This window comes from Camelina sativa, chromosome 18, assembly GCF_030686135.1.
Source record: "Camelina sativa cultivar CO46 ecotype springtype chromosome 18, ASM3068613v1".
Classification (NCBI taxonomy): Eukaryota; Viridiplantae; Streptophyta; class Magnoliopsida; order Brassicales; family Brassicaceae; genus Camelina; species Camelina sativa.
Window position 1 is genome coordinate 6883307 of NC_141897.1, and position 72089 is coordinate 6955395.

Sequence of the window (72089 nt, forward strand, 5' to 3'; positions counted from 1 at the left end):
TCTTATAATTAATCAAATGCATTTTATTGTTGCATAATTTGACCCTAGAAAGAGTAATATAGCTGTTTACTGCTTCGAATCAATGTTTTCTCTCGGTTTTAGCCTGTTTTCTCTGTTTTAGCCAATTTCAAGACAAAATGGGTAAAAGTGGTGTCTAAACACTCCAATTTTAACCCGAACTCTTGTAATGAGTCAAATGCATTGGATTATTACATATTTTGATCCTAGAAAGGGTATCATAGCTGTTTACTGCTTTGAATCAATGTTTTCTCTCGGTTTTAGCCTGTTTTCTCCATTTAAGTCTGTTTTGGGATAAAGAGGTTTAATTGTTGTCTAAACACTCCAAATTCATCCTGAATTCTTACAGTTAGTCAAATGCATTGGATTGTCACACATTCTGATCCTGGAAACAGTAACGATGCTGTTTACTGTTTCGAATCAATGTTTTCTTGGTTTTAGCCTGTTTCGGGACAAAATAGTTAAAAGTGGTGTTGAAACACTCCAAATTCAACCCGAACTCTTATAATTAGTCAAATGCATTGGATTGTTACATATTTTGATCCTAGAAAGAGTAATTATCAGTTTACAGCTTCGAATCAATGTTTTCTCTAGGTTTTAGCCAGTTTTCTCTGTTTTAGCCTATTTTGGGACAAAATGGGTAAAAGTGGTGTCTAAACACTCCAAATTCAACCCGAACTCTTATAATTTGTCAAATGCATTGGATTGTTACATATTTTGATCCTAGAAAGAGTAAATAGCAGTTTAAAGCTTCGAATCAATGTTTTCTCTCGCTTTTAGCCTGTTTTAGCTTATTTTGGGACAAAATGGGTAAAAGTGGTGTCTAAACACTCCAAATTCAACCCGAACTCTTATAATTAGTCAAATGCATTGGATTATTACATATTTTGACCCTAGAAATAGTAACATAGCTATTTTCTGCTTTGAATCAATGTTATCTCTCGGTTTTAGCATGTTTTCTCTGCTTAAGCCAGTTTTGGGATAAAACGGGTTTAAGTGTTGTCTAAACACTCCAAATTCATCCCGAACTCTTACAATTAGTCAAATGCATTTGTACTCTCACCCATTATGACCCTAGAAACAGTAATAAAGCTGTTTTTGCTTCGAATCAATGTTTTCTCGGTTTTAGCCTGTTTCAAGACAAAATGGATAAAAGTGGTGTCTAAACACTCTAAATTCAACCCAAACTCTTATAATTAGTCAAATGCATTGAATTGTTACCTATTTTAACCCTAGAATGAGTAATAGCTTTTTACTGCTTCGAATCAATGTTTTCTCTCGGTTTAGTCTGCTTTCTCTGTTTTAGCCTATTTCAAGACAAAATGGGTAAAAGTAGTGTCTAAACACTCCAAATTCAACTCGAACTCATATTATTAGTCAAATGCATTGGATTGTTACATAATTCGACCCTAGAAAGAGTAACATAGCTGTTTACTGCTTCGAATCAATGTTTTCTCTCAGTTTTAGCCTGTTTTCTCTGTTTAAGCCTGTTTTGGGATAAAACGGGTTTAAGTGTTGTCTAAACACTCCAAAATCATCCCGAACTCTTACAATTAGTCAAATGCATTTGTACTCTCACACATTCTGACCCTAGAAACAATAATAAAGCTGTTTCTGCCTCGAATCAATGTTTTCTCAGTTTTAGCCTATTTCAAGACAAAATGGGTAAAAGTGGTGTCTAAACACTCCAAATTCAACCCGAACTCTTATAATTAATCAAATGCATTATATTGTTACATAATTTGACCCTAGAAAGAGTAATATAGCTGTTTACTGCTTTGAATCAATGTTTTCTCTCGGTTTTAGCCTGTTTTCTCTGTTTTAGCCAATTTCAAGACAAAATGGGTAAAAGTGGTGTCTAAACACTCCAATTTTAACCTGAACTCTTGTAATTAGTCAAATGCATTGGATTATTACATATTTTGATCCTAGAAAGAGTATCCTAGCTGTTTACTGCTTTGAATCAATGTTTTCTCTCGGTTTTAGCCTGTTTTCTCCATTTAAGTCTGTTTTGGGATAAAGAGGTTTAATTGTTGTCTAAACACTCCAAATTCATCCCTAACTCTTACAGTCAGTCAAATGCATTAGATTGTCACGCATTCTGATCCTGGAAACAGTAACGATGTTGTTTACTGTTTCGAATCAATGTTTTCTCGGTTTTACCCTGTTTCGGGACAAAATAGTTAAAAGTGGTGTTGAAACACTCCAAATTCAACCCGAACTCTTATAATTAGTCAAATGCATTGGATTGTTACATATTTTGATCCTAGAAAGAGTAAATATCAGTTTACAGCTTCGAATCAATGTTTTCTCTAGGTTTTAGCCAGTTTTCTCTGTTTTAGCCTATTTTGGGACAAAATGGGTAAAAGTGGTGTCTAAACACTCCAAATTCAACCCGAACTCTTATAATTTGTCAAATGCATTGGTTTGTTACATATTTTGATCCTAGAAAGAGTAAATAGCAGTTTAAAGCTTCGAATCAATGTTTTCTCTCGGTTTTAGCCTGTTTTAGCTTATTTTGGGACAAAATGGGTAAAAGTGGTGTCTAAACACTCCAAATTCAACCCGGACTCTTATAATTAGTCAAATGCATTGGATTATTACATATTTTGACCCTAGAAATAGTAACATAGCTATTTTCTATGAAATGGCACACCACCGTCCGTACAGCCATCCGTACAACCAACCTAGTGGGCCGTCCGTACGGCCGTCCGTACGACCAACCAGCCTAGTGGGCCGTCCGTACGATTGTGAGGCCACCAAGCTCAGCCCATCAACCAATTCCTCCAACGGCTAACTAAGCCTCTAAAACAGCCACACACCTTCGAGAACCTTCCCCTTTAGCCGTTAGGGGTGTAGCGCAAGTGGGCATTCAAATGAAGAGGTCACATGTGTGTTTAATGAGATGTCACTATCTCTATGTGTATTTGTGCATAGTATCTTAGGGAGAATATCCCCTTTGTATCTCTCTATAAATGTATTGTAAGTATGATCTAAATAAAGTAAGAAAAGATTTTATCTCTCTTTCTCCAACCTACTCTTTCCCAATCGCTCACTCTCTTCACTCTCTTCCTACTCTAACCGATCCTAAAACTCTAAGTAGCACTCAAATCTTCTTTTGTTAATTCTTACATGGTAGCAGAGCAGGTTGTGCCTGGTTCTTGACTCCATCTCCATCACAATCTTCCGCATCATCTCTCTTTGTTCTCTAATCTTTGTTCTTAAAAACTCTTTCTCTGATTTTAACCGTTGGACAAACACTTAAACCAACGAGTTTACCATGGAAACCACCAAAACTATGATTGTTCCAGTTACTCTCAAGGGAGAGAACTACTTACTGTGGGCTAGAACCACGAAGACAGCCCTATGTGGCCGAGGACTTTGGTCCCATGTTGAAGCAAGCGAAGCTACAAGTGGCGAGACCACCAAAGAAGGCAAGGATCTTGCCGGAGATGAAAGGAACAAATGGTTTCAAGAAGACCAAGGAGTCCTAGCTATCATTCAAAACTCACTTGATGCCCCTATCCTTGAAGCTTACTCCTATTGCGAAACCGCAAAGGACTTATGGGACACTCTCAAGAACGTGTTTGGAAATATTACTAATGTCAATCGTATCTTTGAGATTAAGAGGGCCATTAACAATCTCAACCAAGAAGATATGGAGTTCACCAAACATTTTGGGAAGTTTAGGTCCTTGTGGGCTGAACTAGAGATGCTTAGGCCGGCGACAATAGATCCAGCCATACTGAACGAGAGGCGTGAACAGGACAAGGTGTTTGGTCTACTCTTGACCCTAAACCCCTCCTACAACGACCTCATCAAGCACATCTTGCGGTCAGACAAGCTTCCAAGCCTTGACGACGTTTGCAACCAAATTCAAAAGGAGCATGGCTCCATGGGTTTATTTGGCATCAAAGGAGAGCTAGTGACCGCCAACAAAGTCGAGATGGCATCAGCAAACCGAGGCTACTACAAACCGGATGACAAGAACCCACCGGTATGTGAGCACTGCAAGAAGGTTGGCCACTTTAAGAGCCGCTGCTGGATTCTTCATCCACACCTTCGCATTAACCGTGGAGGACCAAGCCGCGGAGGACCACCGAGAGCCCACCAAGCAGCTGTAGTGGGGGAAACACCAACTTCAGCACTACACCAACAAGCTGTCGGAGGAAATGGAACTGCACTCGCTGCCTCCTCCGAGCTGGTAAGGCGGTCCGACCTTGATGCGCTCATCAAAGCCCTCAAGGAGGCCTCCGGTAAAACCTTTCTTGCTTTGAACAAAAATAAGCCTCTTATTGTTGATTCTGGTGCATCACATCACATGATTAGTGATTCTAGGTTGATTAGTGACATTAAACCGGCCAATGGTAATGTTGTGATAGCTAATGGTGAGAAGGTACCAGTTAAAGGCATAGGGACTTTGAAACTATTTGATAAGGAAACTAAAGCTTTTTATATGCCAACTTTCACATCTAACTTGCTATCAGTTAAGAGAGCCACCACTGATTTAAATTGTTATGCAATATTTGGTCCTAACAAGGTTTATTTTCAGGATATTGAGACAAGTAAAGTTCTTGGCCAAGGAGGGTCCAAGGAGGATCTCTATTTGCTTGAAGACTTGAATCTATCTTCTTCTTCTGCATCTTGTTTTAATTCGGCTATTAAACCTAGTGATCCTATTTTACATGCTAGGCTAGGACATCCTCACACTAGAGCTTTAAATTTGATATTTCCTAATATTTCTTTTAAAAATGATGAGTGTGAAGCTTGTATTCTTGGTAAACATTGCAAGGCTGTCTTCCCTAAATCTATTACTATTTATGAAAGATGTTTTGATTTAATTCATTCTGATGTTTGGACATCCCCTTGCCTATCTAGAGAAAATCAAAAATATTTTGTGACTTTTATTGATGAAAAATCAAAATATACTTGGTTAACTTTGCTTCCCTCTAAGGATAGAGTTCTTGAAGCCTTCACTAATTTTCAAAAATATGTGACTAACCATTATAATGCAAAGATTAAAATTTTGAGATCAGATAATGGTGGGGAGTACACAAGCCATGCCTTCAAACAATATCTAGCTAACCATGGGATCATTCACCAAACAAGCTGCCCATACACACCACAACAAAATGGAGTGGCTGAAAGGAAGAACAGACATCTCATGGAGGTAGCAAGGTCTATGATGTTTCACACAAGGGTTCCAAAACGTTTTTGGGGAGATGCGGTACTTGCAGCCTGTTATCTCATCAACTGCACACCGACAAAGATCCTTAACGACATATCCCCATTTGAGGTATTAAACAAGGCAAAACCTACATTTGATCACTTAAGAGTGTTTGGGTGTGTTTGTTATGTGTTGCGACCAGGTGAACAACGCGACAAGCTCGATGCAAAAAGTGTTAAAGGCATGTTTATTGGATACTCCACTACACAAAAAGGGTATAAGTGTTATGAGCCGGACATGAAGAGAGTTCTTGTGTCTCGTGATGTCAAATTTGTCGAGTCCCAAGGGTTCTATGATGCGAAAAACTGGGACGAGCTTAGCAATTTATCGACCTCATCATCTGACCGGACACGAAACCTACGCATTATCCTTGAACGGCTAGGCATCAAAAATGATCGGGTCACCAATGAGTCAGCCGGGTCAACATCACCAGAACACCGTGAGCCATCTACTGAGCCTGACCTTGATGCACCAGACGCACCAACAGATGCATCTCCAACCGAGGAACCACCTACGGACGATAATGCCGAGACGCCTCCTGTGGAAGAGGTCCAAACAGGGGAACCGGGCACACAAGGAAGTGCTGACTCTGATACTGACACTATAGTTCCCCTTAGACGAAGCCAACGCATCAAGTTTCATCCTAACAATTGGAAGCACACTCGCGTTTACTACAACAACATAGCCGTCGCACACCCTATTCAAGCCGTATGTTCCCTTGCACATTTCCCTAAGGATCATCAAGTCTTCCTTGGCCATATTGACAAGAACTGGATCCCACAGACCTATGATGAGGCTAAGGACCACAAGGTATGGCGAGAAGCGATCGAAGACGAGAACACGGCCATGGTTCAAAACCACACATGGGATGAAGCTGATTTACCCAAGGGCAAGAAGGCTGTAACGTCGCGCTATATCTTCACTATCAAGTATAAGAGTGATGGAGAGATCGAACGCTATAAGGCGCGTCTTGTTGCACGAGGATTCACGCAAACGTATGGGGAGGACTATCTCGATACGTTTGCCCCGGTGGCTAAGCTTCATACTGTTCAAGTGGTTCTCTCTCTCGCCACCAACCTTGATTGGGAACTGTGGCAAATGGATGTTAAGAATGCATTCTTGCAAGGAGAGCTTGAGGACGATGTATATATGCGGCCACCACCGGGCCTAGAAGACACCATTGGTCCGGGAAAGGTGTTAAAACTCAACAAAGCAATCTACGGTTTAAAACAGTCCCCAAGGTCATGGTACCATAAGCTGAGCACCACACTTCTTGGCAAAGGATTTCGCAAATCTGAGGCTGATCACACCCTCTTCACATTACCAAGCACCAAAGGTATAGTTGTCATTCTAGTGTATGTGGATGATATCATCATCACTGGAAGTGACACGGTAGGTATTCAAGATACTAAAACCTTCTTGAAATCGGTTTTTGACATTAAAGATCTTGGAGAATTGAAATATTTTCTTGGGATAGAAGTATATAGATCGGATGAAGGATTATTTTTGTCACAAAGGAAATATGCTCTTGATCTGTTGAGTGAGACAGGGAAATTAGGATCAAAAGCAGTGGCAACACCTCTTGAAGAGAACTACAAGGCTGGAGGACAGGGGGAGCTCAATACAGCTCCATTCAAGGACGTTAGCCTATATCGACGCCTAGTAGGTAAACTTATCTACTTAACCATCACACGGCCTGACATTTGTTTTGCTGTGAACCAGGCGAGCCAACACATGAAGGATCCAACTGTCCATCACTGGAACATGGTGACCCGAATCCTCAAGTATATCAAAGGCTCGCCGGGACAAGGAATCTGGATGGGGCGCAACAATAACACCGAACTAGTGGGTTATTGTGACGCTGACTATGCCGGAGATCGTGAAGACCGCCGTTCTACAACTGGCTACTGCACGTTTCTTGGTGGTAACTTGGTCACTTGGAAGAGCAAGAAACAAAAGGTCGTATCACTTTCAAGTGCCGAATCCGAATATAGAGCCATGAGGAAACTTACAACGGAACTAATGTGGCTCAAGGCACTCCTCAAGGACCTTGGAATTGAATCAACAAATCCGATCACAATGCATTGTGATAACGAAGCCGCCATTCATTTAGCAACCAATTCGGTGTTTCATGAGAGAACCAAACATATTGAAGTAGATTGTCATAAAGTCCGAGAGCAGATCAAGCTTGGAGTCGTCCTACCGTGCCATACTGAAAGCAAGGAACAGCTAGCTGACATACTCACCAAAGCAGCAAGCCCACAAGTGTGTGAGTACATTCACTCAAAACTTGGTCTTATGGACCTCACTCAGCCATGAGCTCCTAGCTCGGCACCTACACTCTTTTTCCCTTAAGTATAGTTTTTCCCAAGTGGTTTTCTATACTAAGGTTTTTAATGAGGTGGGTGCCCATGGTGTCAAGCTTGATTTTTGTCCTAAGTCAAGCTTGAGGGGGAGTATGAAATGGCACACCACCGTCCGTACAGCCATCCGTACAACCAACCTAGTGGGCCGTCCGTACGGCCGTCCGTACGACCAACCAGCCTAGTGGGCCGTCCGTACGATTGTGAGGCCACCAAGCTCAGCCCATCAACCAATTCCTCCAACGGCTAACTAAGCCTCTAAAACAGCCACACACCTTCGAGAACCTTCCCCTTTAGCCGTTAGGGGTGTAGCGCAAGTGGGCATTCAAATGAAGAGGTCACATGTGTGTTTAATGAGATGTCACTATCTCTTTGTGTATTTGTGCATAGTATCTTAGGGAGAATATCCCCTTTGTATCTCTCTATAAATGTATTGTAAGTATGATCTAAATAAAGTAAGAAAAGAGTTTATCTCTCTTTCTCCAACCTACTCTCTCCCAATCGCTCACTCTCTTCACTCTCTTCCTACTCTAACCGATCCTAAAACTCTAAGTAGCACTCAAATCTTCTTTTGTTAATTCTTACATTTTCTGCTTTGAATAAATGTTTTCTCTCGGTTTTAGCATGTTTTCTCTGCTTAAGCCAGTTTTGGGATAAAACGGGTTTAAGTGCTGTCTAAACACTCCAAATTCATCCCGAACTCTTACAATTAGTCAAATTCATTTGTACTCTCACACATTATGACCCTAGAAACAATAATAAAGCTGTTTCTGCTTCGAATCAATGTTTTCTCGGTTTTAGCCTGTTTCAAGACAAAATGGATAAAAGTGGTGTCTAAACACTCTAAATTCAACCCAAACTCTTATAATTAGTCAAATGCATTGAATTGTTACATATTTTAACCCTAGAATGAGTAATATAGCTTTTTACTGCTTCGAATCAATATTTTCTCTCGGTTTTAGTCTGTTTTCTCTGTTTTAGCCTATTTCAAGACAAAATGGGTAAAAGTGGTGTCTAAACACTCCAAATTCAACTCGAACTCATATTATTAGTCAAATGCATTGGATTGTTACATATTTCAACCCTAGAAAGAGTAACATAGCTGTTTACTTCTTCGAATCAATGTTTTCTCTCAGTTTTAGCCTGTTTTCTCTGTTTAAGCCTGTTTTGGGATAAAACGGGTTTAAGTGTTGTCTAAACACTCCAAAATCATCCCGAACTCTTACAATTAGTCAAATGCATTTGTACTCTCACACATTCTGACCCTAGAAACAATAATAAAGTTGTTTCTGCTTCGAATCAATGTTTTCTCAGTTTTAGCCTATTTCAAGACAAAATGGGTAAAAGTGGTGTCTAAACACTCCAAATTCAACCCGAACTCTTATAATTAATCAAATGCATTTTATTGTTGCATAATTTGACCCTAGAAAGAGTAATATAGCTATTTACTGCTTCGAATCAATGTTTTCTCTCGGTTTTAGCCTGTTTTCTCTGTTTTAGCCTATTTCAAGACAAAATGGGTAAAAGTGGTGTCTAAATACTCCAATTTTAACCCGAACTCTTGTAATTAGTCAAATGCATTGGATTATTACATATTTTGATCCTAGAAAGAGTATCATAGCTGTTTACTGCTTTGAAACAATGTTTTCTCTCGGTTTTAGCCTGTTTTCTCCATTTAAGTCTGTTTTGGGATAAACAGGTTTAATTGTTGTCTAAACACTCCAAATTCATCACGAACTCTTACAGTTAGTAAAATGCATTGGATTGTCACACATTCTGATCCTGGAAACAGTAACGATGCTGTTTACTGTTTCGAATCAATGTTTTCTCGGTTTTAGCCTGTTTCGGGACAAAATAGTTAAAAGTGGTGTTGAAACACTCCAAATTCAACCCGAACTCTTATAATTAGTCAAATGCATTGGATTGTTACATATTTTGATCCTAGAAAGAGTAATTATTAGTTTACAGCTTCGAATCAATGTTTTCTCTAGGTTTTAGCCAGTTTTCTCTGTTTTAGCCTATTTTGGGACAAAATGGGTAAAAGTGGTGTCTAAACAATCCAAATTCAACCCGAACTCTTATAATTTGTCAAATGCATTGGATTGTTACATATTTTGATCCTAGAAAGAGTAAATAGCAGTTTAAAGCTTCGAATCAATGTTTTCACTCGGTTTTAGCCTGTTTTAGCTTATTTTGGGACAAAATGGGTAAAAGTGGTGTCTTAACACTCCAAATTCAACCCGGACTCTTATAATTAGTCAAATGCATTGGATTATTACATATTTTGACCCTAGAAATAGTAAAATAGCTATTTTCTGCTTTGAATCAATGTTTTCTCTCGGTTTTAGCATGTTTTCTCTGCTTAAGCCAGTTTTGGGATAAAACGGGTTTAAGTGTTGTCTAAACACTCCAAATTCATCCCGAACTCTTACAATTAGTCAAATGCATTTTTACTCTCACACATTATGACCCTAGAAACAGTAATAAAGCTGTTTCTGCTTCGAATCAATGTTTTCTCGGTTTTAGCCTGTTTCAAGACAAAATGGATAAAAGTGGTTTCTAAACACTCTAAATTCAACCCAAACTCTTATAATTAGTCAAATGCATTGAATTGTTACCTATTTTAACCCTAGAATGAGTAATATAGCTTTTTACTGCTTCGAATCAATGTTTTCTCTCGGTTTTAGTCTGTTTTCTCTGTTTTAGCCTATTTCAAGACAAAATGGGTAAAAGTGGTGTCTAAACACTTCAAATTCAACTCGAACTCATATTATTAGTCAAATGCATTGGATTGTTACATAATTCGACCCTAGAAAGAGTAACATAGCTGTTTACTGCTTCGAATCAATGTTTTCTCTCAATTTTAGCCTGTTTTCTCTGTTTAAGCCTGTTTTGGGATAAAACGGGTTTAAGTGTTGTCTAAACACTCCAAAATCATCCCGAACTCTTACAATTAGTCAAATGCATTTGTACTCTCACACATTCTGACCCTAGAAACAATAATAATGATGTTTCTGCTTCGAATCAATGTTTTCTCAGTTTTAGCCTATTTAAAGACAAAATGGGTAAAAGTGGTGTCTAAACAATCCAAATTCAACCCGAACTCTTACAATTAATCAAATTCATTTTATTGTTACATAATTTGACCCTAGAAAGAGTAATATAGCTGTTTACTGCTTCGAATCAATGTTTTCTCTCGGTTTTAGCCTGTTTTCTCTGTTTTAGCCTATTTCAAGACAAAATGGGTAAAAGTGGTGTCTAAACACTCCAATTTTAACCCGAACTTTTATAATTAGTCAAATGCATTGGATTATTACATATTTTGACCCTAGAAAGAGTAATATAGCTTTTCACTGGTTTGAATCAATGTTTTCTCTCGGTTTTAGCCTGTTTTCTCTATTTAAGTCTGTTTTGGGATAAACAGGTTTAATTGTTGTCTAAACACTCCAAATTCAACCCGAACTCTTACAGTTAGTCAAATGCATTGGATAGTCACACATTCTGATCCTAGAAACAGTAACGATGCTTTTTACTTTTGCGAATCAATGTTTTCTCGGTTTTAGCCTGTTTCGGGACAAAATAGTTAAAAGTGGTGTCTAAACACTCCAAATTCAACCCGAACTCTTATAATTAGTCAAATGCATTGGATTGTTACATATTTTGATCCTAGAAAGAGTAAATAGCAGTTTACAGCTTCGAATCAATGTTTTCTCTAGGTTTTAGCCAGTTTTCTTTGTTTTAGCCTATTTTGGGACAAAATGGGTAAAAGTGGTGTCTAAACACTCCAAATTCAACCCGAACTCTTATAATTAGTCAAATGCATTGGATTGTTATATATTTTGATCTTAGAAAGAGTAAATAGAAGTTTAAAGCTTCGAATCAATGTTTTTTCTCGGTTTTAGCCTGTTTTCTCTGTTTTAGCTTATTTTGGGACAAAATGGGTAAAAGTGGTGCCTAAACATTCCAAATTCAACCCAAACTCTTATAATTAGTCAAATGCATTGGATTGTTGCATATTTTGACCCTAGAAATAGTAACATAGCTGTTTTCTGCTTTGAATCAATGATTTTCTCTTGGTTTAGCATGTTTTCTCTGTTTAAGCCAGTTTTGGGATAAAACGGGTTTAAGTGCTGTCTAAACACTCCAAATTCATCCCGAACTCTTACAATTAGTCAAATTCATTTGTACTCTCACACATTATGACCCTAGAAACAATAATAAAGCTGTTTCTGCTTCGAATCAATGTTTTCTCGGTTTTAGCCTGTTTCAAGACAAAATGGATAAAAGTGGTGTCTAAACACTCTAAATTCAACCCAAACTCTTATAATTAGTCAAATGCATTGAATTGTTACATATTTTAACCCTAGAATGAGTAATATAGCTTTTTACTGCTTCGAATCAATGTTTTCTCTCGGTTTTAGTCTGTTTTCTCTGTTTTAGCCTATTTCAAGACAAAATGGGTAAAAGTGGTGTCTAAACACTCCAAATTCAACTCGAACTCATATTATTAGTCAAATGCATTGGATTGTTACATATTTCGACCCTAGAAAGAGTAACATAGCTGTTTACTTCTTCGAATCAATGTTTTCTCTCAGTTTTAGCCTGTTTTCTCTGTTTAAGCCTGTTTTGGGATAAAACGGGTTTAAGTGTTGTCTAAACACTCCAAAATCATCCCGAACTCTTACAATTAGTCAAATGCATTTGTACTCTCACACATTCTGACCCTAGAAACAATAATAAAGCTGTTTCTGCTTCGAATAAATGTTTTCTCAGTTTTAGCCTCTTTAAAGACAAAATGGGTAAAAGTGGTGTCTAAACACTCCAAATTCAACCCGAGCTCCTATAATTAATCAAATGCATTTTATTGTTGCATAATTTGACCCTAGAAAGAGTAATATAGCTGTTTACTTCTTCGAATCAATGTTTTCTCTCGGTTTTAGCCTGTTTTCTCTGTTTTAGCCTATTTCAAGACAAAATGGGTAAAAGTGGTGTCTAAACACTCCAAATTCAACCCGAACTCTTATAATTAGTCAAATGCATTGGATTATTACATATTTTGATCCTAGAAAGATTAATATAGCTTTTCACTGGTTTGAATCAATGTTTTCTCTCGGTTTTAGCCTCTTTTCTCTATTTTAGTCTGTTTTGGGATAAACAGGTTTAATTGTTGTCTAAACACTCCAAATTCTGACCCTAGAAACAATAATAATGATTTTTCTGCTTCGAATCAATGTTTTCTCAGTTTTAGCCTATTTCAAGACAAAATGGGTAAAAGTGGTGTCTAAACAATCCAAATTCAACCCGAACTCTTACAATTAATCAAATTCATTTTATTGTTACATAATTTGACCCTAGAAAGAGTAATATAGCTGTTTACTGCTTCGAATCAATGTTTTCTCTCGGTTTTAGCTTGTTTTCTCTGTTTTAGCCTATTTCAAGACAAAATGGGTAAAAGTGGTGTCTAAACACTCCAATTTTAACCCGAACTTTTATAATTAGTCAAATGCATTGGATTATTACATATTTTGACCCTAGAAAGAGTAATATAGCTTTTCACTGGTTTGAATCAATGTTTTCTCTCGGTTTTAGCCTGTTTTCTCTATTTAAGTCTGTTTTGGGATAAACAGGTTTAATTGTTGTCTAAACACTCCAAATTCAACCCGAACTCTTACAGTTAGTCAAATGCATTGGATAGTCACACATTCTGATCCTAGAAACAGTAACGATGCTTTTTACTTTTGCGAATCAATGTTTTCTCGGTTTTAGCCTGTTTCGGGACAAAATAGTTAAAAGTGGTGTCTAAACACTCCAAATTCAACCCGAACTCTTATAATTAGTCAAATGCATTGGATTGTTACATATTTTGAACCTAGAAAGAGTAAATAGCAGTTTACAGCTTCGAATCAATGTTTTCTCTAGGTTTTAGCGAGTTTTCTCTGTTTTAGCCTATTTTGGGACAAAATGGGTAAAAGTGGTGTCTAAACACTCCAAATTCAACCCGAACTCTTATAATTTGTCAAATGCATTGGATTGTTACATATTTTGATCCTAGAAAGAGTAACATAGCTGTTTACTTCTTCGAATCAATGTTTTCTCTCAGTTTTAGCCTGTTTTCTCTGTTTAAGCCTGTTTTGGGATAAAACGGGTTTAAGTGCTGTCTAAACACTCCAAATTCATCCCGAACTCTTACAATTAGTCAAATTCATTTGTACTCTCACACATTATGACCCTAGAAACAATAATAAAGCTGTTTCTGCTTCGAATCAATGTTTTCTCGGTTTTAGCCTGTTTCAAGACAAAATGGATAAAAGTTGTGTCTAAACACTCTAAATTCAACCCAAACTCTTATAATTAGTCAAATGCATTGAATTGTTACATATTTTAACCCTAGAATGAGTAATATAGCTTTTTACTGCTTCGAATCAATGTTTTCTCTCGGTTTTAGTCTGTTTTCTCTGTTTTAGCCTATTTCAAGACAAAATGGGTAAAAGTGGTGTCTAAACACTCCAAATTCAACTCGAACTCATATTATTAGTCAAATGCATTGGATTGTTACATATTTCGACCCTAGAAAGAGTAACATAGCTGTTTACTTCTTCGAATCAATGTTTTCTCTCAGTTTTAGCCTGTTTTCTCTGTTTAAGCCTGTTTTGGGATAAAACGGGTTTAAGTGTTGTCTAAACACTCCAAAATCATCCCGAACTCTTACAATTAGTCAAATGCATTTGTACTCTCACACATTCTGACCCTAGAAACAATAATAAAGCTGTTTCTGCTTCGAATCAATGTTTTCTCAGTTTTAGCCTCTTTAAAGACAAAATGGGTAAAAGTGGTGTCTAAACACTCCAAATTAAACCCGAGCTCTTATAATTAATCAAATGCATTTTATTGTTGCAAAATTTGACCCTAGAAAGAGTAATATAGCTGTTTACTGCTTCGAATCAATGTTTTCTCTCGGTTTTAGCCTGTTTTCTCTGTTTTAGCCTATTTCAAGACAAAATGGGTAAAAGTGGTGTCTAAACACTCCAATTTTAACCCGAACTTTTATAATTAGTCAAATGCATTGGATTATTACATATTTTGACCCTAGAAAGAGTAATATAGCTTTTCACTGGTTTGAATCAATGTTTTCTCTCGGTTTTAGCCTGTTTTCTCTATTTTAGTCTGTTTTGGGATAAACAGGTTTAATTGTTGTCTAAACACTCCAAATTCATCCCGAACTCTTACAGTTAGTCAAATGCATTGGATAGTCACACATTCTGATCCTAGAAACAGTAACGATGCTTTTTACTTTTGCGAATCAATGTTTTCTCGGTTTTAGCCTGTTTCGGGACAAAATAGTTAAAAGTGGTGTCTAAACACTCCAAATTCAACCCGAACTCTTATAATTAGTCAAATGCATTGGATTGTTACATATTTTGATCCTAGAAAGAGTAAATAGCAGTTTACAGCTTCGGATCAATGTTTTCTCTAGGTTTTAGCGAGTTTTCTCTGTTTTAGCCTATTTTGGGACAAAATGGGTAAAAGTGGTGTCTAAACACTCCAAATTCAACCCGAACTCTTATAATTAGTCAAATGCATTGGATTGTTATATATTTTGATCCTAGAAAGAGTAAATAGAAGTTTAAAGCTTCGAATCAATGTTTTTTCTCGGTTTTAGCCTGTTTTCTCTGTTTTAGCTTATTTTGGGACAAAATGGGTAAAAGTGGTGCCTAAACATTCCAAATTCAACCCAAACTCTTATAATTAGTCAAATGCATTGGATTGTTGCATATTTTGACCCTAGAAATAGTAACATAGCTGTTTTCTTCTTTGAATCAATGATTTTCTCTCGGTTTAGCATGTTTTCTCTGTTTAAGCCAGTTTTGGGATAAAACGGGTTTAAGTGCTGTCTAAACACTCCAAATTCATCCCGAACTCTTACAATTAGTCAAATTCATTTGTACTCTCACACATTATGACCCTAGAAACAATAATAAAGCTGTTTCTGCTTCGAATCAATGTTTTCTCGGTTTTAGCCTGTTTCAAGACAAAATGGATAAAAGTGGTGTCTAAACACTCTAAATTCAACCCAAACTCTTATAATTAGTCAAATGCATTGAATTGCTACATATTTTAACCCTAGAATGAGTAATATAGCTTTTTACTGCTTCGAATCAATGTTTTCTCTCGGTTTTAGTCTGTTTTCTCTGTTTTAGCCTATTTCAAGACAAAATGGGTAAAAGTGGTGTCTAAACACTCCAAATTCAACTCGAACTCATATTATTAGTCAAATGCATTGGATTGTTACATATTTCGACCCTAGAAAGAGTAACATAGCTGTTTACTTCTTCGAATCAATGTTTTCTCTCAGTTTTAGCCTGTTTTCTCTGTTTAGGCCTGTTTTGGGATAAAACGGGTTTAAGTGTTGTCTAAACACTCCAAAATCATCCCGAACTCTTACTATTAGTCAAATGCATTTGTACTCTCACACATTCTGACCCTAGAAACAATAATAAAGCTGTTTCTGCTTCGAATCAATGTTTTCTCAGTTTTAGCCTATTTCAAGACAAAATGGGTAAAAGTGGTGTCTAAACACTCCGAATTCAACCCGAACTCTTATAATTAATCAAATGCATTTTATTGTTGCATAATTTGACCCTAGAAAGAGTAATATAGCTGTTTACTGCTTCGAATCAATGTTTTCTCTCGGTTTTAGCCTGTTTTCTCTGTTTTAGCCTATTTCAAGACAAAATGGGTAAAAGTGGTGTCTAAACACTCCAAATTCAACCCGAACTCTTATAATTAGTCAAATGCATTGGATTATTACATATTTTGATCCTAGAAAGATTAATATAGCTTTTCACTGGTTTGAATCAATGTTTTCTCTCGGTTTTAGCCTGTTTTCTCTATTTTAGTCTGTTTTGGGATAAACAGGTTTAATTGTTGTCTAAACACTCCAAATTCATCCCGAACTCTTACAGTTAGTCAAATGCATTGGATAGTCACACATTCTGATCCTAGAAACAGTAACGATGCTTTTTACTTTTGCGAATCAATGTTTTCTCGGTTTTAGCCTGTTTCGGGACAAAATAGTTAAAAGTGGTGTCTAAACACTCCAAATTCAACCCGAACTCTTATAATTAGTCAAATGCATTGGATTGTTACATATTTTGAACCTAGAAAGAGTAAATAGCAGTTTACAGCTTCGAATCAATGTTTTCTCTAGGTTTTAGCGAGTTTTCTCTGTTTTAGCCTATTTTGGGACAAAATGGGTAAAAGTGGTGTCTAAACACTCCAAATTCAACCCGAACTCTTATAATTTGTCAAATGCATTGGATTGTTACATATTTTGATCCTAGAAAGAGTAAATAGCAGTTTAAAGCTTCGAATCAATGTTTTCTCTCGGTTTTAGCCTGTTTTCTCTGTTTTAGCTTATTTTGGGACAAAATGGGTAAAAGTGGTGTCTAAACATTCCAAATTCAACCCAAACTCTTATAATTAGTCAAATGCATTGGATTATTACATATTTTGACCCTAGAAATAGTAACATAGCTATTTTCTGCTTTGAATCAATGTTTTCTCTCTGTTTTAGCATGTTTTCTCTGCTTAAGCCAGTTTTGGGATAAAACGGGTTTAAGTGTTGTCTAAACACTCCAAATTCATCCCGAACTCTTACAATTAGTCAAATGCACTTGTACTCTCACACATTATGACCCTAGAAACAGTAATAAAGCTGTTTCTGCTTCGAATCAATGTTTTCTCGGTTTTAGCATGTTTCAAGACAAAATGGATAAAAGTGGTGTCTAAACACTCTAAATTCAACCCAAACTCTTATAATTAGTCAAATGCATTATATTGTTACATAATTTGACCCTAAAAAGAGTAATATAGCTGTTTACTGCTTTGAATCAATGTTTTCTCTCGGTTTTAGCCTGTTTTCTCTGTTTTAGCCAATGTCAAGACAAAATGGGTAAAAGTGGTGTCTAAACACTCCAATTTTAACCCGAACTCTTGTAATTAGTCAAATGCATTGGATTATTACATATTTTGATCCTAGAAAGAGTATCATAGCTGTTTACTGCTTTGAATCAATGTTTTCTCTCGGTTTTAGCCTGTTTTCTCCATTTAAGTCTGTTTTGGGATAAAGAGGTTTAATTGTTGTCTAAACACTCCAAATTCATCCCGAACTCTTACAGTTAGTCAAATGCATTGGATTGTCACACATTCTGATCCTGGAAACAGTAACGATGCTGTTTACTGTTTCGAATCAATGTTTTCTCGGTTTTAGCCTGTTTCGGGACAAAATAGTTAAAAGTGGTGTCGAAACACTCCAAATTCAACCCGAACTCTTATAATTAGTCAAATGCATTGGATTATTACATATTTTGATCCTATAAAGAGTATCATAGCTGTTTACTGCTTTGAATCAATGTTTTCTCTCGGTTTTAGCATGTTTTCTCTGTTTAAGCCAGTTTTGGGATAAAACGGGTTTAAGTGTTGTCTAAACACTCCAAATTCATCCTGAACTCTTACAATTAGTCAAATGCATTTGTACTCTCACACATTATGACCCTAGAAACAGTAATAAAGCTGTTTCTGCTTCGAATCAATGTTTTCTCGGTTTTAGCTTGTTTCAAGACAAAATGGATAAAAGTGGTGTCTAAACACTCTAAATTTAACCCGAACTCTTATAAATAATCAAATGCATTGAATTGTTAATTATTTTGACCCTAGAAAGAGTAATATAGCTGTTTACTGCTTCGAATCAATGTTTTCTCTCGGTTTTAGTCTTTTTTCTCTGTTTTAGCCTATTTCAAGACAAAATGGGTAAAACTGGTGTCTAAACACTCGAAATTTAACCCGAACTCTTATTATTAGTCAAATGCATTGGATTATTACATATTTTGACCCTATAAAGAGTAATATAGCTTTTGACTGGTTTGAATCAATGTTTTCTCTCGGTTTCGCCTGTTTTCTCTGTTTAAGCATGTTTTGGGATAAAACGGGTTTAAGTGTTGTCTAAACACTCCAAATTCATCCCGAACTCTTACAGTTAGTAAAATGCATTGGATTGTCACACATTCTGACCTAGAAACAGTAACAAAGCTGTTAACTGCTTCAAATCAATGTTTTCTCGGTTTTAGCATGTTTTCTCTGTTTTAGCCTATTTTGGGACAAAATGAGTAAAAGTGGTGTCTAGACATTCCAAATTCAACCCGAACTCTTATAATTAGTTAAATGCATTGGATTGTTACATATTTTGACCCTAGAAATAGTAATATAGCTGTTTTCTGCTTTGAATCAATGATTTTCTCTCGGTTTTAGCATGTTTTCTCTGTTTAAGCCAGTTTTGGGATAAAACGGGTTTAAGTGTTGTCTAAACACTCCAAATTCATCCCGAACTCTTACAATTAGTCAAATGCATTTGTACTCTCGCACATTATGACCCTAGAAACAGTAATAAAGCTGTTTCTGCTTCGAATAATGTTTTCTCGGTTTTAGCCTGTTTCAAGACAAAATGGATAAAAGTGGTGTCTAAACACTCTAAATTCACCCGAACTCTTATAATTAGTCAAATGCATTGAATTGTTACATATTTTAACCCTAGAATGAGTAATATAGATTTTTACTGCTTCAAATCAATGTTTTCTCTCGGTATTAGTCTGTTTTCTCTGTTTTAGCCTATTTCAAGACAAAATGGGTAAAAGTGGTGTCTAAACACTCCAAATTCAACTCGAACTCTTATTATTAGTCAAATGCATTAGATTGTTACGTATTTCGACCCTAGAAAGAGTAACATAGCTGTTTAATGCTTCGAATCAATGTTTTCTCTCAGTTTTAGCCTGTTTTCTCTGTTTAAGCCTGTTTTGGGATAAAACGGGTTTAAGTGTTGTCTAAACACTCCAAATTCATCCGAACTCTTACAGTTAGTCAAATGCATTTGTACCCTCACACATTCTGACCCTAGAAACAATAATAAAGCTGTTTCTGCTTCGAATCAATGTGTCCTCAGTTTTAGCCTATTAAACCCGAACTCTTATAATTAATCAAATGCATTGGATTGTTACATAATTTGACCCTAGCAAGAGTAATATAGCTGTTTACTGCTTTAAATCAATTTTTCTCTCGGTTTTAGCCTGTTTTCTCTGTTTCATCCTATTTCAAGGCAAAATGGGTAAAAGTTATGAGAACTCACACACACACACCATTCGTACCACACCGTCCTACAAGCACTGTCCGTACAACCAATGCGAGATGGGCTGTCCGTACAACCAATGCAAGATGGGCCGTCCGTACACGTTAGAGGATTAGCGAGTCCAGTCCACAAGTTGAAGTCTCCAACGGTCACAAAGCCTCTAGAACCTTCCTCCATTTAGCCATTGTCGAGATTACACAAGTGGGAAGCAAAGAGAAGTCAAATAAGAGTCACATGTGTGTTTAAGGAGACATGTCATTTTCAGTCATGTAACTTGTGCATAGAATCTGTAGAGAATATTCTACTTGTATAGCCTATAATTAGTTTGTATCTAGGATCCATATCAAGTAAGAAGTTACTTTCTTCTTCTACACTTCTCTCTCTATTCGATTTACACTCTCTTACTCTCCTACTCTCTCACTAAACCCAAAACCGCAAACCCTCTTATACTTCTTCTTCTTTGAATCTAAAACTTACAAAAGTAGTGTCTAAACACTCCAATTTCAACCCGAACTATTATAATTAGTCAAATGCATTGGATTATTACATATTTTGATCCTAGAAAGAGTAACATATCTGTTTACTGCTTTGAATCAATGTTTTCTCTCGGTTTTAACCTGTTTTCTCGATTTAAGTCTAATTTGGGATAAACAGGTTTAATTGTTGGCTAAACACTCCAAATTCATACCGAACTCTTACAGTTAGTCAAATGCATTGGATTGTCACACATTCTGATCCTAGAAACAGTAACAATGCTGTTTACTGTTTCGAATCAATGTTCTCTCGGTTTTAGCCTGTTTCGGGACAAAATGTGTAAAAGTGATGTCTAAACACTCCAAATTCAACCCGAACTCTTTTAATTAGTCAAATGCATTGGATTGTTACATACTTTGACCCTGGAAAGAGTAAATAGTTGTTTACAGCTTCGAATCAATGTTTTCTCGGTTTTAGCATGTTTTCTCTGTTTTAGCCTATTTTGGGACAAAATGGGTAAAAGCGGTGTCTAAACACTCCAAATTCAACCCGAACTCTTATAATTAGTCAAATGCATTGGATTGTTACATATTTTGACCCTAAAAATAGTAACATAGCTGTTTAGTGCTTTGAATCAATGTTTTCTCTCGGTTTTAGCATGTTTTCTCTCTTTAAGCATGTTTTGGGATAAACAGGTTTAAGTATTGTCTAAACACTCCAAATTCATCCTGAACTCTTACGGTTAGTCAAATGCATTGAATTGTCACACATTCTGATCCTAGAAACAGTAACGAAGCTGTTTACTGCTTCGAATCAATGTTTTCTGGGTTTTAGCCTGATTCAAGACAAAATGGTTAAAAGTGGTGTCTAAACACTCCAAATTCAACCCGAACTCTTATAATTAGTCTAATGCATTGGATTTTTACATATTTTGACCCTAGAAAGAGTAACATAGCTGTTTACTGCTTTGAATCAATGTTTTCTCTCGGTTTTAGCTTGTTTTCTCTATTTAAGCATGTTTTGGGATAAAACGGGTTTAAGTGTTGTCTAAACACTCCAAATTCATCCGAACTCTTACAGTTAGTAAAATGCATTGGATTGTCACACATTCTGACCTAAAAACAGTAACAAAGCTGTTTACTGCTTCGAATCAATGTTTTCTCGGTTTTAGCATGTTTTCTCTGTTTTAGCCTATTTTGGGACAAAATGGGTAAAAGTGGTGTCTAAACATTCCAAATTCAACCCGAACTCTTATAATTAGTCAAATGCCTTGGATTGTTACATATTTTGACCCTCGAAATAGTAACATAGCTGTTTACTGCTTTGAATCAATGTTTTCTCTTGGTTTTAGCATGTTTTCTCTGTTTAAGCTTGTTTTGGCATAAAACAGGTTTAAGTGTTGTCTAAATACTCCAAATTCATCCCGAACTCTTACAATTAGTCAAATGCATTTGTACTCTCACACATTCTGACCCAAGAAACAATAATAAAGCTGTTTCTACTTCGAATCAATGTTTTCTCAGTTTTAGCCTATTTCAAGACAAAATGGGTAAAAGTGGTGTCTAAACACTCCAAATTCAACCCGAACTCTTTTAATTAATCAAATGAATTGGATTGTTACATAATTTGACCCTAGAAAGAGTAATATAGCTGTTTACTGCTTCGAATCAATGTTTTCTCTCGGTTTTAGCCTGTTTTCTCTGTTTTAGCCTATTTGAAGACAAAATGGATAAAAGTAGTGTCTACACACTCCAATTTCAACCCGAACTCTTATAATTAGTCAAATGCATTGGATTGTTACATATTTTGACCCTAGAAATAGTAGCATAGCTGTTTACTGCTTTGAATCAATGTTTTCTCTCGATTTTAGCATGTTTTCTCTGTTTAAGCATGTTGTGGGATAAAACGGGTTTAAGTGTTGTCTAAACACTCCACATTTATCCCGAACTCGTACAATTAGTCAAATGCATTTGTAATCTCACACATTCTGACCCTAGAAACAGTAATAAAGTTGTTTCTGCTTCGAATCAATGTTTTCTCAGTTTTAGCTTATTTCAAGACAAAATGGATAAAAGTGGTATCTAAACACTCTAAATTCAACCCGAACTCTTATAATTAATCAATTGCATTGGATTATTACATATTTTGGCCTTATAAAGAGTATTATAGCTGTTTACTGCTTCGAATCAAAGTTTTCTCTCGGTTATAGTCTGTTTCCTCTGTTTTAGCCTATTTCAAGACAAAATGGGTAAAAGTGGTGTCTTAACACTCCAAATTTAACCCGAACTCTTATTATTAGTCAAATGCATTGGATTATTACATATTTTGACCCTAGAAAGAGTAACATAGCTGTTTACTGCTTTGAATCAATTTTTTTTCTCGGTTTTAGCCTGGTTTCTCTATTTAAGCTTGTTTTGGGATAAACAGGTTTAAGTGTTGTCTAAACACTCCAAATTCATCCCGAACTCTTACGGTTAGTCAAATGCATTGAATTGTCACACATTCTGATCCTAGAAACAGTAACGAAGCTGTTTACTGCTTCGAAACAATGTTTTCTGGGTTTTAGCCTGATTCAAGACAAAATGGTTAAAAGTGGTGTCTAAACACTCCAAATTCAACCCGAACTCTTATAATTAGTCTAATGCATTGGATTTTTACATATTTTGACCCTAGAAAGAGTAACATAGCTGTTTACTGCTTTGAATCAATGTTTTCTCTCGGTTTTAGCTTGTTTTCTCTGTTTAAGCATGTTTTGAATTAAAACGGGTTTAAGTGTTGTCTAAACACTCCAAATTCATCCGAACTCTTACAGTTATTCAAATACATTGGATTGTCACACATTCTGACCTAAAAACAGTAACAAATCTGTTTACGGCTTCGAATCAATGTTTTCTCGGTTTTAGCATGTTTTCTCTGTTTTAGCCTATTTTGGGACAAAATGGGTAAAAGTGGTGTCTAAACATTCCAAATTCAACCCGAACTCTTATAATTAGTCAAATGCATTGGATTGTTACATATTTTGACCCTAGAAATAGTAACATAGCTGTTGACTGCTTTAAATCAATGTTTTCTCTCGGGTTTAGAATGTTTTCTCTGTTTAAGCCTGTTTTGGGATAAAACGGGTTTAAGTGTTGTCTAAACACTCCAAATTCATCCCGAACTCTTACAGTTAGTCAAATGCATTTGTACTCTCACAAATTCTGACCCTAGAAACAGTAAAAAAGCTATTTCTACTTCGAATCAATGTTTTCTCGGTTTTAGCCTGTTTCAAGACAAAATGGATAAAAGTGGTGTCTAAACACTTTAAATTCAACCCGAACTCTTATAATTAATCAAATGCATTAGATTGTTACATATTTTGACCCTAGAAAGAGTAATATAGCTGTTTACTGCTTCGAGTCAATGTTTTCTCTCGGTTTGAGTCTGTTTTCTCATTTTTAGCCTATTTAAAGACAAAATGGGTAAAAGTGGTGTCTAAACACTCGAAATTCAACCCGAACTCTTATTATTAGTAAAATGCATTAGATTATTACATATTTTGACCCTAAAAAGAGTAATATAGCTGTTTACTGGTTTAATCAATGTTTTCTCTCGGTTTGGCCTGTTTTCTCTGTTTAAGCATGTTTTGGGATAAAACGGGTTTAAGTGTTGTCTAAACACTCCACATTCATCCCGAACTCGTACAATTAGTCAAATGCATTTGTAATCTCACACATTCTGACCCTAGAAACAGTAATAAAGTTGTTTCTGCTTCGAATCAATGTTTTCTCAGTTTTAGCTTATTTCAAGACAAAATGGATAAAAGTGGTATCTAAACACTCTAAATTCAACCCGAACTCTTATAATTAATCAAATGCATTGGATTATTACATATTTTGTCCTTATAAAGAGTATTATAGCTGTTTACTGCTTCGAATCAAAGTTTTCTCTCGTTTTTAGTCTGTTTCCTCTGTTTTAGCCTATTTCAAGACAAAATGGGTAAAAGTGGTGTCTAAACACTCCAAATTTAACCCGAACTCTTATTATTAGTCAAATGCATTGGATTATTACATATTTTGACCCTAGAAAGAGTAACATAGCTGTTTACTGCTTTGAATCAAATTTTTTTCTCGGTTTTAGCCTGGTTTCTCTATTTAAGCTTGTTTTGGGATAAACAGGTTTAAGTGTTGTCTAAACACTCCAAATTCATCCCGAACTCTTACGGTTAGTCAAATGCATTGAATTTTCACACATTCTGATCCTAGAAACAGTAACGAAGCTGTTTACTGCTTCGAATCAATGTTTTCTGGGTTTTAGCCTGATTCAAGACAAAATGGTTAAAAGTGGTGTCTAAACACTCCAAATTCAACCCGAACTCTTATAATTAGTCTAATGCATTGGATTTTTACATATTTTGACCCTAGAAAGAGTAACATAGCTGTTACCTGCTTTGAATCAATGTTTTCTCTCGGTTTTAGCTTGTTTTCTCTGTTTAAGCATGTTTTGAATTAAAACGGGTTTAAGTGTTGTCTAAACACTCCAAATTCATCCGAACTCTTACAGTTATTCAAATGCATTGGATTGTCACACATTCTGACCTAAAAACAGTAACAAATCTGTTTACTGCTTCGAATCAATGTTTTCTCGGTTTTAGCATGTTTTCTCTGTTTTAGCCTATTTTAGGACAAAATGGGTAAAAGTGGTGTTTAAACATTCCAAATTCAACCCGAACTCTTATAATTAGTCAAATGCATTGGATTGTTAGATATTTTGACCCTAGAAATAGTAACGTAGCTGTTTACTGCTTTGAATCAATGTTTTCTCTCGGTTTTAGAATGTTTTCTCTGTTTAAGCCTGTTTCGGGATAAAACGGGTTTAAGTGTTGTCTAAACACTCCAAATTCATCCCGAACTCTTACAGTTAGTCAAATGCATTTGTACTCTCACAAATTCTGATCCTAGAAACAGTAATAAAGCTATTTCTGCTTCGAATCAATGTTTTCTCGGTTTTAGCCTGTTTCAAGACAAAATGGATAAAAGTGGTGTCTAAACACTTTAAATTCAACCCAAACTCTTATAATTAATCAAATGCATTAGATTGTTACATATTTTGACCCTAGAAAGAGTAATATAGCTGTTTACTGCTTCGAGTCAATGTTTTCTCTCGGTTTGAGTCTGTTTTCTCTGTTTTAGCCTATTTAAAGACAAAATGGGTAAAAGTGGTGTCTAAACACTCGAAATTCAACCCGAACTCTTATTATTAGTAAAATGCATTAGATTATTACATATTTTGACCCTAGAAAGAGTAATATAGCTGTTTACTGGTTTAATCAATGTTTTCTCTCGGTTTAGCCTGTTTTCTCTGTTTAAGCATGTTTTGGGATAAAACGGGTTTAAGTGTTGTCTAAACACTCCAAATTCATCCCGAACTCTTATAGTTAGTAAAATGCATTAGATTGTCACACATTCTGACACTAGAAACAGTAACAAAGCTGTTTACTGCTTCGAATCAATGTTTTCTCAGTTTTAGCCTGTTTTCTCTGTTTTAGCCTATTTTGGGACAAAATGGGTAAAAGTGGTGTCTAAACAGTCAAAATTCAACCCGAACTCTTATAATTAGTCAAATGCATTGGATTTTTACATATTTTGACCCTAGAAATAGTAACATAGCTGTTTACTGCTTTGAATCAACGTTTTCTCTCGGTTTTAGAATGTTTTCTTTGTTTAAGCCTGTTTTGGGATAAAACGGGTTTAAGTGTTGTCTAAACACTCCAAATTCATCCCGAACTCTTACAATTAGTCAAATGCATTTGTACTCTCACACATTCTGACCTTAGAAATAGTAATAAAGCTGTTTCTGCTTCGAATAATTGTTTTCTCAGTTTTAGCCTATTTCAAGACAAAATGGGTAAAAGTTGTGTCTAAACACTCCAAATTTAACCCGAACTCTTATAATTAATCAAATGCATTGGATTGTGACATAATTTGACCCTAGAAAGATTAATATAGCTGTTTACTGCTTCAAATCAATGTTTTCTCTCGGTTTTAGCCTGTTTTCTCTGTTTTAGCCTATTTCAAGACAAAATGGGTAAAAGTGGTGTCTAAACACTCCAAATTCAACCTGAACTCTTATTATTAGTCAAATTCATTGGATTATTACATATTTTGACCCTAGAAAGAGTAACATAGCTGTTTACTGCTTTGAATCAAAAAAATTTCTCGGTTTTAGAATGTTTTCTCTGTTTAAGCCTGTTTTGGGATAAAACGGGTTTAAGTGTTGTCTAAACACTCCAAATTCATCCCGAACTCTTACAGTTAGTCAAATGCATTGGATTGTCACACATTATGACCCTAGAAGCAGTAATAAAGCTGTTTCTCCTTTGAATCAATGTTTTATCTCGGTTTTAGCCTGTTTTCTCTGTTTTAGCCTATTTTGGGACAAAATGGGTAAAAGTGGAGTCTAAACACTCAAAATTCAACACGAACTCTTATAATTAGTCAAATGCATTGGATTGTTACATATTTTGACCTTAGAAATAGTAACATAGCTGTTTACTGCTTTGAATCCATGTTTTCTCTCGGTTTTAGAATGTTTTTTCTGTTTAAGCTTGTTTTGGGATAAAACGGGTTTAAGTGTCGTCTAAACACTCCAAATTCATCCCGAACTCTTACAAATAGTCAAATGCATTGGTTTGTCACACATTATGATCCTAGAAACAGTAATGAAGCTGTTTACTGCTTCGAATCAATGTTTTCTCGGTTTTAGCCTGTTTCAAGAGAAAATGGTTAAAAGTAGTGTCTAAACACTCCAAATTCAACTCGAACTCTTATAATTAGTCTAATGCATTGGATTTTTACATATTTTGACCCTAGAAAGAGTAATATAGCTGTTTACTGCTTCGAGTCAATGTTTTCTCTCGGTTTTAGTCTGTTTTCTCTGTTTTAGCCTATTTAAAGACAAAATGAGTAAAAGTGGTGTCTAAACACTCGAAATTCAACCCGAACTCTTATTATTAGTCAAACGCATTGGATTATTACATATTTTGACCCTAGAAAGAGTAATATAGCTGTTTACTGGTTTAATCAATGTTTTCTCTCTGTTTAGCATGTTTTCTCTATTTAAGCATGTTTTGGGATAAAACGGGTTTAAGTGTTGTCTAAACACTCCAAATTCATCCAGAAGTCTTACAGTTTGTAAAATGCATTGGATTGTCACACATTCTGACCCTAGAAACAGTAATAAAGCTGTTTCTGCTTCGAATCAATGTTTTCTCTCGGTTTTAGCCTGTTTTCTCTGTTTTAGCCTATTTTGGGACAAAATGGGTAAAAGTGGAGTCTAAACACTCAAAATTCAACCCGAACTCTTATAATTAGTCAAATGCATTGGATTGTTACATATTTTGACCCTAGAAATAGTAACATAGCTGTTTACTGCTTTGAATCAATGTTTTCTCTCGGTTTTAGAATGTTTTCTCTGTTTAAGCCTGTTTTGGGATAAAACAGGTTTAAGTGTTGTCTAAAAACTCCAAATTCATCCCGAACTCTTATAAATAGTCAAATGCATTTGTACTCTCACAAATTCTGACCCTAGAAACAGTAATAAAGCTATTTCTGCTTCGAATCAATGTTTTCTCGGTTTTAGCCTGTTTCAAGACAAAATGGATAAAAGTGGTGTCTAAACACTTTAAATTCAAACCGAACTCTTATAATTAATCAAATGCATTAGATTGTTACATATTTTGACCCTAGAAAGAGTAATATAGCTGTTTACTGCTTCGAGTCAATGTTTTCTCTCGGTTTTAGTCTGTTTTCTCTGTTTTAGCCTATTTAAAGACAAAATGGGTAAAAGTGGTGTCTAAACACTCGAAATTCAACCCGAACTCTTGTTATTAGTCAAATGCATTGGATTATTACATATTTTGACCCTAGAAAGAGTAATATATCTGTTTACTGCTTCGAGTCAATGTTTTCTCTCGGTTTTAGTCTGTTTTCTCTGTTTAAGTCTATTTTGGGATAAACAGGTTTAAGTGTTGTCTAAACACTCCAAATTCATCCCGAACTCTTACAGTTAGTCAAATGCATTGGATTGTCACACATTCAGATCCTAGAAACAGTAACGATGCTGTTTACTGTTTCGAGTCAATGTTCTCTATGTTTTAGCCTGTTTTGGGACAAAATGGGTAAAAGTGGTGTCTAAACACTCCAAATTCAACCCGGACTCTTATAATTAGTCAACCCGAACTCTTATTATTATATCAAATGCATTGGATTGTGACATAATTTGACCCTAGAAAGATTAATATAGCTGTTTACTGCTTCGAATCAATGTTTTCTCTCGGTTTTAGTCTGTTTTCTCTGTTTTAGCCTATTTAAAGACAAAATGGGTAAAAGTGGTGTCTAAACACTCGAAATTCAACCCAAACTCTTATTATTAGTCAAATGAATTGGATTATTACAAATTTTGACCCTAGAAAGAGTAATATAGCTGTTTACTGGTTTAATCAATGTTTTCTCTCTGTTTAGCCTGTTTTCTCTGTTTAAGCATGTTTTGGGATAAAACGGGTTTAAGTGTTGTCTAAACACTCCAAATTCATCTCGAAGTCTTACAGTTAGTAAAATGCATTGGATTGTCACACATTCTGACCCTTGAAACAGTAATAAAGTTGTTTCTGCTTCGAATCAATGTTTTCTCTCGGTTTTAGCCTGTTTTCTCTGTTTTAGCCTATTTTGGGACAAAATGGGTAAAAGTGGAGTCTAAACACTCAAAATTCAAACCGAACTCTTATAATTAGTCAAATACATTGGATTGTTACATATTTTGACCCTAGAAATAGTAATATAGCTGTTTACTGCATTGAATCAGCGTTTTCTCTCGGTTTTAGAATGTTTTCTCTGTTTAAGCCTGTTTTGGGATAAAACGGGTTTAAGTGTTGTCTAACCACTCCAAATTCATCCCGAACTCTTACAATTAGTCAATCGCATTTGTACTCTCACACATTCTGACCTTAGAAATAGTAATAAAGCTGTTTCTGCTTCGAATCAATGTTTTCTCAGTTTTAGCCTATTTCAAGACAAAATGGGTAAAAGTGGTGTCTAAACACTCCAAATTCAACCCGAACTCTTATAATTAATCAAATACATTGGATTGTGACATAATTTGACCTTAGAAAGAGTAATATAGCTGTTTACTGCTTCGAATCAATGTTTTCTCTCGGTTTTAGCCTGTTTTCTCTGTTTTAGCCTATTTCAAGACAAAATGGGTAAAAGTGGTGTCTAAACACTCGAAATTCAACCCGAACTCTTATTATTAGTCAAATGCATTGGATTATTACATATTTTGACCCTAGAAAGAGTAATATATCTGTTTACTGCTTCGAGTCAATGTTTTCTCTCGGTTTTAGTCTGTTTTCTCTGTTTAAGTCTGTTTTGGGATAAACAGGTTTAATTGTTGTCTAAACACTCCAAATTCATCCCGAACTCTTACAGTTAGTCAAATGCATTGGTTTATCACACATTATGATCCTAGAAACAGTAATGAAGCTGTTTACTGCTTCGAATCAATGTTTTCTCGGTTTTAGCCTGTTTCAAGAGAAAATGGTTAAAAGTGGTGTCTAAACACTCCAAATTCAACCCGAACTCTTATAATTAGTATAATGCATTGGATTTTTACATATTTTGACCCTAGAAAGAGTAATATAGCTGTTTACTGCTTCGAGTCAATGTTTTCTCTCGGTTTTAGTCTGTTTTCTCTGTTTTAGCCTATTTAAAGACAAAATGGGTAAAAGTGGTGTCTAAACACTCGAAATTCAACCCAAACTCTTATTATTAGTCAAATGAATTGGATTATTACATATTTTGACCCTAGAAAGAGTAATATAGCTGTTTACTGGTTTAATCAATGTTTTCTCTCTGTTTAGCCTGTTTTCTCTGTTTAAGCATGTTTTGGGATAAAACGGGTTTAATTGTTGTCTAAACACTCCAAATTCATCTCGAAGTCTTACAGTTAGTAAAATGCATTGGATTGTCACACATTCTGACCCTTGAAACAGTAATAAAGTTGTTTCTGCTTCGAATCAATGTTTTCTCTCGGTTTTAGCCTGTTTTCTCTGTTTTAGCCTATTTTGGGACAAAATGGGTAAAAGTGGAGTCTAAACACTCAAAATTCAAACCGAACTCTTATAATTAGTCAAATACATTGGATTGTTACATATTTTGACCCTAGAAATAGTAATATAGCTGTTTACTGCTTTGAATCAGCGTTTTCTCTCGGTTTTAGAATGTTTTCTCTGTTTAAGCCTGTTTTGGGATAAAACGGGTTTAAGTGTTGTCTAACCACTCCAAATTCATCCCGAACTCTTACAATTAGTCAATCGCATTTGTACTCTCACACATTCTGACCTTAGAAATAGTAATAAAGCTGTTTCTGCTTCGAATCAATGTTTTCTCAGTTTTAGCCTATTTCAAGACAAAATGGGTAAAAGTGGTGTCTAAACACTCCAAATTCAACCCGAACTCTTATAATTAATCAAATGCATTGGATTGTGACATAATTTGACCCTAGAAAGAGTAATATAGCTGTTTACTGCTTCGAATCAATGTTTTCCCTCGGTTTTAGCCTGTTTTCTCTGTTTTAGCCTATTTCAAGACAAAATGGGTAAAAGTGGTGTCTAAACACTCGAAATTCAACCCGAACTCTTATTATTAGTCAAATGCATTGGATTATTACATATTCTGACCCTAGAAAGAGTAATATATCTGTTTACTGCTTCGAGTCAATGTTTTCTCTCGGTTTTAGTCTGTTTTCTCTGTTTTGGGATAAACAGGTTTAAGTGTTGTCTAAACACTCCAAATTCATCCCGAACTCTTACAGTTAGTCAAATGCATTGGTTTATCACACATTATGATCCTAGAAACAGTAATGAAGCTGTTTACTGCTTCGAATTAATGTTTTCTCGGTTTTAGCCTGTTTCAAGAGAAAATGGTTAAAAGTGGTGTCTAAACACTCCAAATTCAACCCGAACTCTTATAATTAGTCTAATGCATTGGATTTTTACATATTTTGACCCTAGAAAGAGTAATATAGCTGTTTACTGCTTCGAGTCAATGTTTTCTCTCGGTTGTAGTCTGTTTTCTCTGTTTTAGCCTATTTAAAGACAAAATGGGTAAAAGTGGTGTCTAAACACTCGAAATTCAACCCAAACTCTTATTATTAGTCAAATGAATTGGATTATTACATATTTTGACCCTAGAAAGAGTAATATAGCTGTTTACTGGTTTAATCAATGTTTTCTCTCTGTTTAGCCTGTTTTCTCTGTTTAAGCATGTTTTGGGATAAAACGGGTTTAAGTGTTGTCTAAACACTCCAAATTCATCTCGAAGTCTTACAGTTAGTAAAATGCATTGGATTGTCACACATTCTGACCCTAGAAACAGTAATAAAGTTGTTTCTGCTTCGAATCAATGTTTTCTCTCGGTTTTAGCCTGTTTTCTCTGTTTTAGCCTATTTTGGGACAAAATGGGTAAAAGTGGAGTCTAAACACTCAAAATTCAAACCGAACTCTTATAATTAGTCAAATACATTGGATTGTTACATATTTTGACCCTAGAAATAGTAACATAGCTGTTTACTGCTTTGAATCAATGTTTTCTCTCGGTTTTAGAATGTTTTCTCTGTTTAAGCATGTTTTGGGATAAAACGGGTTTAAGTGTTGTCTAAACACTCCAAATTCATCCCGAACTCTTACAGTTAGTCAAATGCATTGGATTGTCACACATTCAGATCCTAGAAACAGTAACGATGCTGTTTACTGTTTCGAGTCAATGTTCTCTATGTTTTAGCCTGTTTTGGGACAAAATGGGTAAAAGTGGTGTCTAAACACTCCAAATTCAACCCGAACTCTTATTATTAATCAAATGCATTGGATTGTGACATAATTTGACCCTAGAAAGATTAATATAGCTGTTTACTGCTTCAAATCAATGTTTTCTCTCGGTTTTAGCCTGTTTTCTCTGTTTTAGCCTATTTCAAGACAAAATGGGTAAAAGTGGTGTCTAAACACTCGAAATTCAACCCGAACTCTTATTATTAGTCAAATGCATTGGATTATTACATATTTTGACCCTAGAAAGAGTAATATATCTGTTTACTGCTTCGAGTCAATGTTTTCTCTCGGTTTTAGTCTGTTTTCTCTGTTTAAGTCTGTTTTGGGATAAACAGGTTTAATTGTTGTCTAAACACTCCAAATTCATCCCGAACTCTTACAGTTAGTCAAATGCATTGGTTTATCACACATTATGATCCTAGAAACAGTAATGAAGCTGTTTACTGCTTCGAATCAATGTTTTCTCGGTTTTAGCCTGTTTCAAGAGAAAATGGTTAAAAGTGGTGTCTAAACACTCCAAATTCAACCCGAACTCTTATAATTAGTCTAATGCATTGGATTTTTACATATTTTGACCCTAGAAAGAGTAATATAGCTGTTTATTGCTTCGAGTCAATGTTTTCTCTCGGTTTTAGTCTGTTTTCTCTGTTTTAGCCTATTTAAAGACAAAATGGGTAAAAGTGGTGTCTAAACACTCGAAATTCAACCCAAACTCTTATTATTAGTCAAATGAATTGGATTATTACATATTTTGACCCTAGAAAGAGTAATATAGCTGTTTACTGGTTTAATCAATGTTTTCTCTCTGTTTAGCCTGTTTTCTCTGTTTAAGCATGTTTTGGGATAAAACGGGTTTAAGTGTTGTCTAAACACTCCAAATTCATCTCGAAGTCTTACAGTTAGTAAAATGCATTGGATTGTCACACATTCTGACCCTAGAAACAGTAATAAAGTTGTTTCTGCTTCGAATCAATGTTTTCTCTCGGTTTTAGCCTGTTTTCTCTGTTTTAGCCTATTTTGGGACAAAATGGGTAAAAGTGGAGTCTAAACACTCAAAATTCAAACCGAACTCTTATAATTAGTCAAATACATTGGATTGTTACATATTTTGACCCTAGAAATAGTAATATAGCTGTTTACTGCTTTGAATCAGCGTTTTCTCTCGGTTTTAGAATGTTTTCTCTGTTTAAGCCTGTTTTGGGATAAAACGGGTTTAAGTGTTGTCTAACCACTCCAAATTCATCCCGAACTCTTACAATTAGTCAAATGCATTTGTACTCTCACACATTCTGACCTTAGAAATAGTAATAAAGCTGTTTCTGCTTCGAATCAATGTTTTCTCAGTTTTAGCCTATTTCAAGACAAAATGGGTAAAAGTGGTGTCTAAACACTCCAAATTCAACCCGAACTCTTATAATTAATCAAATGCATTGGATTGTGACATAATTTGACCCTAGAAAGAGTAATATAGCTGTTTACTGCTTCGAATCAATGTTTTCCCTCGGTTTTAGCCTGTTTTCTCTGTTTTAGCCTATTTTAAGACAAAATGGGTAAAAGTGGTGTCTAAACACTCGAAATTCAACCCGAACTCTTATTATTAGTCAAATGCATTGGATTATTACATATTCTGACCCTAGAAAGAGTAATATATCTGTTTACTGCTTCGAGTCAATGTTTTCTCTCGGTTTTAGTCTGTTTTCTCTGTTTAAGTCTGTTTTGGGATAAACAGGTTTAAGTGTTGTCTAAACACTCCAAATTCATCCCGAACTCTTACAGTTAGTCAAATGCATTGGTTTATCACACATTATGATCCTAGAAACAGTAATGAAGCTGTTTACTGCTTCGAATTAATGTTTTCTCGGTTTTAGCCTGTTTCAAGAGAAAATGGTTAAAAGTGGTGTCTAAACACTCCAAATTCAACCCGAACTCTTATAATTAGTCTAATGCATTGGATTTTTACATATTTTGACCCTAGAAAGAGTAATATAGCTGTTTACTGCTTCGAGTCAATGTTTTCTCTCGGTTGTAGTCTGTTTTCTCTGTTTTAGCCTATTTAAAGACAAAATGGGTAAAAGTGGTGTCTAAACACTCGAAATTCAACCCAAACTCTTATTATTAGTCAAATGAATTGGATTATTACATATTTTGACCCTAGAAAGAGTAATATAGCTGTTTACTGGTTTAATCAGTTTTCTCTCTGTTTAGCCTGTTTTCTCTGTTTAAGCATGTTTTGGGATAAAACGGGTTTAAGTGTTGTCTAAACACTCCAAATTCATCTCGAAGTCTTACAGTTAGTAAAATGCATTGGATTGTCACACATTCTGACCCTAGAAACAGTAATAAAGTTGTTTCTGCTTCGAATCAATGTTTTCTCTCGGTTTTAGCCTGTTTTCTCTGTTTTAGCCTATTTTGGGACAAAATGGGTAAAAGTGGAGTCTAAACACTCAAAATTCAAACCGAACTCTTATAATTAGTCAAATACATTGGATTGTTACATATTTTGACCCTAGAAATAGTAATATAGCTGTTTACTGCTTTGAATCAACGTTTTCTCTCGGTTTTAGAATGTTTTCTCTGTTTAAGCCTGTTTTGGGATAAAACGGGTTTAAGTGTTGTCTAACCACTCCAAATTCATCCCGAACTCTTACAATTAGTCAAATGCATTTGTACTCTCACACATTCAGATCCTAGAAACAGTAATAAAGCTGTTTCTGCTTCGAATCAATGTTTTCTCAGTTTTAGCCTATTTTCAAGACAAAATGGGTAAAAGTGGTGTCTAAACACTCCAAATTCAACCCGAACTCTTATAATTAATCAAATGCATTGGATTGTGACATAATTTGACCTTAGAAAGAGTAATATAGCTGTTTACTGCTTCGAATCATTGTTTTCTCTCGGTTTTAGCCTGTTTTCTCTGTTTTACCTTTTTCAAGACAAAATGGGTAAAAGTGTTGTCTAAACACTCAAAATTCAACCCGAACTCTTATAGTTAGTCAAATGCATTGGATTGTTACATATTATGACTCTAGAAATAGTAACATAGCTGTTTACTGCTTCGAATCAATGTTTTCTCTCGGTTTTAGTCTATTTTCTCTGTTTTAGCCTATTTTGGGACAAAATGGGTAAAGTGGTGTCTAAACACTCCAAATTCAACGCGAACTCTTATAATTAGTCAAATGCATTGGATTGTTACATATTTTGACCCTAGAAATAGTAACATATCTTTTTACTGCTTTGAATCAATGTTTTCTCTCGATTTTAGCAAGTTTTCTCTGTTTAAGCATGTTTTGGGATAAAACGGGTTTAAGTGTTGTCTAAACACTCCAAATTCATCCCGAACTCTTACAATTAGTCAAATGCATTTGTACTCTCACACATTCTGACCTTAGAAACAGTAATAAAGCTGTTTCTGCTTCGAATCAATGTTTTCTCGGTTTTAGCCTATTTCAAGACAAAATGGGTAAAAGTGGTGTCTAAACACTCCTAATTCAACCCGAACTCTTATAATTAATCAAAAGCATAGGATTGTTACATATGTTGTCCCTAGAAAGAGTAATATAGCTGTTTACTGGTTTGAATCAATGTTTTCTCTCGGTTTTAGTCTGTTTTCTCTGTTTTAGCCTATTTCAAGACAAAATGGGTAAAAGTGGTGTCTAAACACTCTAAATTCAACCCGAACTCTTATTATTAGTCAAATTCATTGGATTATTGAATATTTTTACCTTAGAAATAGTAACATACCTGTTTACTGCTTTGAATCAAAATTGTTTCTCGGTTTTAGAATGTTTTCTCTGTTTAAGCCTGTTTTGGGATAAAACGGGTTTAAGTGTTGTCTAAACACTCCAAATTCATCCCGAACTCCTACAGTTAGTCAAATGTACTGGATTGTCACACATTCTGACCCTAGAAACAGTAATAAAGCTGTTTCTGCTTCGAATCAATGTTTTCTCTCGGTTTTAGCCTATTTTGGGACAAAATGGGTAAAAGTGGAGTCTAAACACTCAAAATTCAACCCGAACTCTTATAATTAGTCAAATGCATTGGATTGTTACATATTTTGACCTTAGAAATAGTAACATAGCTGTTTACTGCTTTGAATCAACGTTTTCTCTCGGTTTTAGAATGTTTTCTCTGTTTAAGCCTGTTTTGGGATAAAACGGGTTTAAGTGTTGTCTAAACACTCCAAATTCATCCCGAACTCTTACAATTAGTCAAATGCATTTGTACTCTCACACATTCTGACCTTAGAAATAGTAATAAAGCTGTTTCTGCTTCGAATCAATGTTTTCTCAGTTTTAGCCTATTTCAAGACAAAATGGGTAAAAGTGGTGTCTAAACACTCCTAATTCAACCCGAACTCTTATAATTAATCAAATGCATTGGATTGTGACATAATTTGACCTTAGAAAGAGTAATATAGCTGTTTACTGCTTCGAATCAATGTTTTCTCTCGGTTTTAGCCTGTTTTCTCTGTTTTAGCCTATTTCAAGACAAAATGGGTAAAAGTGGTGTCTAAACACTCCAAATTCAACCCGAACTCTTATTATTAGTCAAATGCATTGGATTATTACATATTTTGACCCTATAAAGAGTAACATAGCTGTTTACTGCTTTGAATCAATTTTTTTTCTCGGTTTTAGCCTGTTTTCTCTGTTTAAGTCTGTTTTGGGATAAACAGGTTTAAGTGTTGTCTAAACACTCAAAATTCAACCCGAACTCTTATATTTAGTCAAATGCATTGGATTGTTACATATTTTGACTCTAGAAATAGTAACATAGCTGTTTACTGCTTCGAATCAATGTTTTCTCTCGGTTTTAGTCTATTTTCTCTGTTTTAGCCTATTTCAAGACAAAATGGATAAAAGTAGTGTCTTCACACTCCAATTTCAACCCGAACTCTTATAATTAGTCAAATGCATTGGATTATTACATATTTTGATCCTAGAAAGAGTAAAATAGCTGTTTACTGTTTTGAATCAATGTTTTCTCTTGGGTTTAGCCTGTTTTCTCTATTTAAGTTTGATTTGGGATAAACAGGTTTAAGTGTTGTCTAAACACTCCAAATTCATCCCGAACTCTTACAGTTAGTCAAATGCATTGGATTGTCACACATTCAGATCCTAGAAACAGTAACGATGCTGTTTACTGTTTCGAGTCAATGTTCTCTATGTTTTAGCCTGTTTTGGGACAAAATGGGTAAAAGTGGTGTCTAAACACTCCAAATTCAACCCGAACTCTTATAATTAGTCAAATGCATTGGATTGTTATATATTTTGACCCTGGAAAGAGTAAATATCTGTTTACAGCTTCGAATCAATATTTTCTCTTGGTTTTAGCCTGTTTTCTCTGTTTTAGCCTATTTTGGGACAAAATGGGTAAAGTGGTGTCTAAACACTCCAAATTCAACGCGAACTCTTATAATTAGTCGAATGCATTGGATTGTTACATATTTTGACCCTAGAAATAGTAACATATCTGTTTACTGCTTTGAATCAATGTTTTCTCTCGATTTTAGCAAGTTTTCTCTGTTTAAGCATGTTTTGGGATAAAACGGGTTTAAGTGTTGTCTAAACACTCCAAATTCATCCCGAACTCTTACAATTAGTCAAATGCATTTGTACTCTCACACATTCTGACCTTAGAAACAGTAATAAAGCTGTTTCTGCTTCGAATCAATGTTTTCTCGGTTTTAGCCTATTTCAAGACAAAATGGGTAAAAGTGGTGTCTAAACACTCCTAATTCAACCCGAACTCTTATAATTAATCAAAAGCATAGGATTGTTACATATGTTGGCCCTAGAAAGAGTAATATAGCTGTTTACTGGTTTGAATCAATGTTTTCTCTCGGTTTTAGTCTGTTTTCTCTGTTTTAGCCTATTTCAAGACAAAATGGGTAAAAGTGGTGTCTAAACACTCTAAATTCAACCCGAACTCTTATTATTAGTCAAATTCATTGGATTATTGAATATTTTTACCTTAGAAATAGTAACATACCTGTTTACTGCTTTGATCAAAGTTTTTTCTCGGTTTTAGAATGTTTTCTCTGTTTAAGCCTGTTTTGGGATAAAACGGGTTTAAGTGTTGTCTAAACACTCCAAATTCATCCCGAACTCTTACAGTTAGTCAAATGCATTGGATTGTCACACATTCTGACCCTGGAAACAGTAATAAAGCTGTTTCTGCTTCGTATCAATGTTTTCTCTCGGTTTTAGCCTATTTTGGGACAAAATGGGTAAAAGTGGAGTCTAAACACTCAAAATTCAACCCGAACTCTTATAATTAGTCAAATGCATTGGATTGTTACATATTTTGACCCTAGAAATAGTAACATAGCTGTTTACTGCTTTGAATCAACGTTTTCTCTCGGTTTTAGAATGTTTTCTCTGTTTAAGCCTGTTTTGGGATAAAACAGGTTTAAGTGTTGTCTAAACACTCCAAATTCATCCCGAACTCTTACAATTAGTCAAATGCATTTGTACTCTCACACATTCTGACCTTAGAAATAGTAATAAAGCTGTTTCTGCTTCGAATCAATGTTTTCTCAGTTTTAGCCTATTTCAAGACAAAATGGGTAAAAGTGGTGTCTAAACACTCCTAATTCAACCCGAACTCTTATAATAAATCAAATGCATTGGATTGTGACATAATTTGACCCTAGAAAGAGTAATATAGCTGTTTACTGCTTCGAATCAATGTTTTCTCTCGGTTTTAGCCTGTTTTCTCTTATTTAGCCTATTTCAAGACAAAATGGGTAAAAGTGGTGTCTAAACACTCCAAATTCAACCCGAAATCTTATTACTAGTCAAATGCATTGGATTATTACATATTTTGACCCTATAAGAGTAACATAGCTGTTTACTGCTTTGAATCAATTTTTTTTCTCGGTTTTAGTCTGTTTTCTCAGTTTAAGTCTGTTTTGTGATAAACAGGTTTAAGTTTTGTCTAAACACTCCAAATTCATCCCGAACTCTTACAGTTAGTCAAATGCATTGGATTGTCACACATTATGATCCTAGAAACAGTAATGCAGCTGTTTACTGCTTCGAATCAATGTTTTCTTGGTTTTAGCTTGTTTCAAGAGAAAATGGTTAAAAGTGGTGTCTAAACACTCCAAATTCAACCCGAACTCTTATAATTAGTCTAATGCATTGGATTTTTACATATTTTGACCCTAGAAAGAGTAACATAGCTGTTTACTGCTTTGAATCAATGTTTTCTCTCGGTTTTAGCTCATTTTCTCTGTTTAAGCATGTTTTGGGATAAAACGGTTTAAGTGTTGTCTAAACACTCCAAATTCAACCGAACTCTTACAGTTAGTCGAATGCATTGGATTGTCACACATTATGACCCTAGAAACAGTAATAAAGCTGTTTCTGCTTCGAATCAATGTTTTCTCTCGGTTTTAATCTGTTTTCTCTGTTTTAGCCTATTTTGGGACAAAATGGGTAAAAGTGGTGTCTAAACACTCAAAATTCAACCCGAACTCTTATAATTAGTCAAATGCATTGGATTATCACACATTCTGACCCTAGAAACAGTAATAAAGCTGTTTCTGCTTCGAATCAATGTTTTCTCTCGGTTTTAGCCTGTTTTCTTTGTTTTAGCCTATTTTGGGACAAAATGGGTAAAAGTGGAGTCTAAACACTCCAAATTCAACCCGAACTCTTATAATTAGTCAAATGCATTGGATTGTTACATATTTTGACCCTAGAAATAGTAACATATCTGTTTACTGCTTTGAATCAATGTTTTCTCTCGATTTTAGCAAGTTTTCTCTGTTTAAGCATGTTTTGGGATAAAACGGGTTTAAGTGTTGTCTAAACACTCCAAATTCATCCCGAACTCTTACAATTAGTCAAATGCATTTGTACTCTCACACATTCTGACCCTAGAAACAGTAATAAAGCTGTTTCTGCTTCGAATCAATGTTTTCTCGGTTTTAGCCTGTCCCAAGACAAAATGTATAAAAGTGGTGTCTAAACACTCTCAATTCAACCCGAACTCTTATAATTAATCAAATGCATAGGATTGTTACATATTTTGGCCCTAGAAAGAGTAATATAGCTGTTTACTGGTTTGAATCAATGTTTTCTCTCGGTTTTAGTCTGTTTTCTCTGTTTTAGCCTATTTCAAGACAAAATGGGTAAAAGTGGTGTCTAAACACTCTAAATTCAACCCGAACTCTTATTATTAGTCAAATTCATTGGATTATTGCATATTTTTACCCTAGAAATAGTAACATAGCTGTTTACTGCTTTGAATCAAATTTTTTTCTCGGTTTTAGAATGTTTTCTCTGTTTAAGCCTGTTTTGGGATAAAACGTGTTTAAGTGTTGTCTAAACACTCCAAATTCATCCCGAACTCTTACAGTTAGTCAAATGCATTGGATTGTCACACATTCTGACCCTAGAAACAGTAATAAAGCTGTTTCTGCTTCGAATCAATGTTTTCTCTTGGTTTCAGCCTGTTTTCTCTGTTTTAGCCTATTTTGGGACAAAATGGGTAAAAGTGGAGTCTAAACACTCAAAATTCAACCCGAACTCTTATAATTAGTCAAATGCATTGGATTGTTACATATTTTGACCCTAGAAATAGTAACATAGCTGTTTACTGCTTTGAATCAACGTTTTCTCTCGGTTTTAGAATGTTTTCTCTGTTTAAGCCTGTTTTGGGATAAAACGGGTTTAAGTGTTGTCTAAACACTCCAAATTCATCCCGAACTCTTACAATTAGTCAAATTCATTTGTACTCTCACACATTCTGACCTTAGAAATAGTAATAAAGCTGTTTCTGCTTCGAATCAATGTTTTCTCAGTTTTAGCCTATTTCAAGACAAAATGGGTAAAAGTGGTGTCTAAACACTCCAAATTCAACCCGAACTCTTACAATTAATCAAATGCATTGGATTGTGACATAATTTGACCCTAGAAAGAGTAATATAGCTGTTTACTGCTTCGAATCAATGTTTTCTCTCGGTTTTAGTCTGTTTTCTCTGTTTTAGCCTATTTCAAGACAAAATGGGTAAAAGTGGTGTCTAAACACTCCAAATTCAACCCGAACTCTTATTATTAGTCAAATGCATTGGATTATTACATATTTTGACCCTATAAAGAGTAACATAGCTGTTTACAGCTTTGAATCAATTTTTTTTCTCGGTTTTAGCCTGTCTTCTCTGTTTAAGTCTGTTTTGGGATAAACAGGTTTAAGTGTTGTCTAAACACTCCAAATTCATCCCGAACTCTTACAATTAATCAAATGCATTTGTACTCTCACACATTATGACCCTAGAAACAGTAATAAAGCTGTTTCTGCTTCGAATCAATGTTTTCTCGGTTTTAGCCTGTTCCAAGACAAAATGGATAAAAGTGGTGTCTAACCACTCTCAATTCAACCCGAACTCTTATAATTAATCAAATGCATAGGATTGTTACATATTTTGGCCCTAGAAAGAGTAATATAGCGGTTTACTGGTTTGAACCAATGTTTTCTCTCGGTTTTAGTTTTTTTTCTCTGTTTTAGCCTATTTCAAGACAAAATGGGTAAAAGTGGTGTCTAAACACTCTAAATTCAACCCGAACTCTTATTATTAGTCAAATTCATTGGATTATTGCATATTTTTACCCTAGAAATAGTAACATAGCTGTTTACTGCTTTGAATCAAATTTTTTTCTCGGTTTTAGAATGTTTTCTCTGTTTAAGCCTGTTTTGGGATAAAACGGGTTTAAGTGTTGTCTAAACACTCCAAATTCATCCCGAACTCTTACAGTTAGTCAAATGCATTGGATTGTCACACATTATGATCCTAGAAACAGTAATACAGCTGTTTACTGCTTCGAATCAATGTTTTCTCTCGGTTTTAGCCTGTTTTATCTGTTTTAGCCTATTTTGGGACAAAATGGGTAAAAGTGGAGTCTAAACACTCAAAATTCAACCCTAACTCTTATAATTAGTCAACTGCATTGGATTGTTACATATTTTGACCCTAGAAATAGTAACATAGCTGTTTACTGCTTTGAATCAACGTTTTCTCTCGGTTTTAGAATGTTTTCTCTGTTTAAGCCTGTTTTGGGATAAAACGGGTTTAAGTGTTGTCTAAACACTCCAAATTCATCCCGAACTCTTACAATTAGTCAAATGCATTTCTACTCTCACACATTCTGACCTTAGAAATAGTAATAAAGCTGTTTCTGCTTCGAATCAATGTTTTCTCAGTTTTAGCCTATTTCAAGACAAAATGGGTAAAAGTGGTGTCTAAACACTCCAAATTAAACCCGAACTCTTATAATTAACCAAATGCATTGGATTGTGACATAATTTGACCCTACAAAGAGTAATATAGCTGTTTACTGCTTCGAATCAATGTTTTCTCTCGGTTTTAGCCTGTTTTCTCTGTTTTAGCCTATTTCAAGACAAAATGGGTAAAAGTGGTGTCTAAACACTCCAAATTCAACCCGAACTCTTATTATTAGTCAAATGCATTGGATTATTACATATTTTGACCCTATAAAGAGTAACATAGCTGTTTACTGCTTTGAATCAATTTTTTTTCTCGGTTTTAGCCTGTTTTCTCTGTTTAAGTCTGTTTTGGGATAAACAGGTTTAAGTGTTGTCTAAACACTCCAAATTCATCCCGAACTCTTACAGTTAGTCAAATGCATTGGATTGTCACACATTATGATCCTAGAATCAGTAATGCAGCTGTTTACTGCTTCGAATCAATGTTTTCACGGTTTTAGCTTGTTTCAAGAGAAAATGGTTAAAAGTGGTGTCTAAACACTCCAAATTCAACCCGAACTCTTATAATTAGTCTAATGCATTGGATTTTTACATATTTTGACCCTAGAAAGAGTAACATAGCTGTTTACTGCTTTGAATCAATGTTTTCTCTCGGTTTTAGCTCATTTTCTCTGTTTAAGAATGTTTTGGGATAAAACGGTTTAAGTGTTGTCTAAACACTCCAAATTCAACCGAACTCTTACAGTTAGTCAAATGCATTGGATTGTCACACATTATGACCCTAGAAACAGTAATAAAGCTGTTTCTGCTTCGAATCAATGTTTTCTCTCGGTTTTAATCTGTTTTCTCTGTTTTAGCCTATTTTGGGACAAAATGGGTAAAAGTGGTGTCTAAACACTCAAAATTCAACCCGAACTCTTATAATTAGTCAAATGCATTGGATTATCACACATTCTGACCCTAGAAACAGTAATAAAGCTGTTTCTGCTTCGAATCAATGTTTTCTCTCGGTTTTAGCCTGTTTTCTCTGTTTTAGCCTATTTTGGGACAAAATGGGTAAAAGTGGAGTCTAAACACTCAAAATTCAACCCGAACTCTTATAATTAGTCAAATGCATTGGATTGTTACATATTTTGACCCTAGAAATAGTAACATAGCTGTTTACTGCTTTGAATCAACGTTTTCTCTCGGTTTTAGAATGTTTTCTCTGTTTAAGCCTGTTTTGGGATAAAACGGGTTTAAGTGTTGTCTAAACACTCCAAATTCATCCCGAACTCTTACAATTAGTCAAATGCATTTGTACTCTCACACATTCTGACCTTAGAAATAGTAATAAAGCTGTTTCTGCTTCGAATCAATGTTTTCTCAGTTTTACCCTGTTTCAAGACAAAATGGGTAAAAGTGGTGTCTAAACACTCCTAATTCAACCCGAACTCTTATAATAAATCAAATGCATTGGATTGTGACATAATTTGACCCTAGAAAGAGTAATATAGCTGTTTACTGCTTCGAATCAATCTTTTCTCTCGGTTTTAGCCTGTTTTCTCTTATTTAGCCTATTTCAAGACAAAATGGGTAAAACTGGTGTCTAAACACTCCAAATTCAACCCGAAATCTTATTATTAGTCAAATGCATTGGATTATTACATATTTTGACCCTATAAGAGTAACATAGCTGTTTACTGCTTTGAATCAATTTTTTTTCTCGGTTTTAGCCTGTTTTCTCAGTTTAAGTCTGTTTTGGGATAAACAGGTTTAAGTGTTGTCTAAACACTCCAAATTCATCCCGAACTCTTAGAGTTAGTCAAATGCATTGGATTGTCACACATTATGATCCTAGAAACAGTAATGCAGCTGTTTACTGCTTCGAATCAATGTTTTCTCGGTTTTAGCTTGTTTCAAGAGAAAATGGTTAAAAGTGGTGTCTAAACACTCCAAATTCAACCCGAACTCTTATAATTAGTCTAATGCATTGGATTTTTACATATTTTGACCCTAGAAAGAGTAACATAGCTGTTTACTGCTTTGAATCAATGTTTTCTCTCGGTTTTAGCTCATTTTCTCTGTTTAAGCATGTTTTGGGATAAAACGGTTTAAGTGTTGTCTAAACACTCCAAATTCAACCGAACTCTTACAGTTAGTCAAATGCATTGGATTGTCACACATTATGACCCTAGAAACAGTAAGAAAGCTGTTTCTGCTTCGAATCAATGTTTTCTCTCGGTTTTAATCTGTTTTCTCTGTTTTAGCCTATTTTGGGACAAAATGGGTAAAAGTGGTGTCTAAACACTCAAAATTCAACCCGAACTCTTATAATTAGTCAAATGCATTGGATTATCACACATTCTGACCCTAGAAACAGTAATAAAGGTGTTTCTGCTTCGAATCAATGTTTTCTCTCGGTTTTAGCCTGTTTTCTCTGTTTTAGCCTATTTTGGGACAAAATGGGTAAAAGTGGAGTCTAAACACTCAAAATTCAACCCGAACTCTTATAATTAGTCAAATGCATTGGATTGTTACATATTTTGACCCTAGAAATAGTAACATAGCTGTTTACTGCTTTGAATCAACGTTTTCTCTCGGTTTTAGAATGTTTTCTCTGTTTAAGCCTGTTTTGGGATAAAACGGGTTTAAGTGTTGTCTAAACACTCCAAATTCTTCCCGAACTCTTACAATTAGTCAAATGCATTTGTACTCTCACACATTCTGACCTTAGAAATAGTAATAAAGTTGTTTCTGCTTCGAATCAATGTTTTCTCAGTTTTAGCCTATTTCAAGACAAAATGGGTAAAAGTGGTGTCTAAACGCTCCAAATTCAACCCGAACTCTTATAATTAATCAAATGTATTGGTTTGTGACATAATTTGACCCTAGAGAGAGTAATATAGCTGTTTACTGCTTCGAATCAATGTTTTCTCTCGGTTTTAGCCTGTTTTCTCTGTTTTAGCCAATTTCAAGACAAAATGGGTAAAAGTGGTGTCTAAACACTCCAAATTCAACCCGAACTCTTATAATTAGTCAAATGCATTGGATTGTTACATATTTTGACCCTAGAAATAGTAACATATCTGTTTACTGCTTTGAATCAATGTTTTCTCTCGATTTTAGCAAGTTTTCTCTGTTTAAGCATGTTTTGGGATAAAACGGGTTTAAGTGTTGTCTAAACACTCCAAATTCATCCCGAACTCTTACAATTAGTCAAATGCATTTGTACTCTCACACATTCTGACCCTAGAAACAGTAATAAAGCTGTTTCTGCTTCGAATCAATGTTTTCTCGGTTTTAGCCTGTCCCAAGACAAAATGTATAAAAGTGGTGTCTAAACACTCTCAATTCAACCCGAACTCTTATAATTAATCAAATGCATAGGATTGTTACATATTTTGGCCCTAGAAAGAGTAATATAGCTGTTTACTGGTTTGAATCAATGTTTTCTCTCGGTTTTAGTCTGTTTTCTCTGTTTTAGCCTATTTCAAGACAAAATGGGTAAAAGTGGTGTCTAAACACTCTAAATTCAACCCGAACTCTTATTATTAGTCAAATTCATTGGATTATTGCATATTTATACCCTAGAAATAGTAACATAGCTGTTTACTGCTTTGAATCAAATTTTTTTCTCGGTTTTAGAATGTTTTCTCTGTTTAAGCCTGTTTTGGGATAAAACGTGTTTAAGTGTTGTCTAAACACTCCAAATTCATCCCGAACTCTTACAGTTAGTCAAATGCATTGGATTGTCACACATTCTCACCCTAGAAACAGTAATAAAGCTGTTTCTGCTTCGTATCAATGTTTTCTCTTGGTTTCAGCCTGTTTTCTCTGTTTTAGCCTATTTTGGGACAAAATGGGTAAAAGTGGAGTCTAAACACTCAAAATTCAACCCGAACTCTTATAATTAGTCAAATGCATTGGATTGTTACATATTTTGACCCTAGAAATAGTAACATAGCTGTTTACTGCTTTGAATCAACGTTTTATCTCGGTTTTAGAATGTTTTCTCTGTTTAAGCCTGTTTTGGGATAAAACGGGTTTAAGTGTTGTCTAAACACTCCAAATTCATCCTGAACTCTTACAATTAGTCAAATTCATTTGTACTCTCACACATTCTGACCTTAGAAATAGTAATAAAGCTGTTTCTGCTTCGAATCAATGTTTTCTCAGTTTTAGCCTATTTCAAGACAAAATGGGTAAAAGTGGTGTCTAAACACTCCAAATTCAACCCGAACTCTTACAATTAATCAAATGCATTGGATTGTGAAATAATTTGACCCTAGAAAGAGTAATATAGCTGTTTACTGCTTCGAATCAATGTTTTCTCTCGGTTTTAGCCTGTTTTCTCTGTTTTAGCCTATTTCAAGACAAAATGGGTAAAAGTGGTGTCTAAACACTCCAAATTCAACCCGAACTCTTATTATTAGTCAAATGCATTGGATTATTACATATTTTGACCCTATAAAGAGTAACATAGCTGTTTACAGCTTTGAATCAATTTTTTTCTCGGTTTTAGCCTGTTTTCTCTGTTTAAGTCTGTTTTGGGATAAACAGGTTTAAGTGTTGTCTAAACACTCCAAATTCATCCCGAACTCTTACAATTAATCAAATGCATTTGTACTCTCACACATTATGACCCTAGAAACAGTAATAAAGCTGTTTCTGCTTCGAATCAATGTTTTCTCGGTTTTAGCCTGTTCCAAGACAAAATGGATAAAAGTGGTGTCTAACCACTCTCAATTCAACCCGAACTCTTATAATTAATCAAATGCATAGGATTGTTACATATTTTGGCCCTAGAAAGAGTAATATAGCGGTTTACTGGTTTGAACCAATGTTTTCTCTCGGTTTTAGTTTTTTTTCTCTGTTTTAGCCTATTTCAAGACAAAATGGGTAAAAGTGGTGTCTAAACACTCTAAATTCAACCCGAACTCTTATTATTAGTCAAATTCATTGGATTATTTCATATTTTTACCCTAGAAATAGTAACATAGCTGTTTACTGCTTTGAATCAAATTTTTTTCTCGGTTTTAGAATGTTTTCTCTGTTTAAGCCTGTTTTGGGATAAAACGGGTTTAAGTGTTGTCTAAACACTCCAAATTCATCCCGAACTATTACAGTTAGTCAAATGCATTGGATTGTCACACATTATGATCCTAGAAACAGTAATACAGCTGTTTACTGCTTCGAATCAATGTTTTCTCTCGGTTTTAGCCTGTTTTATCTGTTTTAGCCTATTTTGGGACAAAATGGGTAAAAGTGGAGTCTAAACACTCAAAATTCAACCCTAACTCTTATAATTAGTCAACTGCATTGGATTGTTACATATTTTGACCCTAGAAATAGTAACATAGCTGTTTACTGCTTTGAATCAACGTTTTCTCTCGGTTTTAGAATGTTTTCTCTGTTTTAGCCTGTTTTGGGATAAAACGGGTTTAAGTGTTGTCTAATGACTCCAAATTCATCCCGAACTCTTACAATTAGTCAAATGCATTTGTACTCTCACACATTCTGACCTTAGAAATAGTAATAAAGTTGTTTCTGCTTCGAATCAATGTTTTCTCAGTTTTAGCCTATTTCAAGACAAAATGGGTAAAAGTGGTGTCTAAACACTCCAAATTCAACCCGAACTCTTATAATTAATCAAATGTATTGGTTTGTGACATAATTTGACCCTAGAAAGAGTAATATAGCTGTTTACTGCTCTGAATCAATGTTTTCTCTCGGTTTTAGCCTGTTTTCTCTGTTTTAGCCAATTTCAAGACAAAATGGGTAAAAGTGGTGTCTAAACACTCCAAATTCAACCCGAACTCTTATAATTAGTCAAATGCATTGGATTGTTACATATTTTGACCCTAGAAATAGTAACATATCTGTTTACTGCTTTGAATCAATGTTTTCTCTCGATTTTAGCAAGTTTTCTCTGTTTAAGCATGTTTTGGGATAAAACGGGTTTAAGTGTTGTCTAAACACTCCAAATTCATCCCGAACTCTTACAATTAGTCAAATGCATTTGTACTCTCACACATTCTGACCCTAGAAACAGTAATAAAGCTGTTTCTGCTTCGAATCAATGTTTTCTCGGTTTTAGCCTGTCCCAAGACAAAATGTATAAAAGTGGTGTCTAAACACTCTCAATTCAACCCGAACTCTTATAATTAATCAAATGCATAGGATTGTTACATATTTTGGCCCTAGAAAGAGTAATATAGCTGTTTACTGGTTTGAATCAATGTTTTCTCTCGGTTTTAGTCTGTTTTCTCTGTTTTAGCCTATTTCAAGACAAAATGGGTAAAAGTGGTGTCTAAACACTCTAAATTCAACCCGAACTCTTATTATTAGTCAAATTCATTGGATTATTGCATATTTTTACCCTAGAAATAGTAACATAGCTGTTTACTGCTTTGAATCAAATTTTTTTCTCGGTTTTAGAATGTTTTCTCTGTTTAAGCCTGTTTTGGGATAAAACGTGTTTAAGTGTTGTCTAAACACTCCAAATTCATCCCGAACTCTTACAGTTAGTCAAATGCATTGGATTGTCACACATTCTGACCCTAGAAACAGTAATAAAGCTGTTTCTGCTTCGAATCAATGTTTTCTCTTGGTTTCAGCCTGTTTTCTCTGTTTTAGCCTATTTTGGGACAAAATGGGTAAAAGTGGAGTCTAAACACTCAAAATTCAACCCGAACTCTTATAATTAGTCTAATGCATTGGATTTTTACATATTTTGACCCTAGAAAGAGTAACATAGCTGTTTACTGCTTTGAATCAATGTTTTCTCTCGGTTTTAGCTCATTTTCTCTGTTTAAGCATGTTTTGGGATAAAACGGTTTAAGTGTTGTCTAAACACTCCAAATTCAACCGAACTCTTACAGTTAGTCAAATGCATTGGATTGTCACACATTATGACCCTAGAAACAGTAATAAAGCTGTTTCTGCTTCGAATCAATGTTTTCTCTCGGTTTTAATCTGTTTTCTCTGTTTTAGCCTATTTTGGGACAAAATGGGTAAAAGTGGTGTCTAAACACTCAAAATTCAACCCGAACTCTTATAATTAGTCAAATGCATTGGATTATCACACATTCTGACCCTAGAAACAGTAATAAAGGTGTTTCTGCTTCGAATCAATGTTTTCTCTCGGTTTTAGCCTGTTTTCTCTGTTTTAGCCTATTTTGGGACAAAATGGGTAAAAGTGGAGTCTAAACACTCAAAATTCAACCCGAACTCTTATAATTAGTCAAATGCATTGGATTGTTACATATTTTGACCCTAGAAATAGTAACATAGCTGTTTACTGCTTTGAATCAACGTTTTCTCTCGGTTTTAGAATGTTTTCTCTGTTTAAGCCTGTTTTGGGATAAAACGGGTTTAAGTGTTGTCTAAACACTCCAAATTCTTCCCGAACTCTTACAATTAGTCAAATGCATTTGTACTCTCACACATTCTGACCTTAGAAATAGTAATAAAGTTGTTTCTGCTTCGAATCAATGTTTTCTCAGTTTTAGCCTATTTCAAGACAAAATGGGTAAAAGTTGTGTCTAAACGCTCCAAATTCAACCCGAACTCTTATAATTAATCAAATTTATTGGTTTGTGACATAATTTGACCCTAGAAAGAGTAATATAGCTGTTTACTGCTTCGAATCAATGTTTTCTCTCGGTTTTAGCCTGTTTTCTCTGTTTTAGCCAATTTCAAGACAAAATGGGTAAAAGTGGTGTCTAAACACTCCAAATTCAACCCGAACTCTTATAATTAGTCAAATGCATTGGATTGTTACATATTTTGACCCTAGAAATAGTAACATATCTGTTTACTGCTTTGAATCAATGTTTTCTCTCGATTTTAGCAAGTTTTCTCTGTTTAAGCATGTTTTGGGATAAAACGGGTTTAAGTGTTGTCTAAACACTCCAAATTCATCCCGAACTCTTACAATTAGTCAAATGCATTTGTACTCTCACACATTCTGACCCTAGAAACAGTAATAAAGCTGTTTCTGCTTCGAATCAATGTTTTCTCGGTTTTAGCCTGTCCCAAGACAAAATGTATAAAAGTGGTGTCTAAACACTCTCAATTCAACCCGAACTCTTATAATTAATCAAATGCATAGGATTGTTACATATTTTGGCCCTAGAAAGAGTAATATAGCTGTTTACTGGTTTGAATCAATGTTTTCTCTCGGTTTTAGTCTGTTTTCTCTGTTTTAGCCTATTTCAAGACAAAATGGGTAAAAGTGGTGTCTAAACACTCTAAATTCAACCCGAACTCTTATTATTAGTCAAATTCATTGGATTATTGCATATTTTTACCCTAGAAATAGTAACATAGCTGTTTACTGCTTTGAATCAAATTTTTTTCTCGGTTTTAGAATGTTTTCTCTGTTTAAGCCTGTTTTGGGATAAAACGTGTTTAACTGTTGTCTAAACACTCCAAATTCATCCCGAACTCTTACAGTTAGTCAAATGCATTGGATTGTCACACATTCTCACCCTAGAAACAGTAATAAAGCTGTTTCTGCTTCGAATCAATGTTTTCTCTTGGTTTCAGCCTGTTTTCTCTGTTTTAGCCTATTTTGGGACAAAATGGGTAAAAGTGGAGTCTAAACACTCAAAATTCAACCCGAACTCTTATAATTAGTCAAATGCATTGGATTGTTACATATTTTGACCCTAGAAATAGTAACATAGCTGTTTACTGCTTTGAATCAACGTTTTCTCTCGGTTTTAGAATGTTTTCTCTGTTTAAGCCTGTTTTGGGATAAAACGGGTTTAAGTGTTGTCTAAACACTCCAAATTCATCCTGAACTCTTACAATTAGTCAAATTCATTTGTACTCTCACACATTCTGACCTTAGAAATAGTAATAAAGCTGTTTCTGCTTCGAATCAATGTTTTCTCAGTTTTAGCCTATTTCAAGACAAAATGGGTAAAAGTGGTGTCTAAACACTCCAAATTCAACCCGAACTCTTACAATTAATCAAATGCATTGGATTGTGAAATAATTTGACCCTAGAAAGAGTAATATAGCTGTTTACTGCTTCGAATCAATGTTTTCTCTCGGTTTTAGCCTGTTTTCTCTGTTTTAGCCTATTTCAAGACAAAATGGGTAAAAGTGGTGTCTAAACACTCCAAATTCAACCCGAACTCTTATTATTAGTCAAATGCATTGGATTATTACATATTTTGACCCTATAAAGAGTAACATAGCTGTTTACAGCTTTGAATCAATTTTTTTCTCGGTGTTAGCCTGTTTTCTCTGTTTAAGTCTGTTTTGGGATAAATAGGTTTAAGTGTTGTCTAAACACTCCAAATTCATCCCGAACTCTTACAATTAATCAAATGCATTTGTACTCTCACACATTATGACCCTAGAAACAGTAATAAAGCTGTTTCTGCTTCGAATCAATGTTTTCTCGGTTTTAGCCTGTTCCAAGACAAAATGGATAAAAGTGGTGTCTAACCACTCTCAATTCAACCCGAACTCTTATAATTAATCAAATGCATAGGATTGTTACATATTTTGGCCCTAGAAAGAGTAATATAGCGGTTTACTGGTTTGAACCAATGTTTTCTCTCGGTTTTAGTTTTTTTTCTCTGTTTTAGCCTATTTCAAGACAAAATGGGTAAAAGTGGTGTCTAAACACTCTAAATTCAACCCGAACTCTTATTATTAGTCAAATTCATTGGATTATTGCATATTTTTACCCTAGAAATAGTAACATAGCTGTTTACTGCTTTGAATCAAATTTTTTTCTCGGTTTTAGAATGTTTTCTCTGTTTAAGCCTGTTTTGGGATAAAACGGGTTTAAGTGTTGTCTAAACACTCCAAATTCATCCCGAACTATTACAGTTAGTCAAATGCATTGGATTGTCACACATTATGATCCTAGAAACAGTAATACAGCTGTTTACTGCTTCGAATCAATGTTTTCTCTCGGTTTTAGCCTGTTTTATCTGTTTTAGCCTATTTTGGGACAAAATGGGTAAAAGTGGAGTCTAAACACTCAAAATTCAACCCTAACTCTTATAATTAGTCAACTGCATTGGATTGTTACATATTTTGACCCTAGAAATAGTAACATAGCTGTTTACTGCTTTGAATCAACGTTTTCTCTCGGTTTTAGAATGTTTTCTCTGTTTTAGCCTGTTTTGGGATAAAACGGGTTTAAGTGTTGTCTAATGACTCCAAATTCATCCCGAACTCTTACAATTAGTCAAATGCATTTGTACTCTCACACATTCTGACCTTAGAAATAGTAATAAAGTTGTTTCTGCTTCGAATCAATGTTTTCTCAGTTTTAGCCTATTTCAAGACAAAATGGGTAAAAGTGGTGTCTAAACACTCCAAATTCAACCCGAACTCTTATAATTAATCAAATGTATTGGTTTGTGACATAATTTGACCCTAGAAAGAGTAATATAGCTGTTTACTGCTCTGAATCAATGTTTTCTCTCGGTTTTAGCCTGTTTTCTCTGTTTTAGCCAATTTCAAGACAAAATGGGTAAAAGTGGTGTCTAAACACTCCAAATTCAACCCGAACTCTTATAATTAGTCAAATGCATTGGATTGTTACATATTTTGACCCTAGAAATAGTAACATATCTATTTACTGCTTTGAATCAATGTTTTCTCTCGATTTTAGCAAGTTTTCTCTGTTTAAGCATGTTTGGGGATAAAACGGGTTTAAGTGTTGTCTAAACACTCCAAATTCATCCCGAACTCTTACAATTAGTCAAATGCTTTGTACTCTCACACATTCTGACCCTAGAAACAGTAATAAAGCTGTTTCTGCTTCGAATCAATGTTTTCTCGGTTTTAGCCTGTCCCAAGACAAAATGTATAAAAGTGGTGTCTAAACACTCTCAATTCAACCCGAACTCTTATAATTAATCAAATGCATAGGATTGTTACATATTTTGGCCCTAGAAAGAGTAATATAGCTGTTTACTGGTTTGAATCAATGTTTTCTCTCGGTTTTAGTCTGTTTTCTCTGTTTTAGCCTATTTCAAGACAAAATGGGTAAAAGTGGTGTCTAAACACTCTAAATTCAACCCGAACTCTTATTATTAGTCAAATTCATTGGATTATTGCATATTTTTACCCTAGAAATAGTAACATAGCTGTTTACTGCTTTGAATCAAATTTTTTTCTCGGTTTTAGAATGTTTTCTCTGTTTAAGCCTGTTTTGGGATAAAACGTGTTTAAGTGTTGTCTAAACACTCCAAATTCATCCCGAACTCTTACAGTTAGTCAAATGCATTGGATTGTCACACATTCTGACCCTAGAAACAGTAATAAAGCTGTTTCTGCTTCGAATCAATGTTTTCTCTTGGTTTCAGCCTGTTTTCTCTGTTTTAGCCTATTTTGGGACAAAATGGGTAAAAGTGGAGTCTAAACACTCAAAATTCAACCCGAACTCTTATAATTAGTCAAATGCATTGGATTGTTACATATTTTGACCCTAGAAATAGTAACATAGCTGTTTACTGCTTTGAATCAACGTTTTCTCTCGGTTTTAGAATGTTTTCTCTGTTTAAGCCTGTTTTGGGATAAAACGGGTTTAAGTGTTGTCTAAACACTCCAAATTCATCCCGAACTCTTACAATTAGTCAAATTCATTTGTACTCTCACACATTCTGACCTTAGAAATAGTAATAAAGCTGTTTCTGCTTCGAATCAATGTTTTCTCAGTTTTAGCCTATTTCAAGACAAAATGGGTAAAAGTGGTGTCTAAACACTCCAAATTCAACCCGAACTCTTACAATTAATCAAATGCATTGGATTGTGAAATAATTTGACCCTAGAAAGAGTAATATAGCTGTTTACTGCTTCGAATCAATGTTTTCTCTCGGTTTTAGCCTGTTTTCTCTGTTTTAGCCTATTTCAAGACAAAATGGGTAAAAGTGGTGTCTAAACACTCCAAATTCAACCCGAACTCTTATTATTAGTCAAATGCATTGGATTATTACATATTTTGACCCTATAAAGAGTAACATAGCTGTTTACAGCTTTGAATCAATTTTTTTCTCGGTTTTAGCCTGTTTTCTCTGTTTAAGTCTGTTTTGGGATAAACAGGTTTAAGTGTTGTCTAAACACTCCAAATTCATCCCGAACTCTTACAATTAATCAAATGCATTTGTACTCTCACACATTATGACCCTAGAAACAGTAATAAAGCTGTTTCTGCTTCGAATCAATGTTTTCTCGGTTTTAGCCTGTTCCAAGACAAAATGGATAAAAGTGGTGTCTAACCACTCTCAATTCAACCCGAACTCTTATAATTAATCAAATGCATAGGATTGTTACATATTTTGGCCCTAGAAAGAGTAATATAGCGGTTTACTGGTTTGAACAAATGTTTTCTCTCGGTTTTAGTTTTTTTTCTCTGTTTTAGCCTATTTCAAGACAAAATGGGTAAAAGTGGTGTCTAAACACTCTAAATTCAACCCGAACTCTTATTATTAGTCAAATTCATTGGATTATTGCATATTTTTACCCTAGAAATAGTAACATAGCTGTTTACTGCTTTGAATCAAATTTTTTTCTCGGTTTTAGAATATTTTCTCTGTTTAAGCCTGTTTTGGGATAAAACGGGTTTAAGTGTTGTCTAAACACTCCAAATTCATCCCGAACTATTACAGTTAGTCAAATGCATTGGATTGTCACACATTATGATCCTAGAAACAGTAATACAGCTGTTTACTGCTTCGAATCAATGTTTTCTCTCGGTTTTAGCCTGTTTTATCTGTTTTAGCCTATTTTGGGACAAAATGGGTAAAAGTGGAGTCTAAACACTCAAAATTCAACCCTAACTCTTATAATTAGTCAACTGCATTGGATTGTTACATATTTTGACCCTAGAAATAGTAACATAGCTGTTTACTGCTTTGAATCAACGTTTTCTCTCGGTTTTAGAATGTTTTCTCTGTTTTAGCCTGTTTTGGGATAAAACGGGTTTAAGTGTTGTCTAATGACTCCAAATTCATCCCGAACTCTTACAATTAGTCAAATGCATTTGTACTCTCACAGATTCTGACCTTAGAAATAGTAATAAAGTTGTTTCTGCTTCGAATCAATGTTTTCTCAGTTTTAGCCTATTTCAAGACAAAATGGGTAAAAGTGGTGTCTAAACACTCCAAATTCAACCCGAACTCTTATAATTAATCAAATGTATTGGTTTGTGACATAATTTGACCCTAGAAAGAGTAATATAGCTGTTTACTGCTCTGAATCAATGTTTTCTCTCGGTTTTAGCCTGTTTTCTCTGTTTTAGCCAATTTCAAGACAAAATGGGTAAAAGTGGTGTCTAAACACTCCAAATTCAACCCGAACTCTTATAATTAGTCAAATGCATTGGATTGTTACATATTTTGACCCTAGAAATAGTAACATAGCTGTTTACTGCTTTGAATCAACGTTTTCTCTCGGTTTTAGAATGTTTTCTCTGTTTAAGCCTGTTTTGGGATAAAACGGGTTTAAGTGTTGTCTAAACACTCCAAATTCATCCCGAACTCTTACAATTAGTCAAATTCATTTGTACTCTCACACATTCTGACCTTAGAAATAGTAATAAAGCTGTTTCTGCTTCGAATCAATGTTTTCTCGGTTTTAGCCTGTCCCAAGACAAAATGTATAAAAGTGGTGTCTAAACACTCCAAATTCAACCCGAACTCTTACAATTAATCAAATGCATTGGATTGTGACATAATTTGACCCTAGAAAGAGTAATATAGCTGTTTACTGCTTCGAATCAATGTTTTCTCTCGGTTTTAGCCTGTTTTCTCTGTTTTAGCCTATTTCAAGACAAAATGGATAAAAGTAGTGTCTACACACTCCAATTTCAACCCGAATTCTTATAATTAGTCAAATGCATTTGATTATAACATATTTTGACCCTAGAAATAGTAACATATCTGTTTACTGCTTTGAATCAACGTTTTCTCTCGGTTTTAGAATGTTTTCTCTGTTTAAGCCTGTTTTGGGATAAAACAGGTTTAAGTGTTGTCTAAACACTCCAAATTCTTCCCGAACTCTTACAGTTAGTTAAATGCATTTGTACTCTCACACATTCAGATCCTAGAAAAAGTAATAAAGCTGTTTACTGTTTCGAATCAATGTTTTCTCGGTTTTAGCCTGTTTTGGGACAAAACGGGTAAAAGTGGTGTCTAAACACTCCAAATTCAACCCGAACTCTTATAATTAGTCAAATGCATTGGATTGTTACATATTTTGACTCTGGAAAGAGTAAATATCTGTTTACAGCTTCGAATCAATATTTTCTCTTGGTTTTAGCCTGTTTTCTCTGTTTTAGCCTATTTTGGGAGAAAATGGGTAAAGTGGTGTCTAAACACTCTAAATTCAACCCGAACTCTTATAATTAGTCAAATGCATTGGATTTTTATATATTTTGACCCTAGAAATAGTAACATATCTGTTTACTGCTTTGAATCAATGTTTTCTCTCGATTTTAGCAAGTTTTCTCTGTTTAAGCATGTTTTGGGATAAAACGGGTTTAAGTGTTGTCTAAACACTCCAAATTCATCCCGAACTCTTATAGCTAGTCAAATGCATTTGTACTCTCACACATTCTTACCCTAGAAACAATAATAAAGCTGTTTCTGCTTCGAATCAATGTTTTCTCTCAGTTTTAGCCTGTTTTCTCTGTTTTAGCCTATTTTGGGACAAAATGGGTAAAAGTGGAGTCTAAACACTCAAAATTCAACCCGAACTCTTATAATTAGTCAAATGCATTGGATTGTTACATATTTTGACCCTAGAAATAGTAACATAGCTGTTTACTGCTTTTAATCAATGTTTTCTCTCGGTTTTAGAATGTTTTCTCAGTTTAAGCCTGTTTTGGGATAAAACGGGTTTAAGTGTTGTCTAAACACTCCAAATTCATCCCGAACTCTTACAAATAGTCAAATGCATTTGTACTCTCACAAATTCTGACCCTAGAAACAGTGAGAAAGCTGTTTCTGCTTTGAATCAATGTTTTCTCGGTTTTAGCCTGTTTCAAGACAAAATGGATAAAAGTGGTTTCTAAACACTTTAAATTCAACCGAATTCTTATAATTAATCAAATGCATTAGATTGTTACATATTTTGACCCTAGAAAGAGTAATATAGCTGTTTACTGCTTCGAATCAATGTTTTATCTCGGTTTTAGCCTGTTTTCTTTGTTTTAGGCTATTTCAAGACAAAATGGGTAAAAGTGGTGTCTAAACACTCCAAATTCAACCTGAACTCTTATTATTAGTCAAATGCATTGGATTATTACATATTTTGATCCTATAAAGAGTAACATACCTGTTTACTGCTTTGAATCAATTTTTTTTGTCGGTTTTAGCCTATTTTCTCTGTTTAAGTCTGTTTTGGGATAAATAGGTTTAAGTGTTGTCTAAACACTCCAAATTCATCCCGAACTCTTACAGTTAGTCAAATGCATTGGATAGTCACACATTATGATCCTAGAAACAGTAATGAAGCTGTTTACTGCTTCGAATCAATATTTTCTCGGTTTTAGCCTGTTTCAAGAGAAAATGGTTAAAAGTGGTGTCTAAACACTCCAAATTCAACCCGAACTCTTATAATTAGTCTAATGCATTGGATTTTTACATATTTTGACCCTAGAAAGAGTAACATACCTGTTTGCTGCTTTGAATCAATGTTTTCTCTCGGTTTTAAGCCGATTTTCTCTGTTTAAGCATGTTTTCGGATAAAACGGGTTTAAGTGTTGTCTAAACACTCCAAATTCATCCAAACTCTTACAGTTAGTCAAATGCATTGGATTGTCACACATTCTGACCCTAGAAACAGTAATAAAGCTGTTTCTACTTCGAATCAATGTTTTCTCTTTGTTTTAGTCTGTTTTCTTTGTTTTAGCCTATTTTGGGACAAAATGGGTAAAAGTGGTGTCTAAACACTCAAAATTCAACCCGAACTCTTATAATTAGTCAAATACATTGGATTGTTACATATTTTGACCCTAGAAATAGTAACATAGCTGTTTACTGCTTTGAATCAATGTTTTCTCTTTGTTTAAGAATGTTTTCTCTGTTTAAGCCTGTTTTGGGATAAAACGGGTTTAAGTGTTGTCTAAACACTCCAAATTCATCCCGAACTCTTACAATTAGTCAAATGCATTTGTACTCTCACACATTGGAATCACACCAAGTATTCAGTTTTGATTGATGGAATCACATCAAGCAATCGGTTTTGTTCACAAAGAACAGAAGAGAATCACTCTTAAAAAGAAAAGGTTTTGATAAAAAGTTGGATTGAATATTTCATTATCTTACATGAGTTATATAGGAAAGAAAACTTGGTAACAAAGCCAACTACTTATTATTCTTGAAGACTAAAAACATTAAAGATAGATAGCTGAAGGAAGATTCAACTCTTGGTGCATGTATCCCTTTTCCAAAGTGACTCTTTGTGCATGTATCTCTATTTTCGTCACTCCTCTTGGACCACAAAATAAAGTGATTATTTTGGCCTTTCTTGGACTTGAATTACGCTCAAAGTGGGCTGGACTTGATATGTATCATCCCCAAAATAATTTCCCATGCTCTCTTTTATCTTTTAACTCTTTTTGACTCCTTGATCCAATTTGCTGATGAGAAACAGCATGGGCTGTATCATTTCTTCATCTTGGGCTTAGTAGAAAACAACTCCTGGTTGCCAAACATAATTCTGGAAGCTCCTAAACCAATTGGACCTAAAACTCTTCAAGTGTAGAACTAGATCGGACCTTATTACCTCCTTTGGAAAATGGGGCCTAACCTTGTAGTTTGTTGGACAAATATTGTGTTCTTAGGCTTTTTGGAAACGTAAGAGATCCATTGACATCCTCCAAGTGGTTTCGTGTCGAAATTGTTGCTGATTTGATCTGTGTGACACGATCTTTTGCTCATATGCGAAACTGGGACTAGGACAGATCCACTGCTCTTAATGTGATTCCAATTCTCAGTGATTCCATGAGGGATAAAGATTCCAGAACGGTTTGTTTCATAGCTTGAATACTTCTGGATTGGTCGGAATCCTCCTTTCCATGCTCGTAGGTTGAAGTCGCATAGCCATGAATTCACCGGAGTTGTAAAATGAATAACTCTTTCATCTAAACTCTGATTGGACTGATTCCACCTCGAGATATGCTCTAGATGAGGTAAGAATGTATCCTAAATAGTGTTTTGGCTGGAATAGTTGATATATGACTTCGTTTGTGTTGAGCAAGACTCAAGGGTCGTCTTGGATGGTCTCATGATCATATCAATTGGATTGTTACATATTTTGACCCTAGAAACAGTAACAAAGCTGTTAATAGCTTCGAATCAATGTTTTCTCGGTTTTAGCCTGTTTTCTCTGTTTTAGGCTATTTTGGGACAAATTGGGTAAAAGTGGTGTCTAAAGATTCCAAATTCAACCCGAACTCTTATAATTAGTCAAATGCATTGGATTGTTACATATTTTAACCCTAGAAATAGTAACATAGCTGTTTACTGCTTTGAATCAATGTTTTCTCTCGGTTTTAGCCTGTTTTCTCTGTTTAAGCATGTTTTGGGATAAAACGGGTTTAAGTGTTGTCTAAACACTCCAAATTCATCCCGAACTCTTACAATTAGTCAAATGCATTTGTACTCTCAAACATTCTGACCCTAGAAACAGTAATAAAGCTGTTTCTGCTTTGAATCAATGTTTTCTCGGTTTTAGCCTATTTCAAGACAAAATGGATAAAAGTGGTGTCTAAACACTCTAAATTCAACCCGAACTCTTATAATTAATCAAATGCATAGGATTGTTACATATTTTGGCCCTAGAAAGAGTAATATAGCTGTTTACTGCTTGGAATCAATGTTTTCTCTCGGTTTTAGTCTGTTTTCTCTGTTTTAGCCTATTTCAAGACAAAATGGGTAAAAGTAGTGTCTAAACACTCCAATTTCAACCCGAACTCTTATAATTAGTCAAATGCATTGGATTATTACATATTTTGATCCTAGAAAGAGTAACATAGCTGTTTACTGCTTTGAATCAATGTTTTCTCTCGGTTTTAGCCTGTTTTCTCTATTTAAGTCTGATTTGGGATAAACATGTTTAAGTGTTGTCTAAACACTCCAAATTCATCCTGAACTCTTACAGTTAGTCAAATGCATTGGATTGTCACACATTCTGATCCTAGAAATAGTAACGATGCTGTTTACTGTTTCGAATCAATGTTCTCTAGGTTTTAGCCTGTTTCGGGACAAAATGGGTAAAAGTGGTGTCTAAACACTCCAAATTTAATCCGAACTCTTATAATTAGTCAAATGCATTGGATTGTTACATATTTTGACCCTGGAAAGAGTAAATATCTGTTTACAGCTTCGAATCAATGTTTTCTCTTGGTTTTAGCCTATTTTGGGGCAAAATGGGTAAAAGTGGTGTCTAAACACTCCAAATTCAACCCGAACTCTTATAATTAGTCAAATGCATTGGATTGTTACATATTTTGATCCTAGAAATAGTAACATAGCTGATTACTGCTTTGAATCAATGTGTTCTCTCGGTTTTAGCATGTTTTCTCTGTTTAAGCATGTTTTGGGATAAAACGGGTTTAAGTGTTGTCTAAACACTCCAAATTCATCCCGAACTCTTACAATTAGTCAAATGCATTTGTACTCTCACACATTCTGACCCTAGAAACAGTAATAAAGCTGTTTCTGCTTCGAATCAATGTTTTCTCGGTTTTAGCCTATTTCAAGACAAAATGGATAAAAGTGGTGTCTAAACACTCTAAATTCAACCCGAACTCTTATAATTAATCAAATGCATAGGATTGTTACATATTTTGGCCCTAGAAAGAGTAGTATAGCTGTTTACTGCTTCGAATCAATGTTTTCTCTCGGTTTTAGCCTGTTTTCTCTGTTTTAGCCTATTTCAAGACAAAATGGGTAAAAGTGGTGTCTAAACACTCCAAATTCAACCCGAACTCTTATTATTAGTCAAATGCATTGGATTATTACATATTTTGACCCTAGAAAGAGTAACATAGCTGTTTACTGCTTTGAATCAAAAATTTTCTCGGTTTTAGCCTGTTTTCTCTTTTTAAGCTTGTTTTGGGATAAACAGGTTTAAGTGTTGTCTAAACACTCCAAATTCATCCGAACTCTTACGGTTAGTCAAATGCATTGGATTGTCACACATTCTGATCCTAGAAACAGTAACGAAGCTGTTTACTGCTTCAAATCAACGTTTTCTCGGTTTTAGCCTAATTCAAGATAAAATGGTTAAAAGTGGTGTCTAAACACTCCAAATTCAACCCGAACTCTTATAATTAGTCTAATGCATTGGATTTTTACATATTTTGACCCTAGAAAGAGTAACATAGCTGTTTACTGAATTGACTCAATGTTTTCTCTCGGTTTTAGCCTGTTTTCTCTGTTTAAGCATGTTTTGGGATAAAACGGGTTTAAGTGTTGTCTAAACACTCCTAATTCATCCGAACTCTTACAGTTAGTCAAATGCATTGGATTTTCACACATTCTGACCCTAGAAACAGTAATAATGCTGTTTCTGCTTCGAATCAATGTTTTCTCTCGGTTTAAGCCTGTTTTCTCTGTTTTAGCCTATTTTGGGACAAAATGGGTAAAAGAGGTGTCTAAACACTCAAAATTCAACCCGAAATCTTATAATTAGTCAAATGCATTGGATTGTTACATATTTTGACCCTAGAAATAGTAACATTGCTGTTTACTGCTTTGAAACAATGTTTTCTCTCGGTTTTAGAATGTTTTCTCTGTTTAAGCCTGTTTTGGGATAAAACGGGTTTAAGTGTTGTCTAGAGACTCGATATTCATCCCAAACTCTTACAATTAGTCAAATTCATTTGTACTGTCACACACATTCTGACCCTAGAAACAGTAATAAAGCTCTTTCTGCTTCGAATCAATGTTTTCTCAGTTTTAGCCTATTTCAAGACAAAATGGGTAAAAGTGGTGTCTAAACACTCCAAATTCAAACCGAACTCTTATAATTAATCAAATGCATTGGATTGTTACATAATTTGACCCTAGAAAGAGTAATATAGCTGTTTACTGTTTCGAATCAATCTTTTCTCTCGGTTTTAGCCTGTTTTCTCTGTTTTAGCCTATTTCAAATCAAAATGGGTAAAAGTGGTGTCTAAACACTCCAATTTCCACCCGAACTGTTATAATTAGTCAAATGCATTAGATTATTACATATTTTGATCCTTGAAAGAGTAACATAGCTTTTTACTACTTTGAATCAATGTTTTCTCTCGGTTTAAGCCTGTTTTCTCTATTTCAGTCTGTTTTAGGATAAAAAGGTTTAAGTGTTGTCTAAACACTCCAAATTCATCCCGAACTCTTACAGTTAGTCAAATGCATTGGATTGTCACACATTCTGATCCTAGAAACAGTAACGATGCTTTTTACTGTTTCGAATCAATGTTTTCTCGGTTTTAGCCTGTTTCGGGACAAAATAGTTAAAAGTGGTGTCTAAACACTCCAAATTCAACCCGAACTCTTATAATTAGTCAAATGCATTGGATTGTTACATATTTTGACCGTAGAAATAGTATCATAGCTATTTTCTGCTTTGAATCAATGTTTTTCTCTCGGTTTTAGCATGTTTTCCCTGTTTAAGCCTATTTTGGGATAAAACGGGTTAAGTGTTGTCTAAACACTCTAAATTCATCCCGAACTCTTACAGTTAGTCAAATGCATTGGATTGTCACACATTCTGACCCTAGAAACAGTAATAAAGCTGTTTCTGCTTGAAATCAAGGTTTTCTCTCGGTTTTAGTCTGTTTTCTCTGTTTTAGCCTATTTTTGGACAAAATGGGTAAAAGTGGTGTCTAAACACTCAAAATTCAACCCGAACTCTTATAATTAGTCAAATGCATTGGATTGTTACATATTTTGACCCTAGAAATAGTAACATAGCTGTTTACTGCTTTGAGTCAATGTTTTCTCTCGGTTTTAGAATGTTTTCTCTGTTTAAGCCTGTTTTGGGATAAAACAGGTTTAAGTGTTATCTAAATAGTCCAAATTCATCCCGAACTCTTACAATTAGCCAAATGCATTTTTACTCTCACACATTGGAATCACACCAAGTAGTCGGTTTTGATTGATGGAATCACACCAAGCAATCGGTTTTGTGCACAAAGAACAGAAGAGAATCACTCTTAAAAAGAAAAGGTTTTGATAAAAAGTTGGATTGAATATTTCATTATCTTACATGAGTTATATAGGAAAGAAAACTTGGTAACAAATCCAAGTACTTATTATTCTTGAAGACTAAAAACATTAAAGATAGATATTTGAATGAAGATTCAACTCTTGGTGCATGTATCCCTTTTTCCAAAGTGACTCTTGGTGTATGTATCTCTATTTTCGTCACTCCTCTTGGACCACAAAATAAAGTGATTTTTTTGGGCTTTTTTGCACTTGTATTAGGCTCAAAGTAGGCTGGACTTGATATGTATCATCCCCAAAATAATTTCCCATGCTCTCTTTTGCTTTAAGCTCTTATATTAGCCCATTAACTACCTCCTTGATCTTTTAACTCTCTTTGACTCCTTGATCCAATTTGCTGATGAGAAACAGAATGGGCTGTATCATTTCTTCATCTTGGGCTTAGTAGAAAACAACTCCTGGTTGCCAAACATAATTCTGGAAGCTCCTAAACCAATTGGACCTAAAACTCTTCAAGTGTAGAACTAGATCAGACCTTATTACCTCCTTTGGACAAATATTGTGTTCTTGGGCTTTTTGGAAACGTAAGAGATCCATTGACATCCTCCATGTGGTTTCGTGTCGAAATTGTTGCTGATTTGATCTGTGTGACACGATCTTTGGCTCATATGCGAAACTGGGACTAGGACAGATCCACTCACTTGAAATATCCATATCTTTCACATATGAAATGCTCTTAATGTGATTCCAATTCTCAGTGATTCCATGAGGGATCAAGATTCCAGAATGGTTTCTTCATAGCTTGAATACTTCTGTATTGGTCGGAATCCTCCTTTCCATGCTCGTAGGTCGAAGTCGCGTAGCCATGAATTTACCGGAGTTGTAAAATGAATAACTCTTTCATCTGAACTCTGATTGGACTGATTCTACCTCGAGGTATGCTCTAGATGAGGTACGAATGTATCCCAAATAGTGTTTTGGCTGGAATAGTTGATATATGACTTCGTTTGTGTTGAGCAAGACTCAAGGGTCATCTTGGATGGTCTCATGATCATATCATACCACTCCTCTTGAAAAAGTTTCTTCCCTGAAACTGTAAGGCCTTGTGTTGGAGAGTATTGAAGTGATTCTGGTGGCTTCTCTTTGAGAGAACATAAGACTCTATATTGTTGACCATGAGGCAAAAGTGCACTGCTTTTATTAAGACCTTTCTTTATTCCTTCAAGATCGAAAACTTGCTTCGTCTTACTTGACCAGAAGTGTATCATTGACTTTTCTCTACTTGGTTCCATAACCCTTGCTAGTACACTCTTTACTCTGTTTTCTGGTTTGAAAATTGCTGAATCTCTGATAAAAAAGTCCATTGCTTTCACCGTTTTGAAATCCAGGGTATATAGTTCAAGTGTCGAAAATATTAGATACCTCTTTGTTGGCTCATTAGCTGAATCATCCACACTACCAAGGTGGTTGATGATCATGCTTTCCTTCGCGACTTCCTCACTTTGATCTTTGATCTCTTTATGCTCTGGTTCCTCAGCTTTCGTTTTCTCACTTGGTAAATTTGTAATTTCCAACAGATTAGTCTGAACCAGCAACTCCTTATGCTCCTCTGGAGATGGTGACAAATCAAATACAACTTTCTCTTCCTTAGAAACAAGAGACATCTTTTCTCGTTGGTAACTTGGCGTGACAATAGATGCTCCATTAGTTGGTCTGGAAGTCCTCCTTGGAATATGATTTGAACCATGATGGTGACGTTTGGGAACATATTGTTTCCTCAAAATAGACTGCAATTTTGCCCAAGTCTCAATAGGGTGTTCTCCATTTTTCCTCCTGCTTATCAAAAACTGATCCCACCAAGCAATAGCATAATCACAAAATCCAGTGGCTGCAACTCGTACCTTCTTCATTTCGTGATAGTTTTGACAACTAAAAATCCACTCAATCCTTTTCTCCCACTCTAGGTATGCATCTGGGTCATTTCTGCCTTGAAAGGTAGGAATCTTCAACTTATTACCTCCAATGTTGTCATCAGTTTGATCCATGCCATCTCTATGTTGTGGCCTCCTATGGCTTATTCTTGATGATTGAGTAGTGTAATAATCATCAGCGCTTGCTACTCTAGGTTGATCTCTTTCTCTTCTATGGTGCAACATTTGTGGTTGTCTTTGTTGTGCCTCCGCTTGAACTTTATCCAACCTATTGTAGATTGCGTTCATCTCAACCCTCATCAACCGTCACATCTCTCCAATAAGTGCTTGAACTTGTGGATCATTAGACATTTTTTTTTGATTAGAACAGGTTCTTTTCTCTCTTTTTTTTCTCCTTTTTTTTTTTTGGTATCTTTTTTTTTGTTTTTTTTTCTCTTGTTTCTTTTTTTTTTGCCCTTTTTTGTCTCTTTTTTTTCTTGTTTTTTTTTCTCTTCGTTTTCTTTTTTTCCTGTTTTTTTATAAAAGTAAATACAATAAATAAAGATGAAGATGGAAAGATAGAAGATGAAAGAAAGAAGATGAAAGATAGAAAGAAGATGAAAAGACAGAAAATGATGGAAAGAAAGGTGAAAGGTTAGAAGATAGAATGATAGATTACCAAACTCAAGGGTGTGCTCTGATACCACTTGATATGATTCTTGAGGCTCTGATACCACTTGATATGATCCTCCCAAGGATTCGGCACCTTCGAGTTGGTTGATAGAGATACCTTGATTCTAAAGATGATGAAGCCTCAAGAATAAGGATGGTGGAATGAATGGTTGCAAAAGAGTTGCGGAAAGACTCTTAACATATCGGTTGGAACTTTCAGCCTCACACCAAAAAGATCGGATCTCTCAGCCTCGCACCAAGGAGATCAGGGTTTTGACTATTGGAATCACACCAAGTAGTCGGTTTTGATTGATGGAATCACACCAAGCAATCGGTTTTGTTCACAAAGAACAGAAGAGAATCACCCTAAAAAAGAAAAGGTTTTAATAAAAAGTTGGATTGAATATTTCATTATCTTACATGAGTTTATATAGGAAAGAAAACTTGGTAACAAAGCCAAGTAATTATGATGCTTGAAGACTAAAAACATTAAAGATAGATAGTTGAATGAAGATTCAACTCTTGGTGCATGTATCCCTTTTTCCAAAGTGACTCTTGGTGCATGTATCTCTATTTTCGTCACTCCTCTTGGACCACAAAATAAAGTGATTATTTTGGGCTTTCTTGGACTTGAATTAGGCTCAAAGTGGGCTGGACTCGATATGTATCATCCCCAAAATAATTTCCCATGCTCTCTTTTGCCATAAGCTTTTGTATTAGCCCATTAAGTACCTCCTTGATCTTTTAACTCTCTTTGACTCCTTGATCCAATTTGCTGATGAGAAACAGCATGGGCTGTATCATTTGTTCATCTTGGGCTTAGTAGAAAATAACTCCTGGTTGCCAAACATAATTCTGGAAGCTCCTAAACCAATTGGACCTAAAACTCTTCAAGTGTAGAACTAGATCGGACCTTATTACCTCCTTTGGAAAATGGAGCCTAACCTTGTAGTTTGTTGGCCAAATATTGTGTTCTTGGGCTTTTTGGAAACGTAAGAGATCCATTGACATCCTCCAAGTGGTTTCGTATCGAAATTGTTGCTGAGTTGATCTATGTGACATGATCTTTGGCTCATATGCGAAACTGGGACTAGGACAGATCCACTGACTTGAAATATCAATATCTTTCACATCTGAAATGATCTTAATTTGTTTCATAGCTTGAATACTTCTGGATTGGTCGGATTCCTAATTTCCATGCTCGTAGGTTGAAGTCGCGTAGCCATGAATTCACCAGAGTTGTAAAATGAATAACTCTTTCATCTAAACTCTTATTGGACTGATTCCACCTCGAGATATGCTCTAGATGAGGTAAGAATGTATCCCAAATAGTGTTTTGGCTGGAATAGTTGATATGTTACTCCGTTTGTGTTGAGCAAGACTCAAGGGTCGTCTTGGATGGTCTCATGATCATATCAATTGGATTGTTACATATTTTGACCCTAGAAAGAGTAAATATCTGTACAGCTTCGAATCAATGTTTTCTCTCAGTTTTAGCCTGTTTTCTCTGTTTTAGCCTATTTGGGGACAAAATGGGTAAAAGTGGTGACTAACTCCAAATTCAACCCGAACTCTTATAATTAGTCAAATGCATTGGATTGTTACATATTGTGACCCTAGAATTAGTAACATAGCTTTTTACTGCTTTGAATAAATGTTTTCTCTCGGTTTTAGCCTGTTTTCTCTGTTTAAGCCTCTTTTGGGATAAAACGGGTTTAAGTGTTGTCTAAACACTCCAAATTCATCCCGAACTCTTCCAATTAGTCAAATGCATTGGATTCACACACATTCTGACCCTAGAAACAGTAATAAAGCTGTTTCTGCTTCGAATCAATATTTTCTCGGTTTTAGCCTGTTCAAGACAAAATAGATAAAAGTGGTGTCTAAACACTCTAAATTCAACCCGAACTCTTATAATTAATCAAATGCATTGGATTGTTACATATTTTGACCCTAGAAAGAGTAATATAGCTGTTTACTGCTTCGAATCAATGTTTTCTTTCGGTTTTAGTATGTTTTCTCTGTTTAAGCTTGTTTTGGGATAAACAGGTTTAAGTGTTGTCTAAACACTCCAAATTCATACCGAACTCTTACGGTTAGTCAAATGCATTGGATTGTCACACATTATGATCCTAGAAACATTAACGAAGCTGTTTACTGCTTCGAATCAATATTTTCTCGGTTTTATCCTGTTTCAAGACAAAATGGTCAAAAGTGGTGTCTAAACACTCCAAATTCAACCTGAACTCTTATTATTAGTCAAATGCATTGGATTATTACATATTTTGACCCTATAAAGAGTAACATAGCTGTTTACAGCTTTGAATCAATGTTTTCTCTCGGTTTTAGCTTGTTTTCTCTGTTTTAGCCTATTTTAGGACAAAATGGGTAAAAGTGGTGTCTAAACACTCCAAATTCAACCCAAACTCTTATAATTAGTCAAATGCATTGGATTATTACATATTTTGACCCTATAAAGAGTAACATAGCTGTTTACTGCTTCGAGTAAATGTTTTCTCTCGGTTTTAGCCTGTTTTCTCTGTTTTAGCCTATTTTAGGACAAAATGGGTAAAAGTGGTGTCTAAACACTCCAAATTCAACCCAAACTCTTATAATTAGTCAAATGCATTGGATTGTTACATATTTTGACCCTAGAAATAATAACATAGTTGTTTACTCCTTTGAATCAATGTTTTCTCTTGGTTTTAGCCTGTTTTCTCTGTTTAAGCCTGTTTTGGGATAAAACGGGTTTAAGTGTTGTCTAAACACTCCAAATTAGTCGCGAACTCTTACAATTAGTCAAATGCATTTGTATTCTCACACATTCTGACCCTAGAAACAGTAATAAAGCTGTTTGTGCTTCGAATCAATGTTTTCTTGGTTTTAGCCTGTTTCGAGACAAAATGGGTAAAAGTGGTGTGTAAACACTTCAAATTCAACCCGAACTCTTATAATTAATCAAATGCATTGGATTGTTACATATTTTGACCCTAGAAAGAGTAATATAGCTGTTTAATTCTTCGAATTAATATTTTCTCGCGGTTTTAGTCTGTTTTCTCTGTTTTAGCCTATTTTAAGACAAAATGGGTAAAAGTGGTGTCTAAACACTCCAAATTCAACCCGAACTCTTATAATTAGTCAAATGCATTGGATTGTTACATATTTTTACTCTATAAATAGTAACATAGCTGTTTACTCCTTTGAATCAATGTTTTCTCTCGGTTTAGCCTGTTTTCTCTGTTTAAGCCTGTTTTGGGATAAAACGGGTTTAAGTGTTGTCTAAACACTCCAAATTCATCGCGAACTCTTACAATTAGTCAAATGCATTTGTATTCTCACACATTCTGACCCTAGAAACAGTAATAAAGCTGTTTGTGCTTCTAATCAATGTTTTCTCGGTTTTAGCCTGTTTCGAGACAAAATGGGTAAAAGAGGTGTGTAAACACTTCAAATGCAACCCGAACTCTTATTATTAGTCAAATGCATTGGATTGTTACATATTTTGACCCTAGAAATAGTAACATAGCTGTTTACTCCTTCGAATCAATGTTTTCTCTCGGTTTTAGCCTGTTTTCTTTGTTTAAGCCTGTTTTGGGATAAAACGGGTTTAAGTGTTGTCTAAACACTCCAAATTCATCCCAAACTCTTACGGTTAGTCAAAGGCATTAGATTGTCACACATTCAGACCCTATAAACAGTAACAAAGCTGTTTAGTGCTTCGAATCAATGTTTTCTCTGTTTTAGCCTGTTTCGGGACAAAATGGGTAAAAGAGGTGTGTAAACACTTCAAATTCAACCCGAACTCTTATAATTAGTCAAATTCATTGGATTGTTACATATTTTGACCCTATAAAGAGTAATATAGCTGTGTACTGCTTCGATTAAATGTTTTCTCTTGGTTTTAGCCTGTTTTCTCTGTTTTAGCCTATTTTGGGACAAAATGGGTAAAAGTGGTGTCTAAACACTCCACATTCAACCCGAACTCTTATAATTAGTCAAATGCATTGGATTGTTACATATTTTGACCCTAGAAATAGTAACATACTTGTTTACTCCTTTGAATCAATGTTTTCTCTTGGTTTTAGCCTGTTTTCTCTGTTTAAGCCTGTTTTGGGATAAAACGGGTTTAAGTGTTGTCTAAACACTCCAAATTAGTCACGAACTCTTACAATTAGTCAAATGAATTTGTATTCTCACACATTCTGACGCTAGAAACAGTAATAAAGCTGTTTGTGCTTCGAATCAATGTTTTCTCGGTTTTAGCCTGTTTCGAGACAAAATGGGTAAAAGTGGTGTGTAAACACCTTAAATTCAACCCGAACTCTTCTAATTAATCAAATGCATTGGATTGTTACATATTTTGACCCTAGAAAGAGTAATATAGCTGTTTAATTCTTCGAATCAATATTTTCTCGCGGTTTTAGTCTGTTTTCTCTGTTTTAGCCTATTTTAAGACAGAATGGGTAAAAGTGGTGTCTAAACACTCCAAATTCAACCCGAACTCTTATAATTAGTCAAATGCATCGGATTGTTACATATTTTGAACCTAGAAATAGTAACATAGCTGTTTACTCCTTTGAATCAATGTTTTCTCTCGGTTTTAGCCTGTTTTATCTGTTTAAGCTTGTTTTGGGATAAAACGGGTTTAAGTGTTGTCTAAACACTCCAAATTCATCCCGAACTCTTACGGTTAGTCAAAGGCATTAGATTGTCACACATTCAGACCCTATAAACAGTAACAATGCTGTTTAGTGCTTCGAATCAATGTTTTCTCTTTTTTAGCCTGTTTCAGGACAAAATGGGTAAAAGAGGTGTGTAAACACTTCAAATTCAACCCGAACTCTTATAATTAGTCAAATTCAGTGGATTGTTACATATTTTGACCCTATAAAGAGTAATAGAGCTGTTTACTGCTTCGAGTAAATGTTTTCTCCTGGTTTTAGCCCGTTTTCTCTGTTTTAGCCTGTTTCGGGACGAAATGGGTAAAAGTGGTGTCTAAACACTCGAAATGCAACCCGAACTCTTATAATTAGCCAAATGCATTGGATTGTTACATATTTTGACCCTAGAAATAGTAAATAGCTGTTTACTGCTTCAAATCAATGTTTTCTCTCGGTTTTAGCTTGTTTTCTCTGTTTTAGCCTATTTTGGGACAAAATGGGTAAAAGTGGTGTCTAAACACTCCAAATTCAACCCGAACTCTTATAATTAGCCAAATGCATTGGATTGTTACATGTTTTGACCCTATAAATAGTAACATAGCTGTTTACTCCTTTGAATCAATGTTTTCTCTCGGTTTTAGCCTGTTTTCTCTGTTTAAGCCTGTTTTGGGATAAAACGGGTTTAAGTGTTGTCTAAACACTCCAAATTCATCGTGAACTCTTACAATTAGTCAAATGGATTTGTATTTTCACACATTCTAACCCTAGAAATAGTAACAAGGCTGTTTAGTGCTTCGAATCAATGTTTTCTCTGTTTTAGCCTGTTTCGGGACAAAATGGGTAAAAGAGGTGTGTAAACAGTTCAAATTCAACCCAAACTCTTATAATTAGTCAAATTCATTGGATTGTTACATATTTTGCCCCTATAAAGAGTAGTATAGCTGTTTACTGCTTCGAGTAAATGTTTTCTCTCGGTTTTAGCCTGTTTTCTCTGTTTTAGCCTATTTTGGGACAAAATGGGTAAAAGTGGTGTCTAAACAGTCCAAATTCAACCCGAACTCTTATAATTAGTCAAATGCATTGGATTGTTACATATTTTGACCCTAGAAATAATAACATAGTTGTTTACTCCTTTGAATCAATGTTTTCTCTTGGTTTTAGCCTGTTTTCTCTGTTTAAGCCTGTTTTGGGATAAAACGGGTTTAAGTGTTGTCTAAACACTCCAAATTAGTCGCGAACTCTTACAATTAGTCAAATGCATTTGTATTCTCACACATTCTGACCCTAGAAACAGTAATAAAGCTGTTTGTG